Source organism: Anoplopoma fimbria, chromosome 24 (genome assembly GCF_027596085.1).
Source record: "Anoplopoma fimbria isolate UVic2021 breed Golden Eagle Sablefish chromosome 24, Afim_UVic_2022, whole genome shotgun sequence".
NCBI classification, from domain to species: domain Eukaryota; kingdom Metazoa; phylum Chordata; class Actinopteri; order Perciformes; family Anoplopomatidae; genus Anoplopoma; species Anoplopoma fimbria.
The window spans coordinates 14,945,195-15,000,188 of NC_072472.1; the positions used below are offsets into that span (position 1 = coordinate 14,945,195).

At 39.1% G+C, this 54,994-nt stretch overlaps 7 protein-coding genes across 8 annotated transcripts in view; 5 read left to right on the top strand and 2 right to left on the bottom strand.

Annotated features, from left to right (window-relative positions):
* Window positions 1–406: 406 nt before the first annotated feature.
* ca4c (carbonic anhydrase IV c) lies at window positions 407–7,045 on the top strand. Its single transcript, XM_054626391.1, has 8 exons — window positions 407–478; window positions 3,388–3,435; window positions 4,300–4,464; window positions 4,579–4,724; window positions 5,685–5,777; window positions 5,869–5,935; window positions 6,076–6,239; window positions 6,857–7,045. Exons 1-8 carry the CDS (start codon window positions 424–426, stop codon window positions 7,043–7,045), a joined length of 927 nt encoding a protein of 308 aa, XP_054482366.1. The 5' UTR covers window positions 407–423.
* A 1,053-nt stretch (window positions 7,046–8,098) lies between these two features.
* Window positions 8,099–13,775, bottom strand: asl (argininosuccinate lyase). Its single transcript, XM_054625994.1, has 16 exons — window positions 13,661–13,775; window positions 13,262–13,456; window positions 12,350–12,433; window positions 12,003–12,059; window positions 11,792–11,889; window positions 11,627–11,704; window positions 11,432–11,509; window positions 11,293–11,345; window positions 11,094–11,156; window positions 10,874–10,988; window positions 10,298–10,382; window positions 9,752–9,811; window positions 9,587–9,670; window positions 9,158–9,238; window positions 8,619–8,725; window positions 8,099–8,495 (listed from the first exon to the last, which is right to left on the bottom strand). Exons 1-16 carry the CDS (start codon window positions 13,676–13,678, stop codon window positions 8,351–8,353), a joined length of 1,401 nt encoding a protein of 466 aa, XP_054481969.1. The 5' UTR covers window positions 13,679–13,775; the 3' UTR covers window positions 8,099–8,350.
* A 7,348-nt stretch (window positions 13,776–21,123) lies between these two features.
* On the top strand, window positions 21,124–26,787 carry LOC129113581 (serine protease FAM111A-like). 2 transcript variants are annotated; one of them, XM_054625966.1, is made up of 6 exons: window positions 21,124–21,214; window positions 22,163–22,333; window positions 23,282–23,360; window positions 23,513–23,572; window positions 23,766–23,855; window positions 23,958–26,787. In XM_054625966.1, exon 6 carries the CDS (start codon window positions 24,487–24,489, stop codon window positions 25,858–25,860), a length of 1,374 nt encoding a protein of 457 aa, XP_054481941.1. In that variant the 5' UTR covers window positions 21,124–21,214; window positions 22,163–22,333; window positions 23,282–23,360; window positions 23,513–23,572; window positions 23,766–23,855; window positions 23,958–24,486; the 3' UTR covers window positions 25,861–26,787. The 2 variants fall into 2 exon arrangements, with proteins under 2 accessions (XP_054481941.1, XP_054481942.1); XM_054625967.1 differs by lacking the exon at window positions 21,124–21,214 and having other exon boundaries at window positions 21,562–22,333; window positions 23,517–23,572.
* A 393-nt stretch (window positions 26,788–27,180) lies between these two features.
* Window positions 27,181–31,039, top strand: crcp (calcitonin gene-related peptide-receptor component protein). Its single transcript, XM_054626246.1, has 6 exons — window positions 27,181–27,254; window positions 28,299–28,335; window positions 28,443–28,541; window positions 28,641–28,735; window positions 28,895–28,952; window positions 30,335–31,039. The coding sequence occupies exons 1-6, from the start codon at window positions 27,247–27,249 to the stop codon at window positions 30,479–30,481; spliced, it is 444 nt and encodes a 147-aa protein (XP_054482221.1). The 5' UTR covers window positions 27,181–27,246; the 3' UTR covers window positions 30,482–31,039.
* A 1,824-nt stretch (window positions 31,040–32,863) lies between these two features.
* LOC129113533 (protein-tyrosine sulfotransferase 1-like) lies at window positions 32,864–43,049 on the top strand. The gene is made up of 6 exons (XM_054625888.1): window positions 32,864–33,283; window positions 36,082–36,798; window positions 37,860–38,018; window positions 38,195–38,448; window positions 40,605–40,806; window positions 41,912–43,049. The coding sequence occupies exons 2-6, from the start codon at window positions 36,391–36,393 to the stop codon at window positions 41,939–41,941; spliced, it is 1,053 nt and encodes a 350-aa protein (XP_054481863.1). The 5' UTR covers window positions 32,864–33,283; window positions 36,082–36,390; the 3' UTR covers window positions 41,942–43,049.
* Window positions 43,050–43,116: 67 nt separating this feature from the next.
* Window positions 43,117–47,683, bottom strand: LOC129113532 (pinopsin-like). The gene is made up of 5 exons (XM_054625887.1): window positions 47,341–47,683; window positions 46,309–46,483; window positions 45,467–45,638; window positions 45,142–45,375; window positions 43,117–43,329 (listed from the first exon to the last, which is right to left on the bottom strand). Exons 1-5 carry the CDS (start codon window positions 47,681–47,683, stop codon window positions 43,117–43,119), a joined length of 1,137 nt encoding a protein of 378 aa, XP_054481862.1.
* Window positions 47,684–51,090: 3,407 nt separating this feature from the next.
* Window positions 51,091–54,994, top strand: part of LOC129113481 (clathrin interactor 1-like) — a 10,739-nt gene continuing 6,835 nt past the window's right edge. The window contains exons 1-2 of the mRNA XM_054625804.1: window positions 51,091–51,234; window positions 54,918–54,994. The exon at window positions 54,918–54,994 is cut by the window's right edge and continues 28 nt beyond it. Of these exons, the coding sequence (XP_054481779.1) occupies window positions 51,194–51,234; window positions 54,918–54,994 (118 nt within the window). The 5' untranslated portion in view covers window positions 51,091–51,193. The remainder of the gene's footprint in view (window positions 51,235–54,917) is intronic.

Consider the following 54,994-nt stretch of genomic DNA (forward strand, 5'->3'; position numbering starts at 1 on the left):
ACACAGCCGTACTACCCAAACCTGTGAACAGACTGTTTTTAGTCTGTTGAAGGCAGCAAACTTTAGTTTAACTCACAGGAAACTAACTGGAAATAACGACACAATATCAGATTTTTCCACCAGATGTCTGTCTTTCCTCAATGTGACTTTTCTCTCTCTCTCTCTCTCTTTTTTTCATGCACACACACACACACACACACACACACACACACACACACACACACACACACACACACACACACACACACACACACACACACACACACACACACACACACACACACACACACACACACACACACACACACACCTTTTGTTAAACTCATGACCGTCTTCCTCCCACCCTCAAATGCACCTCAGAGTCAGTATGTGAAGGCAGCTGAAATTAGTCTAGAAGGATCTTTTCTGGTCTCTGTGCTGATCATGGATTTTTCTGTCTACCTCTGGACTCTGCTTTCTCTCGTCTCTCAGTGCACAGGTAGGACACACGCACACTTGTAGTAGAAGGACAATTTAAACTGCATACAAAAGCTATACTTGGGTTCAATTTGCACCCCATCCTTTTCATTTGGTAGCATTATTTCAGCACAACATTAAGAGTATTATGTTGCAGAGATTGCAGCTACTTAAGATATGCTAAAGATATTTTTTTAATTGAATTAAGATAGACCACAGCTGTTATGCTTTGTGAATGTGTTTTGTAATACTTAATGTGACACCTAAAACCTTTTACGGTTGTAGAAATTAAATAAAAGGCACTGATTGATGGGGATCACAAGATAATTAAAAAGCAGTAAATTAATTTCGCAAGCAAAAACATATTCATATTTGTAACAAATTGTCTCTCATCTTTGCTATTTATGTATAAAACATCAGAAAACAGTAAAAAAAAAAAAAAAAAACACTAAAGGAGCTAAAGGTGACATCATTGAATGTCTAATTTTGTTGAATCAACCGTCCAAAACATAATTACTACAATGTAAAACTGTGAAAATCTACAAAGTTCCCCCAAAAGAATAAAAAATTTAAAACAAAGATTAATCAATTATCACAAAAGTTGCTGCTTAACTTTCTGTTGATGACCTAATTGGTTAATGGACTAATCTTTAATTTTAATTTCAATAAGACGTTTATTTGTTTATTAGCAGACCCTTCCATTAGCCACTAAAATCTACTGGTCACACCAGATCAAGTAAGGCGTACTGAATTGATCTTAAGTGCTTTCTATTATGATTTCAATTACTTCAACTTATCTTACTGTTCTAAGAGGAACTATGTGTTATTTCTTCTTTCAAAATGTACATTTTGTCATTTTAAAGGCTAAAAAAGTTGGAAAGCCGGTGTATTTACAGTGGGTCGTCTCAGGTTTGACTTTTCTGTGCTGCTCAGTTGGGTGCATGTCTATGAGCCAGGTGGAGCAAAGCCAAACTCCACCTGTGCATTGTTCTCAGTTGGTGAGAACCGTTGTCCCCTTTCAGAGAATGGCATTGTGGGAGCATCAGCGGGGTTAATCTGTGTTCCTATATTAGCTAAATGGTTCTCTATAGCGCCTTTCATTCCCACCGCTGAGTCAGACACTGGAGTTTCATTCACATCTGCAACACAATACACAACACCAGCACCTGTTTGATGGACACGTTTAATGCAGTGGAGCAGTTTGGGAGTCGGATGAAGGTTTTCTGACCCGGCGGTCCAATCAGTGTAATCACAACCACTTCTGCACAACACACTAATGGCTTGTCTGTATCTCCTTATCTACAACTCACTGCGTTTGATTTAGACATAATCATTGGAACCAATAAAAGATAATGGCTTCAATCCAATATATTTTTTTTAATATACAGAGACAATTTAGCCTCTACTGTGATCATTGATTTAACAGGCCTTATGGTCACAGCTGCAACACTTTATCACATGCAGGAATGCCAATCTGTCTTTTTAAAATTTTAATAGTGTGACTCAGTCTATGAACTATTCAACTCTGATTGGCTAATGGTTTCTTCTTCACTTCTTCGTCACTTCTAACAGTGAAGAACATGGACAAATCTACAAGCCAGAACAGTATATGTACCAAGATACAAATAATGTAAAAACATTTATTATTTAACAGTTTTCCTCTAATGTTCTTCTGCCAACCTCGACGATAAAAATGTCAAATGCATTCAACTTTTAATGACTTCAGTTTTCTTTATATTTGATATATATATATATATATATATATATATGTTGGCAGCATTTTTGTGTACATATACATTTTTTTGCAAAGGTACAAAATGTTTGACTCAAGAAAATCACATGTTAAGGGAAACACAGAGTTTGTTACATGGTGCTTGCCTAAAAATGGGGACAAAGAAAGTAGGAAATGCATCTGTGATGTCAAGAATGTATGATGAGGAAATCTATGGAGGAGGAATATCCAGTTTTGCAACAGTAATGCAGCTGTTTAGGAGTTTTACCAAGAAATCTAAAAAAGTTAGATTTTTCTTTGAAGTTGGAAATTTTGCCAACACAAATCACGTAGAGGTCGACTCAGAGGTCACTGCCTGTGGTGACATCACTTGAATCATACTGAGGATAGATTTGTCATAAGCATTTCTATCAAAGGTGTCTGCTAAAAAGCTAAAAACAGTGCATTATTGTTTTAGTTGTAGATTCTCAAAAGGTTATTCTTTTCTCCTTTTCATTTTTAGCACAACATCAAAACAATAGAGGAAACTTAGTTTTACTTTTATATAATTTAATGAATGCTCCACCAAAGCACATTATAAATATATTTTAGCATATTGTTGCTACAGCAGCTTTCTAGCTAGTTGGCTGGATACGTAAGTACTCATTAAGCAGTCATTCTGGTTTCTTTTTAACCCTAGATATTCAATTTCAAAGTCATTTTTTTGTGTTTGTTTAAGCTCTATTTAAAGTGTATTGAATTTATCACCTAACAGCTGGTGAAGACGTCACTGAGTCCGTCCTGTGACTGTTATATACTGCTCATCTATCATTCCTGACTATTTTGTCATGTTTTGTTCTTATAAGTGCTATTACAGAATTTATGTTTAACTGATGAATACAAAACGGCATCTGAAGGACAGGATAAGTAATGTGAGAATTAATAATTATCTTGGCTTTTGTGTGAGTGTGAGAGAGAAAATGTTTTACCCGCTCTGACTTCTCAAAGTTCAGCTGCAGAGCACAAACACATTAGCAGATCAGGCTGTGAGATTGCTGACTGAGAACAAAAACACTGTGTCTAATGGAGCATGAAAATGAGAGATTAATACTCATTTATTAACTGGAGAAAGCCACGTTGTTTGGCACAATGGAGAAGTGTCCTGAACAAGAATATACTGTATGTCTGTGTCTGACCTGAGTGCTGTACTGTCTCTCCAGCTCCATGGTGTTACCAGAGCCAGTACTCCTGTGACGACACATGCAGAGGTAAGACTGGAAAGACCACCAAGTATTTTAAGAGACTAACACTAAATTAAATAAATGCACTTGAAAGATCAATCACAAGTTTGTGATCTGTCAAAGCGTCTGTAAGTAAAATTACATTAATGAGAATTTAGCAGCTAAAGAGACAGATATTCCCCTTAGGAGTTGGTAGAGACCAAAAACAAAGCTAAATAGCGGTGTGGATAATAGACTTACATTAATCAGGTGGACAGATACACAACTCTAAATAAATGTTAAGGTTGCTTTATGTCTGCTGGATGTGTAAAAAGGCAACTGTTAGATCAAATGGTCAGCCGGTCAATTTAATAACCTGAAAACATATCAGTGTTGTGTTTACAGCTTGTTTTAGCTGCAAGTGGACAAAATAAAAGCTGTCTTTCCGGCGCAGACTGCATACATAATGCAACTCAGTTTTGTCTTTCTTTAGATCCCCCTGCCTCCTAAATGCCCACCTATTTTAAACACCTTTAGTTTCTCAAGCACAAGCAGAGATAACCCAGACTGCATCATCGTCATTGGCTTTTTAGCAACTCCTAAGAAATGTTATCATGTGGTTTGAATTCAAATAGTCCTTCTTGATCACGCCGTCGAAATTTTATTTTATAGTTTTGACCAAACAATTAGCTGAGAACAACTAAAGGCAAATATATAATGTTCATTTCCAGTGGGATTAGCAGTACTAGCAATCTATCCACAGCAGAGGGGTTAACTGATGGTTATTGTGTTTTATGGTGCGTTAAAGGTGCCATGTGTAAGAAGAACTTTATATGTGCATCCCTGACTGACCTGTTCTTTCAGTGAAGCCAATAATCTGATGTTGTTCCTGCTACTGTTTGAATTCTTTAGACCCCATCCACTGGGCAGCTCAGTTTCCCAGCTGTGGTGGATTACGCCAATCACCAATCAACATTGTAACCAACAAAGTGCACGTCAACAGCGCCCTGCCACCCTTCAACTTCATCGGGCACACCAACACAATCAACATTACAGTGGAAAACAAAGGACACTCGGGTCAGAAGAGCCCACTTTATTATTCTCCTACCCTCCAGACTTTCACCAGATGTTGAAAACGTCTAGTTTGTTGATATTGTCTTAAATCTGACATTTGTATTCTCTTCCATGTAGCTCACTTTGCTCTACCGCAGTCGGTCCGACTGACAGGAGGAGCTCTGCCTGGTCACTACAGAGCCGCCCAATTTCACTTCCACTGGGGAAGTAATGGGAGACCAGGATCAGAGCACACCATAGACGGAGAGAGGTTCCCCATGGAGGTACGTCACAAAGGAGCCACAATATAATTTGCTGTTATGGAAATAAAAGTGGTGTGCTGGAAAACATATTTTAGACAATGTAGGGGTCAATAGAGTGCAGCAGGGATCATGTGTTTTTGTAGCCCAACCCCGATATTAGCATTGCACTGGTTCCCTCAACATAAAGTTAATGGGATATTTCCATTGAATTTTGGATTATTGCAAATATATATCATACTGACCGGATTTGTTCGGCAATATAATCTTCACAAATGAGGAAATAAAAAATAGCAGTATAGTAGTAGTAGTTTATAGACATGCATGTTGCAGCCAATCACCTTCTCAGCAGAGCATATGATACGCTGCAGTCTGCCAGATAATGGTTTTAGCCTAACTTGTTAGAAAACGCATTTTTTAAGAAGTTTAAAAGCTTCAAAATGTATGAATGAGATCACTACTGACATATTTTTCATTGTAGAACAAAACACTAAAATCTCTTAAGCTTGTGTCTACCAAAGACCTTATTTCAGGCATCTAACCAAAAACCCATTAACTTTGATCCGAAAGTGCAATACTGCTACTTCTTTACCTGGTTTTAGGACTCAACAGGGCAAACGTCTCTGAAATGCAAGCATATGTCTTCAATGTTTTGCTGTTTATTCATTCAAACCATATAAGTAGGACTAACAGTTACAGGAGCCACGGTTTGCATGGCTCTCTTCATGTGGGGGCAGTATGACATGGTATATGGTCATATTTACTGTGATTAATATGAGCCTTTCCTTCATCGCTATCTACAATATCAGCCAAACCAGCACACAGAAGAGAAAATTGCCACCACCCAATTAATTAACCCAGATGGGAGTTCATGTTTACCACATAATCAGATGGGAGTTCATGTTTACCACAGTTGTGTGTAACACAGTGAGCTGTAATATAAAATGCCCTCCACTAATACTGTAACTTATTTGGGGTTTCCAGCTGCATATCGTCCACATCAAGGAGCCGTACGGCTCTCTGGCAGAGGCGGAGCACGATATGGCGGGTATAGCTCTGCTCGCCTTCCTGTTTGAGGTAATGCATTAATATCACTCTGCATTATTAATACAAATTGAAGAAGACCATTTAGGCTTGTGTCATAATGTTGATGCTGTCGTCCTCACAGGAAACACCAGATGATAATCCTCCTTTGGACGCAGTAATAGCTGCTTTGGGCCGAGTGCAAAACAATGGTATGAGTTTGGTTACTAAGAACATAACTATTGTTTTTTTTTATAGTACAAGGGCCCTAAGCTTTTTATTGAGATCCGTTTTTTTAACTTAACCTTGTATTTTCTTCAAAAAACTTCTCCGCCTGTCTTTCCGTGTTAAGGCAGCAGCACAGTGATCCCTAACTTTCATCTCAGTGACATTATCCCGCCAGCGAAGGAGCTCCACGGTTACTATCGCTATGTGGGCTCCATGACAACTCCAGGATGTGAACAGGCAGTTGCCTGGACGCTGTTTCACAGGACCCTGTCCATCAGCAGTCGACAGGTGAGCAACTATTGATTGAAGGCTTAGAGGCGACACACTGGTGACAAACTAGTGCTCCCTGTTGTATTTCATCAAACAAATCTGTGAACCTTCAAACTGACTTTTAATATAAAATACAGATACAGGCTAACCTTTTTTTATGTCCTTTAAATTATTCATTAAATTCCTTCTACATGACAAAATGTTTGGTTAATAGATTTACACAGAGTTTAGACTGTATTGGCCATAGAGAGGTTTGCCTTTTCTCAAATATAACAGGACTACATGGCACTCGGCTTGTGGTTCTCAAATAAATACATTTGAAAAACTCAACGTCTCTTTACAGAAATCATGAACTGGTCATGATTCATGATATATAGCATTATAGGTAAGAGGAAAAATATGTTTCTTTTATTTTGGGGTTAATTGCCCCTTTAAAAATAAGAAGTGTCTCTAGTAATGACTTAAATTAAACTTTGTAAAAGTAAATGTTGAAAGTCTGAAGGATCAGTGACTGGAAAAGTTATATTTGAGTCACCGAAAGACACAATAATGTCCCTTTTTTGCAGAATAAAAATAATACTTTATACTGCGTCTTTTGACTAAACAATGTTAAATCGTTTCCCTCTCCTCTCCAGCTGGATGCAATAGTTCAGCAGTGTAAATTCTGGACCGGACAGCCCATGACTGAAATCTTCAGACCCACGCAGCCGCTGGATGGCAGAGTTGTGTACCGGTCCAAGGCGAGTGCAGCTCTGACGAGCGTGGTCCACCTTTGGCTCAGTGTTTTCTCAGTTGTGTTTGGGACAGCGTGTCTGATTGACTGAAAACACATGATGTAAATGACAGAAGCTACTGTATGTATAAAGGCAACTTTTACCTGTGTGATAGTTATTCATTAGAAGAATGTCAACTGCATTTGCACATGAATTACAGCTAAGTTATTGTGCAAAGTGAAAGTCAACTGTCCACCTCAGTCTCTGAGTTTAGTCTTTACCTCAGTTAGGCCTTTAACTTTCCTTATTTTTGTTGTCTTTAGGAGTCAATATTTTAAATTTGCAAACTAAACTTAAATCAGCTTTTCCTTAAATGTTTTTTTTCGTAAGATAGAAGTGTGATGAATAAAAAGTGTATAATTAGGGATTTAAAGTAAGAGGGTTGCTCTGGGACTTTTTCATTTACTGCCATTTCTTCTTTACTTGACATGCGTATGGTTCCCTTCACTGTCAGAAAATTAAATGTAGCAGATTAGATGATAAAGGCATTTCAATTGTACTGTACACTTGTTTATGTTTGGAAAAAAACAAATTAGTTATAAATGTACTTAAATGCCTGTAATTCTCAGCCAGCGTAACAGCTCCTGCTTATGATTATGATATGAATAGTACCAATCGTTGATTTCATGTCATTAGAGTCTGACACTGATCACTGAGTTTCTGTTTCTTAAGCATTTTCTCTGAAAGTTTCTGGTCACACACTTTGAAATGTTTTGCACTTTACCCCAAAACGTATATAGAACTAAATTTATATCCTATAGAACTTAATTGGCTTTGCCTCACCACAACATGCATTGTTTGGAGCTCATTAACAGGTCAGTTTTACTACGTAACGTAACTGTAAATTGACAGTGATAGTTTGTAGGTTGCCGTTAAATAAACTAAAAGAGCACACATATTTTTGCTGTAATAGCTGTAACTTTGGGCAGACACATCACGTTTAACCATTCTCATGACTTTTATTAGTTAACACAAGCCCGTCTGTGCCATTAAGCAGCACCGTCTTGAGTCTGTGTGGGTGTTAACAGAAGGAAGAATTACCTCAGATGTCTGTGTGGATGAAATCAGTTCCTTCAATTGCTCAACCTATAAAAACACTGTGAGTTTGAGTAACATTTATTTATTGTCAGGTCCTTTGTAACACTCATGATTGACCCATGATCAAATGAAACATCCCCTGGTTACATAGCTACCAACTGACAGTCAGATGACCTTCAAAAAAGAGAGAAGACTATGAAAGGCAGCATGGTTTTTAAGTCATAAATAAGACCCTTTGACCTCAATCTGACATTTCATAATAATCTAAAAAGTGGCAGTAAACCTGATTCAAAATATTAAAGTAAAATTGGGTCGAGGTCACTGTGTCTGTTTCTGAAGCCAGTTCCTCAGGTGTTCCACCTGTGCAGCGACGCTACTCTTGGCTGTGCCTCCGGGGGCGCTGTACTGCTCCACACTGCTCCTGTAGTCCCACACTGAGGATACATCACCTCCAAACAGAGGGCTGAAACGAAGGAGAAGAGAAAGAGAGGCTTTGTAGAAAATCCTAACAATCCTGTTCCATTAAACAAGGGGTTTTATTCGTTCGGGTTTTGTGTGTGTGTGAGAATGAGAGGAAGAGAGTCACCTAACAGCAGTCAGGTCAGCCATGGTGAGTTGATTCAGGGCAATATTTTTGGATTCAGCTGCAAACACAGCTTTACCGGAAATCCCATGGGCCTCCCTGAACGGCACCTAACACACAGAATAACACAAGGTTAAAAACATCTCACAAATACACGTAAAACCTTATCAAATACTTTTTCTATTGTCTTGATTATAGCCATACCACGTATCAAGTATTTTCTCATCCATCTGTTCTCTGTGGTTCTTGTTAAACGGAGTCACCAGAAATGCCTTGATATACAGTAGCTATGAAGTTGTTTCACACTTGGTGGAACAGTTTGCATGAAGACGTGACGAATGAAATAATGAATCAACAAAACTAATTGATGGTTGTGTACCCATCTGATTCAATATAATCTTGATTCAGCCTTTTTGAAATATTCACATTGCGCTGTTTGATTAAACAAACACTGGCTTTTATTTTATTTTGAATCAAATTTCTTTAAAATTACTTTTCTAAAGTATTTTTTTTCAATGGGAGTATGCCTAAACACCACTCACCCCCTTCCTCACAAGGTAGTAGGCCAAGTCAGTAGCCAACATGTCCGGACTGAGGGCGGCTTCCATCACACTCTGGTTAATCTGAAACACAGGACAAACATCAAAGAAATGTTTGTGACGAGTCGCCCATGAAGCTTTGTAAAAGATGAACATAAACAGGCTATCAAAACAAGATCAGAAATTATTTTGTGCGGTGCTGTTAAATTGGTGTTCCTGAGACGTTGGAAATACTGTCTTTCTTCTTATATATGTGCATGGTTTCTACATTGTGTGCCCTCTAAAAAAAGGAACAAGAAACAGTTACAAGCTCTGAACCCATTTTTCTGGGTGTCACAAAAAAGGAAAGAGGTCAAGGTTCTCAAATAAAGTAAAATAAAGCAGACCCAACAACGCTTTTCAATATAATCAAAAGTGGCTTCAGTCTCTGACCTTGAGAGTTGACATGACTCCAGTTGTGACCTGCAGCACAGCGTGAACCGTATCATAGCAGTCAAACATGGCCTCCTTATCCTCCTGGTGAAACATGACAGAAAAAAGTTAGAGAGAAAATATCCAAAAAAGAAGTGAAAAGCACACAAAGAAACATTTTCATACCTGCAGGTCTTTGTTGTAGGTGCTGGGCAAGCCCTTCAGTGTCATCATGAACCCTGCACACTGAAATACAGAAAGTCAACAGTTTGACAAGAAAGCTTTGATTCTGCAGGAAAATGTATCAGCTTTATGTCACATGAGGGCGCTGATATTACAGAAGAAAGCTTCTAGCAGATGGTGGACGGAGTGGAAAGTCTGCTGTCGATGCACTTCTACACATGAATCCGTTTCTAATCATTAAATAAGAACAGCATAGAAAGAAGGAACATTGTTGCAACAGAAAGCAACCGCGTTTATGGGAAATGTGGTCTTCACTTGCACAAATTGAAGTGATCACATATGTTTGCTGAAATTATACCAAAATATCACCATTTAATTTGACAAAAAATGAAGCCATTTCAGCATCAATCAAGTGTTTGATTTTTACATTATCTGATGAAAACAGGCAGTACGTGTGAGCTCTGTGAACACAACATAACTGGCAAAGTGGGCCATATGATGAACATAAAAACAGATTTAACAAAGTGTATATTGTGTCGGAGGTCTTACATTGCCAAAGCAACGTCCTGCTTTACTCCTGATCAGCTCCAGGCTGTCAGCATTCTTCTTCTGGGGCATAAGACTGCTGCCTGTGCTACAAACAACAAGTATAGACATAAAAAAGGGAGTGAATATGAAGTAAACACAAGTTTCAACTGCACAATAAATGCCTGAGCTTGATGAAAAGTACAGCTTAGCAGTAACAACAGCTCTAAGATACAAAATTATTTTTCCAAGGCCAGACTTACAGTGAAGGTGGACGACTTCATTGACAGCAATGATTTAATATTTTCACTTTGATATCATACAGTATGTAACATGAGGTTTTGTATAGTTGAATACAATTTATTTCTGTTTAAATGACCAGATGCACACATTTATCATCAAGTGCAGTAATCAATGTTTGACAAACATCACTAACCATTATAATTCACCCAGACATTTTAACATATTATTTATTACTATATATTAATGAATGGATTTAATGCACACATGGAGATTTGTACACAACCATAAAATAAGGATGCAGGCTTAAGAAAATGTGCAAACTGTATATTAGGACCACGTTATAAAACACAAACTAACCTGTAAGCGTCCGAGAGCGAGATGAAGGAAAACTCTTTTGTGCTGTACAGCATCAGGTCCTCGGCCATCTTACTGAGATGGGTCAAACACAACGAAGCCCAGAACAAGAACTCCGCTAAAGAACACACACATGCAAACATAAGGTCACTTAGGAGAGACAGAAAAAGGCTATTTCATTTTAATGGATGAGAGAGCTGGTGAACATGTATGGTTTACATACCAACAAAGTCCCGTTGTCCTGTGGCATCCATGCTGTTAAGACTGACGCTCTCAAACTCCAACTCTGCAGATGAGGAGAAATGAAATTGTTTCAGTTTTTAAAAATACTTATTTCATTAATAAACAAGACAGCTGCCAAAAAAAGTGCAGTTTTGACAGGAGAGTAATAATCTGGTAGTATTTTAGACAAGTCGCCTGACCTTTCCGCAGTAGTTCCCTGTCTATGTCAAAAGGTGTTCCAGCGATGGCCCCACTGAAAACAAGAAGAAATATTCTCAATAGCTGCTCCTCTCTGTGGATGAAAACCAGTGTCAGATAGTTAGTGTGTTCACAGCGTACCTGCCAAGAGGTAAAACATTAACTCTTTTCTTGATCTCCAGAAGTCGGTCAACATCTCTGCTTAGAGCTACAGCATGACTGAGGGTTGGTTCAACCAGCGAGCAGGGAAACAAACACACAAGACTGACATGAACATTACATCATCAAATATAAAAAAGGTGGTAGACATGTAGGATTCACTTCATTTAAGGTCACCTTAGAATCCAGTGGCTCCATCTGATTGGCTGAGCTCTCTGCATGTGGGTGTAACCAGGAAACAGGACGTCAATTTCTCTGAGGTTCAAAGGAGGATATAGGGCAACTTTAAAAAAGCAATGTTACAAGTGTGTGTTTGCGTGTACCACTGTCTATCTGTCTTACGCTGCTGCTCGCTCCACCATGGTAGACATCAGCTGTAGGGCATTGTCCTTCAGGGTTGAGATGGCATCTCTCAGCCACAACCTCATGTCAGTCACAACCTGCTCAACACACACAGCACAGTCAGTCTCACTTTATCAGGTACTATAGCTAACGTGGCTGCAACTCCAAATAGTTATTCAGTCACTACAGTTTTAATATTATAAAGACAAACCTGGTCGTTTCTGCTCCTGCCAGTGTGCAGCTTCCCTGCAGGTGCACTTATCAACTCCTAAAAACAAAGGAAAATACATGCAGTGAAACAGCTACAACATTGCTCATCACATACATCCTCAAACATTTAAACAGTTATACTGCTACGTATATAGCCCATAACTGAAAGGATAAAAATACTTAAATGATCCTGTCATGTCTGCCTCCTTATTGAGTTAGAGGACTCATTCGTAGAAGTGTCCCTTGTCACAAAACAATATTTATGTAGGAAAACCTTGAACTCTCATATATATTTCTATGAAATCCAATTTTACTCACTTAATGAAAGACAAACAAGCTCTACCTCACCTTCAGCCTGCGCTCATTGGCAGTATGAATGTCTTCATCTTCAGGTTTGATCACAAAAACACCTTTGGACCACTCTACAGAAATCTGGAGGTTAAAAAAGGATTGTATCAACAAGTAGGCTAATAGATACACATAAACACAGTACTTATAAATAGTAATAGCGCACACATATGGACCCTGAATTAAAAGCCTCAATAGCCACTTATGTTTGACTGTATAGCAAATTATCAACATCATATTATGTGTTTCTGTATTGTATTGGTTGCCTTATGCCACTTGCATTGCCGAAGCAAAACATCACGATAGAGGGCACCCTGAACCCTGACCTGACTGCGTGAGTGAAAGAATTACTGAAGCTGTTTGGCAGCTGACATCTGTCACATGATGATAGTATTGTTCAGCACCAACTCAGCATAATACAAAGAGGAATTCTACGCCATTGCACATTTTCAGCTGTCATCCATTAAACCTACATCTACACTGAGGGGCAAACAATCACACGCATACCCACGATGCAGAAGGAGTAGACTTAGTTTGTTGCACTTATTGTATTCGTATTAGTTTGTTTCTGCACTGTGCTTTTGCTCTGGTTTATGCTCTTAGATGCTTGTTTAAGAAAGGAGATGCACTTATGACTTCTGGTGACTAGTAATTCTCTTGAATACCTATGTTGAATACGCTTATTGTAAGTCGCTTTGGAGAAAACCGTCTGCTAAATGACTGTAATGTAATGTAATGTAGTGTAGTGTGAGGTAACTGTGATCAGAAAGTTCATAATCATACAGCCTGATCATTTGCTGTCAGCTTGAAGTGCATATGTGTGTGTGTGTGTGTGTGTGTGTGTGTGTGTGTGTGTGTGTGTGTGTGTGTGTGTGTGTGTGTGTGTGTGTGTGACAGAGAGAAAGAGTTCACCTGATCCAACCCTTGTAGAATCTGCATCATCTCCTCCGTGGTGACCAGCTTTGCCTTCTCCAGAGCCTTCACGTAAGCCTTGCTCCCTCGGATGTCAGCGTCCCACATCCTCTGGTCATAGGCGATGGACGCGTTGAACTTCGCCATCGTGGGGTCAGTGTCTCCCACGAAGCGACCTCCCCAAAGTTTACTCCCCTGACGAGCAGGAGAGACAGCAGCGGGATGTGAGCACACTGATGCACTGACACAATACAGTATGAAACGTGTATATCGGTGTACAATGTTTGACAGCTGGCTTTATCGATCAGCTGGCTGTTAAAACTAAAACAACAACAACAACAACAACAACACAGGCATGTGCCGGTGGTCGGGGTTCCTCGAGCTAAACGTTAGTCTTACCTCCGTGTTTGTCGCCATGGCTACCTGTAGCAGGTTTTTGTCCGGTGAACTGTTTTAGCTGATGGAACGTCGAATGCCAACGAACAGAACACAATGCCGGGGGGGGGCTTCTAGGCCCGAGCGAGGCAGGTTGTTGTGAATGTCGCTTTAAAAAAAAAAGACGTGACGTCACCGAAGACGTTTAAAGCTTCATCTCACATCCCCACACATTTCTCTAACCGCTAACGTTATATATATGTATAAATATATATACATATACACATATAGGCTGTATGATATATATATGTATAAATATATATACATATATATATTATAAGGTTATACACAGGGGACGTATCTGGTATCCGCCTGGTTAAAATTTTGACTCTGCTTTTGGGTTGCTAGGGCAACAGCGTTGGTTCGAGATTACTTCCTGTGTCGCGTTTTCACTCGTTCCCAATGAGGACAGAGTGTTCCGGCCAGAACGGACTCTAGACCAAAAATAGTTCACATCCTCACAGTCATAAATACATTTACATTTACAGTCACCCTTACTACCTGAACATATCGTAACTGCTGCCCAGCCTTCCTGCGGGAGCTCTTCTGCCCCAAAATACATCACCGTGTTGGTGGCATCAGATATCTGGGTTTCTTCTACTTGACAGCACGGAGAGGTGCAAGAGGATATGTCAAGAGGTCATTGGGTATAACACAGGCCCACTAAAGTCTGGTGTGCACCTTCATGCTGACAAGTTGGCGCACAACTGTACCCCAAAAATAAGGATCCTGTAAGTCTTTATAAAAATAAACTTTCTCATAATTATGAACCAGTATTAGACTGCCTTAAACCAGTATTAAAACTGCCTTAAACCAGTATTAGACTGCCTTAAACCAGTATTAAAACTGCCTTAAACCAGTATAAAACTGCCTTAAACCAGTGTTAGACTGCCTTAAACTAGTATTAAAACTGCCTTACACCAGTATTAGACTGCCTTAAACCAGTGTTAGACTGCCTTTGTATAGTATGTGTATATATTGTCTGTGTCTGTGTAGTTGAGCTGCTGCAACACTTGAATTTCCCCCATGGGGATCAATAAAGGAATATAATAATATAATTAAACCAGTATTAAACTTTCTTTAACCAGTATAAAACTGCCTTACACTAGTATTAGATGACCATAAACCAGTATTAAACTGCCTTAAACCGGTATTAAACTGTCTTAAACCAGTTTTAAACTGCCTTAAACCAGTATTTGACTGCCTTAAACCTGTATTAAACTGCCTTAAACAGTATATGACTGCCTTAAACCAGTATTAAACTGTCTTTAACCAGTATAAAACTGCCTTACACCAGTATTAGACAGCCATAAACCAGTATTAAACTGCCTTAAACAGAATAAGACTGCCTTAAACCAGTATTAAACTGCCTTAAACCAGTATTTGACTGCCTTAAACCTGTATTAAACTGCCTTAAACCAGTATTAGACTGCCTTAAACCAGTATTAAACTGCCTTAAACCAGTATTAGACTGCCTTAAACCAGTATTAGACTGCCTTAAACCAGTATTAATCTGCCTTAAACCAGTATTAAACTGCCTTAAACCAGTATTAAACTGTCTTTAACCAGTATAAAACGGCCTTACACCAGTATTAGACTGCCTTAAACCAGTATTAAACTGTCTTAAACCAGTATTAAACTGCCTTAAACCAGTATTTGACTGCCTTAAACCTGTATTAAACTGCCTTAAACAGTATACGACTGCCTTACACCAGTATTAGACGGCCATAAACCAGTATTAAACTGCCTTAAACAGAATAAGACTGCCTTAAACTAGTATTAAACTGTCTTTAACCAGTATTAAACTGTCTTTAACCAGTATTAAACTGTCTTAAACCAGTATTAAACTGCCTTAAACCAGTATTTGACTGCCTTAAACCAGTATTAAACTGCCTTAAACAGTATAAGACTGCCTTAAACCAGTATTAAACTGTCTTACTGCAGTATTAGACTGCCATAAACCAGTATTAAACTGCCTTAAACAGAATAAGACTGCCTTAAACCAGTATTAAACTGTCTTTAACCAGTATTAAACTGTCTTTAACCAGTATAAAACAGCCTACACCAGTATTAGACGGCCATAAACCAGTATTAAACTGCCTTAAACCAGTATTAAACTGTCTTAAACCAGTATTAAACTGCCTTAAACCAGTATTTGACTGCCTTAAACCAGTATTAAACTGCCTTAAACAGTATAAGACTGCCTTAAACCAGTATTAAACTGTCTTACTGCAGTATTAGACTGCCTTAAACCAGTATTAAACTGCCTTAAACAGAATAAGACTGCCTTAAACCAGTATTAAACTGTCTTTAACCAGTATTAAACAGCCTACACCAGTGTAAAACGGTCCTAAACCAGTATTAAACTGCCTTAAACCAGTGTTAGACTGCCTTAAACCAGTATTAAACTGTCTTAAACCAGTATAAAACAGCCTACACCAGTGTAAAACGGTCCTAAACCAGTATTAAACTGCCTTAAACCAGTGTTAGACTGCCTTAAACCAGTATTAAACTACCTTAAACCAGTATTAAACTGTCTTTAACCAGTATAAAACGGCCTTACACCAGTATTAGACTGCCTTAAACCAGTATTAAACTGTCTTAAACCAGTATTAAACTGCCTTAAACCAGTATTTGACTGCCTTAAACCTGTATTAAACTGCCTTAAACAGTATACGACTGCCTTACACCAGTATTAGACGGCCATAAACCAGTATTAAACTGCCTTAAACAGAATAAGACTGCCTTAAACTAGTATTAAACTGTCTTTAACCAGTATTAAACTGTCTTTAACCAGTATAAAACAGCCTACACCAGTATTAAACTGTCTTAAACCAGTATTAAACTGCCTTAAACCAGTATTTGACTGCCTTAAACCAGTATTAAACTGCCTTAAACAGTATAAGACTGCCTTAAACCAGTATTAAACTGTCTTACTGCAGTATTAGACTGCCATAAACCAGTATTAAACTGCCTTAAACAGAATAAGACTGCCTTAAACCAGTATTAAACTGTCTTTAACCAGTATTAAACTGTCTTTAACCAGTATAAAACAGCCTACACCAGTATTAGACGGCCATAAACCAGTATTAAACTGCCTTAAACCAGTGTTAGACTGCCTTAAACCAGTATTAAACTGTCTTAAACCAGTATTAAACTGCCTTAAACCAGTATTTGACTGCCTTAAACCAGTATTAAACTGCCTTAAACAGTATAAGACTGCCTTAAACCAGTATTAAACTGTCTTACTGCAGTATTAGACTGCCTTAAACCAGTATTAAACTGCCTTAAACAGAATAAGACTGCCTTAAACCAGTATTAAACTGTCTTTAACCAGTATTAAACTGTCTTTAACCAGTATAAAACAGCCTACACCAGTGTAAAACGGTCCTAAACCAGTATTAAACTGCCTTAAACCAGTGTTAGACTGCCTTAAACCAGTATTAAACTGTCTTAAACCAGTATTAAACTGCCTTAAACCAGTATTTGACTGCCTTAAACCAGTATTAAACTGCCTTAAACAGTATAAGACTGCCTTAAACCAGTATTAAACTGTCTTACTGCAGTATTAGACTGCCTTAAACCAGTATTAATCTGCCTTAAAACCAGTATTCAACCATCTTAAACCAGTATTTAACTGTCTTAAACCAGTATACGACTGTTTTACACCAATATAAGAAACCAGTATTAGACCGGCCTTTAACCAGTATTTAACCAGTGAAACTGCCTTAAATCAGAATAAGACTGCCCTTAACCTCGTTGTGTCTGACGTCGACGCCGTTTATGTGTGTTGGTGCGCGGGTTGGTAGTGTTGGTAGCTCAATTTGCTTTTGTCAATCTTTTTTTTCTCTTTCAGTGTAGCATGGGTTACATAACCTAGTAACAGATTCTGAAGCGGGCCAAGGCGAATGTAATTCTACATTTTGTGCACATATCAGTTATTTTTTGCTTCATCATTCAAACATATATACTGGAGTACTCATCATTTATCTTAAAGAGTACTCAACAACTAAATTATTTGAAATTCCCATCCCTATCCATGATAACAGCTGTGGATGTCAACTTAAAGTGATATTTCAGATTGGTACCAATATAGTGGTATTTACTGGTCCATGTGAGTGCATTACATCCACAAAGTTTGGTCTGTTAGCTCTTTCCCTGTTGGGAGAATGAGAGCTTCACCAGGACTGTATGCTCGGAAATGAAGTAGATACACTCAGAAAAAATGGAGCTGTAGAATTGTTGAAAGATGCGCTTTTGTTTTGTTTTCACATAAAGACATCAGGCTGTTCTAGAGTTCAAGTTTATATACCTATAATTCACTGTTACACAGAACACAGGGTGGTGGGACCATTTGCCCCTGTTATTTAGTGTTGTTGGTAGTAAACAAACATATTGTTATATTTCTAATGCAAATCGGTAACAAGTTCCTCTTTATCCTTCCACTGCAGGGAGAGGACACCAGCCCTGCACGAAGACTACAGTACAGAGAGAAACTTTATTTCAAGACAAAAAAGTCAGTCTTGGACATTTTATTGTTTAACATTCTGCAGGTTTTGCAGTTCATATTTCATTTCTGTGTTTTTAGACTTGTCCTCTTTTACCAGAATAAATGTTGCTGCTTCCAGTGCTTGAATTTTGCTGATAAATGTCAAATTACTTGAAAACATTGTCACCGTAACTTGAAGAAAGAGGAGAAGTTTGTACGTTCAGGAATGCCATGGTAGCAGTGTTATTGTTAAAAAAAAATGTTTATACAAAATGTAAAATAAAAAGTCAAATTGGTATTTAATATGTAAAATGTTGAAAGTGAAAAAATAAATTACTTTTGGTGAGAAAAACTGTGTCTTCATTTTACAGTATGTAATTATTTTACTGTTATTCATTTACAGCATCAAAATGAATGCAGTGATGCATGTTACAGTGTTCTAAGATTTGCTGTTTACTGTGATAACAAGTACAGTACTGTGGTTTTTACTCTAACTACAATGACAGTACTATGTTTATTACTGAAAAAATAACTACAGTATTTTATAGGTACTGTGATTAATTTGAAAGTAAACGTACTGTGAAATATATTACAGTTACTTGCTAATTGCTGCCAGCTAGTTACTGTACATATCACAGTAACCACGTTACAGTGCACCTGTACAGTGCACCTCTATCCTGCGCAGACCAGCTGTGCAGGATAGTGGAGCACATCTTTAACTTGAGCTTGAAGCTGGGGAGGGTACCACAGCTATGGAAGACGTCCTGTGTGGTACCAGTCCCAAAGACCCCGGGGGCCAAGGACTTCAGCAGCTTCAGGCCGGTGGCATTAACATCCCACCTGATGAAGACCCTGGAGCGGCTGGTCCTTGTGCACCTCCGCCCCTGGTGATCTCATCTTTGGACCCTCTTCAGTTCGCCTACCAATCTGGCATCGGGGTGGATGACGCTGTCATCTACCTGCTACAAAGATGCCTTTCTCACCTGGAAAAGGCTGGAAGCACTGTGAGAGTCATGTTCTTCGACTTCTCCAGTGCCTTCAACACCATCCAGCCTTTGCTTCTGAGGGACAAGCTGGAGCAGACCGGGGTGGACCACCACCTCACTGCGTGGATACTGGACTACCTCACCAACCGTCCACAGTATGTGAGGATAAGGGAGTGTGAGTCAGATCCGGTGTCCTGCAGCACGGGGGCCCCACAAGGAACCGTTCTGGCTCCATTCCTCTTCTCCATATACACATCAGACTTCACATACAACTCTGCTACCTGCCACCTGCAAAAGTTCTCTGACGACTCTGCAATCGGGCCTCATCTCCGCCGGCGATGAGAGGGAATACAGAGAACTGAACCAGGACTTCTTAGGATGGTGCCGGCGGAACCGCCTCCAGATCAACTCTGGTAAAACCAAAGAGCTGGTGGTGGACTTCCGCCGGGGTAAACACTGTCCTCCGGAACCAGTGAACATCCAGGGACAGGACATTGAGATTGTGCAATCTTATAAGTACCTGGGTGTTCACTTGAACAATAAACTGGACTGGACTAATCATACAAATGCACTTTATAAAAAGGGTCAGAGCAGACTCTATCTGCTGAGGAGACTGAGGTCCTTTGGAGTGCAGGGAGCACTCCTGAAGACCTTTTTCAACTCTGTGGTGGCATCAGCCATTTTTTATTCAGTGGTCTGCTGGAGCAGCAGCATCTCAGCAGCAGACAAGAAGAGACTCAACAAGCTTGTCAGGAAGGCCAGCAGTGTGCTGGGGTGTCCACTGGATACGGTGGAGGTGGTGGGAGACAGGAGGATGATGGCCAAGCTATCATCCCTGATGAACAACACCTCTCACCCCATGCAGGACACCCTGGCAGCTCTGTGCAGCTCCTTCAGCCACCGGCTGCTGTGTGTGAAGGAGAGGTACCGCAGGTCCTTCCTTCCTGCTGCTGTCAGGTTGCACAACCAACTCTGCTCCCAGCAGACCACATGACACATGACAATAAAAACATGACAATAAAAACCTGTGCAATACATTACACTGTGCAATAATAGTTAAAATAGTTTTTTCTGTCTGTAAATATAATATTTCAGTTATTGTTGTTTTTCTACTGTTTCTTATTGCTTATTTATAATACTTGTTTTTTTATTTTCATTTTTTATTTTTATCTTGTCTTTCTTCTACTATGTCTCTTGTGTGCACTGTACTCTACGCTGCTGTAAGCCTGCAAATTTCCCCGCTGCGGGACTAATAAAGGATTATCTTATCTTATCTTGTCTGTGTCTTGTTGTCTGATTAGCTTCTCATGTATCATCCTGTCTTTTGTTTGCTGGTTGTTGGTCTGTCAGTTATGTCTGCTTTGTTCCTGCTCTGTTCCTGTGTATATCCCTTGTTCCTGTTTCTTGTAATTTTTTCATGTTGGACTTTCTGTTACTACTTTTGTCATAACCTCCATGTAAGATCTTTTTTGGAAAGTCCCTGTTTTGAAGGACACTATAGAACTGGCTATTTTAGGGCCCAGCCACTAGGGGCGCTGTCGGCCAACACTGCAAACCCGGTCCAAGTGGCAGTCAGATACAGCCCCTCTTCAGCTGGACACCGTGGTGATGATCGTTGATCCTCAACTGCCTAGAGCATCGTGGCCCGTTGGGAAAATTAGCAAGGTGTTCCCTGGGGCCGACGGCCTGATTCGCACAGCGGAGATTAAAGTCAGGGACCGTTCCTACATCCGACCTGTGAGTCGTCTCAACAGACTCCCAGCCGTTCCTGAAGAGGATACACAACGAAAGACTTGATACTGCAAATTTGCTTGGGGCAAATTTGGGGGCGGCTGTTTTGAAGGACACTATAGAACTGGCTATTTTAGGGCCCAGCCACTAGGGGCGCTGTCGCAGACTCGGCCGCTTAGGGTCTACTGTTCTCTATGGTAGTGAGTGAGAGCAGCATGAGTCAGACATATTTTCATCTGTTCATGTTAGATGTTCCACACAGAGAGACAGTTTGCCCAAAGTTTACATTCCTGTGTGCGCGTCCAGAGAAACGTAAGACACGATGTTTATTTACCGGATGTATTGTTCTCTTTATGTTTCTGTTGTTATGGTGTTTATAAATAGCGGTAGAATACGTAGTTTACCGGCGATTACATTATATGCCGGACAGTCTGTTACTTTCACTTTCGTTAGCTTGTAAATTTTAGTTGCTAAAGCTAAATTGTAATCCACAGGATGTGCAGCTATCCAAATAGCATGATAAGTGAACTATTGTTAACACTGTATTGTTTGCCTTTCAGAACCACACACACACACACACACCAAACACACACACACACACACACACACACCCCAAACACACACACACACACACCCCAAACACACACACACACCCCAAACATACTAACACACATAGACACAGGCAAGTGTGTCTTGGATTAAAGAGCAGCAAACTGAACTTCTGTCTCCAGCATCATCATTCAGACCAAGAGTTGGGGGAAATAGGGAGAGCATTCTAACCGATGCACACTCCGCGATTGCAACCTTGAGTAACCAGCCTGTTATAGAGCCTCTGCAACAGTCCCTGTTAACTATTCCTCTGCTCCTCATTTGTGTGTGCATTTTGGTCCATTTCCTGTTGCTTCTTTACTGAAACCTGACAATTAGACTGTCTTAAACCAGTGTAAAACGGTCCTAAACCAGTATTAGACTGCCCTAAACCAGTATAAGACTGTCTTAAACCAGTATAAGACTGTCTTAAACCAGTATTAGACTGCCTTAAACCAGTATAAGACTGTCTTAAACAGTATAAGACTGTCTTAAACCAGTATTAGACTGCCTTAAACCAGTATTCAACTGTCTTAAACCAGTATTAGACTGCCTTAAACCATCTATGACTTACTAAGTCATAATTATGAGATGCTAGGTCATAATTATGAGATAGTGAGTCTTTACTTAGGAAGTAAGTCTTTAAGTAAGTCTTTTTTCTTTTCATTACAGTGAGCGGACACCACCCCTTTCTTTCTAGCTCCTTCCACAGTAACCGTCCAATCACAGCTTGACAACACATAGTGTGCACAAATATGATGATATCTCTCTTAACCACCATTCAGTGGCCCATCTCACAGAGGGAGTACATCCAAACCGCCTGTTTGATTACACTAGTTTTTGGTAAGTTCAAACTAAATATGTAGTAATCTTCTCATACTGGTTTCTAATAATCTACGTTTTCAGTAAATTTAAGCAAAGAATTCTTTAAACCGTGTATTTCAACAGAATATTCTCATGTTACTTACTTTTTTTAAGTGAAACTGTTGCAGTTGACTGCTATATATCAAGAATATGAATATGAAGATTATTAAAACAATGAAACAAAAGTAATAGGTGTCTTCTGACTATTGTTGATCTTATATTGTATTGTTCTCATGTTCAAGTGGAATGTTTTCCTATAACCACTGTACAAAAAGTGGTTAGATAAAACTTTTTACTATTTTGTGGTAATTGTATATATTGTTTTAGGCATATTTATTGTTAATGGTCTGGTTGTAAGTTATGCGTTCCTTGAATTCATAAGATTCACATTTGCTTATGTGTCGTTTCTCAAGTTTAATTTCGTGTCATTCGAGTTGGTGGGAGATATGTGTTCCAGTAACAAGAGAGTTGAACAAACATGTTGAACAGGTTTAATAAAATGGCATCATGCCACACCCAACTATGCATGTAATGGCCTTCTTACCTTTATTATTTTTATTGCTGTGATTTTAGTGAATCACAATAATGATTAGTGATTTGGGCTATACAAAATGGGCGGGAAATGTGTTCCAATCTGAATTGTATTGAATCATAAACACCACCACCAGTGTCTGGACTCCAGGGGGATTGTGCTTAGCTGATCTCAGCGTTGGGCCCCTCTGATATATGGCTTGGCCATGGAGTCCAATATGTGTAATAAATGATTGTTAAATATTATTGAAGTCTCTCCTGATTGAAATATCATATTGATAATGATGATTCCATGTGTACTGTAAGATATAAGAAATTAATAATTTCCCTGAAGGTAAGAAACTATCACCTTCTTTTATTCTTTTCTTTTCTCTCATTCTTTTCATTAAAACTTAGCCAGAAAAAATAAATTGGACCTACCCCAGATCGACCCTTGAAGACCACCATTAATGGTCAAATGGACAAAGTTGTCAAGGTAACTCTATACTGATTTACATGGGTTTGACAATTGCATCTATCTGTATCTCTTAAGGGAATTTATGAAAATGAACCTGCATGGCAAAAGTTTTAATTATGCGTTCTGTAATGCATTGCTATTATTGATACATTTATATCTGTTAACTCAAGGAAGAAACAGACAACCAGAATGGGGAAAGCAGGGAACCTGATTTACAAACTGTTGCAGAGGTTTGTCACAGCTTATTTTTTATCAGTGTTGGATTATATACACAGAGGCTTTTTTTTTCTTGTCTATTAAATGTTTTTATGTTTTTAATTATTTAAGAACACATGATAAAGAATTATTTAGTCTGTGTTTTTTTAATCTGTGTTTATGGCACAATATAATAAGGATTAAGTGTTGTCTTTCTCTGTTTGTCAGCCCCGTGTTAAACCTCAGACCTCAGGTTGTACACCGCCTCTCGCCCAGGAGGGATCAGCTCCAGTCCCTCGCCAAGCTCTGCATAATCAGGTATAACTAATAGATGGATGCTTTAAGAGTGTTGCTATCACAAAATCAAACTTTTTCTTCTGCAATTAAATGAAATGAGATTTGATATTGTTTCATTCCCAGGAAGAGGAGACACATGAAACCCATTCTTTTGAGTGGTGCTGGAATGAGCAGAACACCGTTTACAACATTACCTGCAATAAAGCAAGAACTGTTGAGAGCATGCTGATGGGAAGTTCACAGTTCAAAGAAATTGCAAAAAGGAACAAAAGCAAAGAGCTTGTTATTGTAAGAGATGGGAAAGCTCTCAGTTCACACTTTCCATGCAGCTTAATCAAAAATGAACATCTGACTGTCAAGTATATTAAAGCTGTTGACAAGTCGCAGCAACCGGTTAGTGGTTCAGTTCATCGCCAAAGAAAGGGGCCCTCTAGTGAGCTTGTGACGTTTAATTTACTGACACATGGAAGTAAAAATGTAGTGAAAATCATGAGAAACCCAGAACTAAGAGATAAACATTGAGGAAATTACTGTTTATGCATACAAAGGGGAAAAGGTGAAGCAGGCATTGAAAAGAGATGGTCGTTTATTGAATATCGTATTCAAAAAGAACTGTGCACTCTCTAACAAAAGCACTGAATTTACCACTGAAATGTCCAATCTCGTTGATGATCTTGATGGTAAAATGTTCAAGATTAAACTGCTCAATAAGTCCAGTCCACCAGACAGTCAGCCTAGCAGTTTGGATGATGCTTACGCAACGCAAAATGAATGTCAGAAGTCTGACTCTGAAAGAAACCAAGATCCTCCACAGCAGTCTAACACAACTGAGTCAGTGAATGTCAACACACCTAAAAAGAAAGCAGAGCTAGATGGTAAGAAGGCAGCGGAAAAAGTGTTACGGGAAATACCTGATTCAAAAAAGATGCGGTGTGACCTATCTTCAGAGTTTCAAGATTGGATGAAGGGAAGTAAACTTCAGCAAGAATCTAGGCCTTCTCGTATCCAGAGTCTCCTCCGTGTGGAGTACGGAAAGAGCGATAAGACATGCAGGGAAGTGAAAACAATGAAGAAACTGATGGATCTCAGTAATTCTGTTTGCCAAGTGAGAATAAATGTGAAAGCAGCAGGAAGTGGCTTCCTCCTATTTGACAAGTTTGTCCTCACAAATGGCCATGTAGTAAAACACATTTATAATGAGAGTACACGGCAGCTTAATGAGAGGGTCACGGTCCATTTCTCTTATGAAAGTCCAGACCCGAAGGATCCAGGAATAGCAGTGGAAGAGGTCGCTGGGTTTGAATACGGCTCTGATGGGTCAGGGCACATGCATGACTGGGCTTTGTTGAAGATCAATGCTGATCAAAAATTGCCTGATGTTCTGTTAGAAAGCTTCGGATTCCTTCCCAAAATTGACGGAATTTGCATTATTGGGCATCCTGATGGTGGTGTGAAAAAGATAGACCCATGCCTCCTAATTCCAACTGAAAACCGCAACCAGGTTGTCGAGAGGCATCGCCTTGAAAATCCAGACGGTGTTCAGCCGTACGAACATCGTTACATTGGAAACGAGTCCATTCAGTCCATTCAGTTGGTCACACAGCGTTTCTTTGAGGGTGTGAAAAATAATGAACAGTACAGACAGACTCTAAATTACGAATCTTGTTTTTATTCTGGTTCATCTGGCTCTCCTGTCTTCGATGGGCACTGCAATGTTGTTGCAATGCATTCAGGCGGATATGTCTACAAAAATGTAAGGGGGGGAAGCCAGAGTGTCATTGAGTTTGGCTATCCTCTGTCCATCATTGTTGAGCACATCATTGTCCAAATGGTGGATAAAGGAATGTTTGATGTGTTGAAGCAATACCTGGCTTGCAATTATGAACATCAAGAAAACATGATGGCCAATGTGAAGAAACTGGTTGAGAGCAGAAATAACCCAGCGGTAATAAATTACGAGAATTGGAAGACTTTCTTTGAATTATTTTCTCAGAGGGAGGTTTCTGTCCCAATGGACACTGATTGAGCGTACATAGATACAAAGCTAACTGCTGAAAAAAGATACAGTGTGAGCAGCTTCAGCAGTGAGCAACAAAGGCTGTCATGTCTTGACACTTAAGTAATACAGGGGTTGGGGGAAAGACTTCATACCAAACTTATTGTATTTAATCTTTTAGGTAAACATAATCAGTTTTAAGGATAAAGGGAACTATGGTTTTTCCATAATAATTTTTAGTAAGATATTTGTATCTCTAAATGCCTATTTTTGTTTATACTGTATGTTCTACTATTTGAGTTTGGCAACTGCTAAATCACTGTTCTGGAAATATATCTGTGAATAATATTTGTGAATTTTGGTTCTGAGCTTGTTTATAGCGAATGCGATTGAACTGTCCACCATTGCCCTGTTAGATTTTGGAAAACCTGTTTATTATCGGCCGATATTATCTTATCACAGATATATTGGTGCCGGTTTTTATGTTATCACAACAGTAACATGAAGTTGCAGAACAAAAGTCACTATCCTTATCAGAAATGTTTGTTTTGTTTAGTCTTGCATAGCCAGATCTATCTCCATAGCGCTGTGTCAGCACTAGAGAAAAAAGGTTTAATTTTGAAGAAAAGGGATATCAGATTTTTTAAAAACTCAAATATTGATCTCGGCCTCAAATATCTGCTTTAAACCTTTTTTATTTTCTGTCTTTGGGCTGTTTTTAAGAGAATGCCCTTTAAGTTTTTAATTTTAGCTCATTTTTTTAAGAAGATTCCTTACATTTTTTTTTATAAATTGTATAATACTTGTTGAACATCGTAATGTTCTGTCACACTGCCATTGTGTTGATACCACTTTCTTGGGCATGTCTCTCTTGAACGTGAGAATCGTTTTTAACCTGGTTAAATAATGTCATAATAAAAAAAACGTTCTTTTGATGATGATTTTTCGATTTTCAATAAAGTGATTACTTACTTTTATGTTTGGATTTTGATTGTGTCTTTATGTATCCTTGCTCTAATCTACAGTATAAATATGTGAAGGAGATGTGAGACTTCAACTAACTGACAATCTGTCAACCTAAACATATATGATTTTGAGTTAGTAAAGAAAAATTTACAAGATAATGTCTTACTTTTATGTGTAATATTAAGTGTATTGTTACATATTAATGTTGTGATTTGTGAATGAATGGCACACCCTGGATTACAGGGTTTCTTTATTGCACCAAATATGTATTATTTGAATTAGGATCAGATCCATTCAGTATGTTCCCGGCTTGTGCTTTTCTGCAGTGAGAAGCACCAAACGTTAGGTGGAGATATATTGCAACACTGAAGCCAGGGCGGAACTTTTGACCTGTTTCACATTTTCTACACGGGCGCTTTTGCAGCGGACCAAAGCGAAGTGTCTGGCGAAATGGAAGTGTAAGATTTTTTAAATTCATTTTAAACTCTAAATATTGCACAATATGTTTGTTATTTGGCAACTCTATGTTTTGTATCATGGTTAAAGGTAACTACGTCTTTGTTGCAATTCCCGGTTGATTTATTGATCGAGCTGTGTGGAAGGTGTAGAGAGACACAACTGGTTTTAGACCCATTTCAGGCTTCGTTATTGCATCGAAAAACCCTTAACTGGATTTGCTTTAAAAATAATAATAAGACAATAAAGGTCTACTCTAAAAGTGAATACGATAGCAAAAACATTACTACACACTGATCCCGTAAAAACTTGTGCAGCTCATGCAACACAGATACTTTGTGTTGGTGGATTTGTACATATGTATATGGATTTAATAAAGTACTCAATGTAGCTTACTTGTAGGAACTTTGTTGTTTGACAAATAGACACAAGCTAACGCCATTTAAAAAAAATGTTTTTCAATAATAACTTTTAAGAGCATTTTGCCTTGATCAAGTAGTTCTGAAAACAATTAGATCATTAATCAATAAGTCATCAACGGAAAATGTATGAATTTTGGCACCAGTTTCTCAAATGTATTGGGAATAAAGCTTTTTCTTTTGCATTTTATGTCGTTGTACTGGTTCTTGATAAAAAAAAAAGAATATGTTTCGGATTATCTAAAGATTAATTGATAATACAAATAATGCTAAATGCAGTAAAGCAGTTTTACTTTGTTTCTAAATGTAGCCTACGGGATAAAATAGATTCACAATTTCTTTAATAATTCAATATAGGTAATTGGCCTACATTTTTTAAGTGTACTCATACTTTTATCATGTTTATTAACCAAGTAATCTCAGCTCAAAGGTAAATCATCCATCTTCTGGAGCTTTGAGTCAAGTCTCACAGTCTTCATTCAGTATAACTGAAGGTGGCTGTGAGACCCATATAAAAGCTCCAAAAGTTAAATTTACTTTTGATCTTAGATTATATGGTGTCATATACAGTTTGCAATAGTGAAGAATGAATTTATGCTTAATCATGACTTATTTTCTTCTTTTCAGGAAAAACGCAAATGCTGCTATGCTCAGTAACTATGAGGTAAAGTGTCATGTCTCCTTGTTTAACATTACATCTTTTTGTAGCGTCCAGTCAAGAGATGAAAATAATTAAGTGACGCTTCAGATTTGTCGGTCTGTGTTTCTCAGGTGTTCAAACTCCTAACAGACCTGAAGGAACAGAGGAAAGACAGCGGGAAGAACAAACACAGCGCTGGGCAGCAGAACCTTAACACCATCATGTATGAGGTCGGCTCACATCCTCTTTCTCTCTCTCCCCTAACTTTTTGTGTCACATTTAATATTTTGCAAGAGTGTAACCACAGTTTCCTCTGCATTTTCACACAGACACTGAAGTACCTGTCAAAGACGCCCTGCAGCAGGCAGACTCCAGAGATCGTTAAAGAGTTCCTCACCACCATGATGCCTCAAAAACTCACAAAGTCAGTGAGATCTGACGTAGCCATATATGTTGTCAATCATGTTTTCATTTGTAATTTACAGATTACTGAAGATGCACAATATTTTTAAGATAAACAAATATACAGTATGTATGTACTGCTCTGTACATCATATATCCACTGTTGTTTTTCTCCCAACAGGGCCGAAAAACTACAGTTATTGAACCACCGGCCACAGACGGCAGTGGAAATTCAGCTAGTGAGTGTTTTACTTAATTGTCACCAATTACTATTATTACACGTTACCATGCCTCTCTTTATCTCGTATTCATTCTCTCTTTTTCACTACTGGTGTACATTTCGTAGTACATAGACCGTATTTCTTACTTGAAACTGTAAACCATTTTTGAAAATTTATGGCCACAGTAGGATAAATAGGCTTGGGGCTGAATGCGTCAGAAGGGTTGGGAAGTATTGATAAACTGACTTGTAAATTGTTAGTTTTGCTGTTTTAATGGGATTTGTTGACATTAAGAAAAATAGAGAATAATGCCAGCCTTGTCCTTAAAGATTGTGAGACCTACATTTCATTACAACTCATAGGCCATGCTTTATTTTTGACCATCTATATGTGTCTCACTATTCCAAAACACAAGTTGAATGTAGCCATTTCTGCACTGTACATGACTCCATTGATCCAATTATAGAAGGGAAATCCCTGTCAGAATCACTCATTGGTGGAAAATTTGATGCTCTTGGGGAGATGCAGCTCTGAGTAGAAGCAGTGATGTGCTCGTACGAAAGGGCCATAAAGCATTTAGGGGTTTTCAGACATCCAGTCCATCACCAGAAACATCAATAAAATGTCCCTGCAGATATCTGGAACCAATCAGATGCAAAGCATATTTCCACAGCTGGGGAGTGATCTCAGGCTGGTCTGGTTGGTAAACACAAACATGCTCTGTCTTGTTTACTGATATCAAGTTATGATACTTAGTTACCTCTTTGTGTTGTTTGAATCTGCCAACACACAGACTTTCAAATGCACTTATGCTGTTAGGGAGTCAATAACAATAGCGTGGCAAAAAAAAAAGAGCTAAACAATGAGCAGATAAATTGAGGTTTATTTTTTTCGATCTTGGAAACGGCAGTTGACCAAACAATCCTCAAACCTTAAACTCGATTTAGTAGCTGTTCTGATGCTTTCTGTCATATCACATGTTCTTCATCAGCAGATTGATTCTTCCTGTTGTGGAACTGTAGATATTCAAAAATCCAATTTTTCTGAGTACTTTGATGGGGCCCAATTTTTTTGTGATTCGTGAGTATTATGTTGTCATAAATACAGTAAATGTTAAATAAAGCAGTGGACAGTCAGAGAAATAATGGACTTCTCATCCATTTTGGAAATTTGAACATCTACAATTCCATGACGACTGACAAACTGACAATCTGCTGAAAAAAATATGTGTCGCTAATGTAGCTTCTGCCGAGATTGTTTTGGCAACTGCGGATAAAGCGATTGACACAGTTAAGGCTTGGCAAGTGTAAAAGTATAGCATGTTATGTATTAAATAAAGCAAAGAAATGCAACCCATTTGTAATAACGGACACTTAAAAACATTTTGTGTTTGTGTTCAGATGGTGGAGGAGAGTGAAGAGCGGTTATCAGAGGAGCAGATCGAGCAGCTCATACAGATGGTTGCAGACGTCCTACCTGGTGACCCAGACCAGGAGATGGCAGCTCCAGCAGATGCAGAGGTTGATGAAGCCGTAGAACAGTCATGACAAGGTGGCGGGCCAGACACCACCCATAGGGGGAGAACTGCAGTGGAGGCTAAAATGATTACAGACCTGGACTGATTGCTTTAACCGGCACCATTTTGCATCATAGTTTGAACTGAGCAACATGCTGACAGAAGGGATTCACAACGGCTACCATATATTTACCTCATTACCTTTTGAAATGCCTCATTAAATGATTCACATTTAGGTGAATAAAATAATTAATAGAAGATGATTGTTTTTACAAATCATACACAAGCTTCTGTAAGTACAGGTTTTTGGACAGTGCGTCGTAGATGTCTCATTTTGCATCTGACTGGTCTATTTGTATTTCACATCAGATGATGTTTATGCAGAGACTGTCTGTTATTAACCTGATATGTTTTTGGTTTCTGACTCAATGTTAGTCGTCGGTTTCTACCGTGATGCATAAAAAAATAAGGATTTTAGCCGCTGTATGATTTCCCAAGCTGTAATATAAGTCAGTCATGCAATTAAACTTTGGTACAGCACTAACACAAGGTCAGACAGTATTATTAAAGCGGCTATGTAATAAAAAAAGAGAGCAGACAGTATGGACCAAGAGGTGATTATTGTCCCTTAACAAGGGTAGAGATGAAATCATTTTAAAAACGTGCTGATGTATTCCTTCTGTAACAAAATAAAGCATGACAGCTGAAATGTGTCTTCATTTTTTTCTCCGCTTTGAATTACGTGCTCAGCAGGCAAGCGAGTTAACACCAAAACATTTGCTTCAAGGACATCTCAATGTTGATGTACATATATGGGCATGTACAACAGGAACCTCTGATTCTCATGTGGTGCAACAAGACCGCTGTGAAGAGCTCATGCTAAAATAGGACTATAATCTGAAACCCATTTCACAGACAGACGGTGGTGTCACTGTCAATGTATCCTGTCTGTGAATGCAACACAAAGGTAGAAAACCCACAAACCCCTCAACAACAGGCTCTGGATCAGCTCATGCTTTCTGTGCTGGGATGTGCTTGTTTGACTTATGTACATAACTGTTTTGAGCTTCCTGTTAGTGTATCATATCAGTTTCCTGTTCTCTCTAAGCACCTGACTGAGGCAAGATATAGACACAAACATACAGAGACAAAGTGAAAGTCCAGAAGATTGGAACACACCTCTGAAACCACATGAAAGAGTAAATGTTCAGTGTTTTTGGAAATTCGAGAGATAATAAACTGTGATGTCCTACCTATCCACATACTCATACGTGCTCATGTACTCTTGCACAATTTCCATACAATTATAAATTGAATGCTTTTAAATATATATTGCAATTTTTGGAATGCCTCTTTGTGCTGTGGTAACATCATCAGTGTGTACTTTACGCACAGGCCTAAACTTATTGAAAACATATAAATTGAATAAGATTTCATTGCAGTCAAAGACTGTTAAATGTTTTAAATATTTTTCCAAGGATAGATAAAGATCCAGTTGGCAATCGTCCAGGGACCCACAAATCTCCAGGTCCTGAAAGCTCCAAGTTTACTATATGTCTACTGGCATGTGCTTATTTTTTTTTAACTTTAAATCAGTTTGGAAATATAAAGCAATAAACCACATACCATTTGATGAAGGCTAAAATCTGGTTTGGGCTTTAATAGCTGAGTCTCTGGGTTAGGGTGTCTAAATGTATGTGTTTTACCATAAAGGAGAACTTGGGTCAGCTAGTATTGTAGCATAGACTGTACATGGTGAAGTGGGATGAAAAGGGGTTCATAGGGGCCTGTCGCCTAATTTCTGGCCCCTCGGGCTCCCCTTGAATTCTGGCCATGGCTTTCTCATTTTGTAAATCACAGTGTGTGTTATTCATGCTGCAATAGGATGTGCTATCTACTTAGTGTTGACTTGGCAGTTTATCCTCTCCGTCTCTTTAATAGCTGAGCCAACTTGACATACATAAAGCTAAGAAGTTTTATTATAATTTCAAAAGAGATATATCACATTGTAAATAAGATATCTATAGTCAACGCAAGAGAAAGTCAACCTTTTTTTATATATATTTTATTGCACACCTTTTATCAGTTCAATAGTCATTAATGCTTACATAATTAATTGATTATTGATGTATCTCATTGCTTATTCATGAATTTTAGAGGTTATTTTATGTTTTATTTATTGCAATTTGACAGGCTTGCCTAATAAGTCACACGTGGTTCTCCACAGAGCACGCAATATATCAGCAAGATCCATGTCACACTAAAATAGTTACCAAAATCTGGTTTACTAATGAAGAGGCGGGTAAATGAAGTGAGGCGGGTTAAACCTCCACTAAATCCCACACTGTGATTAGATTTCCCCTGTGGGCTTTTACTGAGAGCACACGAATCGATGAAGTAAAGTAATTTTAGCCTCGAGGGCGAAAGAAAGAAAAAGAAAAAAAAACTGGGTTTGTCACTGCGGCGGAATTGCCCTTTAACGCCTCCACCAATAGGATCCTCCCAAGCAGCAGTCGGAACGTCCAGGGACCAATCAGAGCGCAGCATTCTCTGCCTGGCTCCGCTCGTACTCACTAGATATATTTTTTCTCCTCCCTCTCAGCGGTAGAACCAGCTCGACTTCTCACGGAGTAAAGTTACATTGTGAACCAGCACGAAAACCTTGTGTAATGCTGTGTCTTTTTTTAAAATATACCCAACACCGCTTTGACCTCCGCCGGTGATCGAAAACATCGAGGTGGATATAAAAGAGCTGCTGGTTCAGCTGGTTTTTTTTTTGTTCGTGTGTGTGTGTTTTTTTTTTCTCCTTGGATTTCGTCAGTTTCACAGACTGGTGAGTGAACGGCTCTGATTAAATGTACGACGTGTTGGCTCCACACAGACAGCCAAATGAATGTTAAGTAGAGGTGGTTAAACAACACACTGACGGGCTTCTCTGGCGGTCGTGGTGAGCTGTCTGTGGCCGCTGGTGTGTCGCGGTGTGTCGGACTGATAGCAGGTCATTCACCTGGTGGCTGCCCGCCTCGGGTGCATTATTATTGTTATTTTTTTTTTTTTTTTTATTTTTTGCAGATAAGATGCATCATCAAGTCAGGCCAGATGTTATTGGATTCTGGGCCTTCAATTTTTTTTTTTGCAGCCGTGGAATAATCCTATTTCTGCACACACACACACACACACACACACACACACACACACACACACACACACACACACAGTCGATTGCGGTGATAGCTTGAGTTGACCTGTTTACTATATATCCACCTTGGTCCCCACATATTTTATGCAACGATGTAAAAATGCTGCATTTTTTTTCAGGTTGATGCATCTGCAGTTGAATGTGTACCTTTTTAGGATATACATTGTTTTGTCACTCAGAAGGGGGCTGTCATTGCAACATTGAGAGAGAGCAAGAATGGCAAAATAGTGAATATATGATGAAAAACATTCAATGAAGGGCATTCAAGGAAATAGACCCAACAAGGGACATGCTGCTGACAGTAATGCATTAACCACAGAAGGGAAAACGTATAAGTTGCTCTCCCTCCCAGACTTTCCTTCCAGCAGGAAGTCGGTGTCATTGCTCCCTCCTGTGAGGAACAGTGAGGCTTTAGATTTCTTCACGACCTGCTGGTCAAAGATGTCACCCATATTATATATATATAATAATATAATAAAAAAAAAAAAAAAAAAAAGGGGCAGTAATTCTTGATGATGAAGCAGCTGAAATGTACCTTTTTTTAAGGATATTCAAATAGTGTCACATTTTCCACTGAAGGGTAACTGTCATTGCAGTGTAGAATAAAGAAAACAAAATAAATGTAGAAAACTACTTAAGAGTTGTAAATTCAATGTGGGGCATCCAAGGAAACGACTCTAAGAATGCTCAGGCTCTTGACAGGGTTCAGGTTAAATGTATTAGATGTTCTCTCAGTTAGACTTTCCCTTTGTCAGGAAGTAAATACCCACTCCTTTTTTAAAGAGGAGGTAACACTTGTATTTGGCTCTGCTGACAACCTTCTGCTCAAAGATGTCAGTTTTCTTGCCAGCCAATGACTGATGACAGATCACTGTTTTCTGCTTATTATAGACTTAGTTTGTTGGCTTGTCCTTGATCAGCAAACACATCGGCCTTTTCAAGGTCATATCCCCGATTTATCAGAGTAGCTACCCACTCTTAGTCTTTGCGGAAACCTCTTGTCTAGTTGTGTCTAGCCAAGCATGTAGTTTTGGTTTTGTTGGCCCAGGTTCCAGATGTATCTCTGCAGGATCTCTGCTTCTGCTCCAATGCAACGGTGGTGAACGGAAAGAAAAACAAATATATCAAAGAATTCAACAGGAACATATCTCTTGGCCTTTAAGAAATTGTGAATGTCATAAACTTTTTTTTTATAGACCAAATGAATGATGAAATAAAACCCAAATGAAAATAATCTTTAGCTTTGAGAAAATACACTTTATTGTAATTTGGGTGAACTGGCCCTTTTTTAAATCTGTTGTGAGAATAAAAGCAGCAAGGCTCGTCTTAAACCACTGGCCTAATTCTCTGCAAAACTCCAAGTGGCTTAATCTCTGCATTGAAATGCATTAGATTTACATGTAAAGCTTGGGGATACCGCTGGACTTAGCACGGCTTAAGGCAGCACCTAAGTACCCCAGCCAGGCAGCGATGTCCTCATTTGATTTTTTTCCCTTTATGCTGTGATCATCAGTCTGAATTTTTTACATCAAAGCTGCTCCAGTCCAGCAGAGAGAGGAGTTCCCCACGTGGCATCCAGATGTTAGGCTCCCCGCACGTTCAATCTGAACATGACAGAAACCAAAATCCCTCAGAGAAAGGGAGACATATTTTCCATATTTGCTTAGAGCTTCTCTAAGAAGTAAAACTGCTGTGAATTTGAGTTTCAGAGCTCCACTGTTGCTTTAAAAGTATCCAAACACTGCGGTGAAATCAGTGTTAAATATTAGTGAAATCATTATAGTTACTTCATTTTCATCTAAATTCAATTGTTTCTTCACGCGTGTGTGGCAATAAGAGGAATCAGATGCTGTCTTGTTTTGCTGATTCCACTCGTAGGCATATTGGAGAAGCGAAATGGGGAAGTTGCAGGATGACTCCCTTGGTCAATAGTAATACGATCTTAAATAAATTGCTATGAGTTGCATTATGGCAGAAATAAAAACATGAGGAAGTTGTAATTAGTGGATTCAGATACACTGCCTGAGAGTGTGTCTGCGTTGCCACAGAGAACTTTGATATGGCTGAACGGTCAGTGGCTCCCCAGCGGAAAGATGCAGAATAGCTGCTTTGAGAACAAACATTTGGATGCGTTTCAGCCCCTCTGAGAGTGAGTGTTCTTGGCAAAATAACACAGCAGCCACCACCACATCCTGCTTGCTTATAATAACTCTGGCTAATGTTTGGAGTTACTCATTTATTGGAAATCTAAAATATGATGGGGTTTTTTTTTTTGTTCCTTGGCAAGTTGCGAAATCATGCTTGGAAAATAAACCTCATCCCATACTGCAGTACGATCAGGTAGAAACAGAAGCATTGTGTATTTGCTTGGAAGCAATTTAAACTGATTCCTGTGCAGTTCTTGTCTTGAAGTGCTCTTCTCATGTTTTTAGGTAGAAACGATGGATAAGCGACATGGCCGGCAGCGGAGTGCGGCGGGCCTTGAGCCTGCTGTCCGACACCAGGGCTGAGGAGCTGCAGAGGTGTGAGGAGTCTCCGAAGGACACATCACCCTCCTGACCTTCCTCAGCATCCCCTCAGCTATTTTTCTCACAGTCATCCTCATCATCTGCTCTGTCAGTGTGCAACCAAATCTTGACCTGAGCTTTGCTGAAATTTAAGAGGTAGCTGCATCCACATCTGATTCCAGCCGCCTCCTCAGTTGCCCCTGGAAATAGTTTTATGACCTCTGACTCTGAACCATGAGGAACACCAGATCGAGCCTGCTGCTGGGCTGCATGCTCCTCTGCTCCGCCTCCCTGATCTACCTGGGCATGAGCGGGATGGATTGCCCTCCAAAAAGCCATCGGTACCGGTGGATGGAGCTCAACATGGGCTTGGCCAATCAGAGCTCAACCCTGAATGAACGTTTCCCTGAGGACACGCCCCTCATCTTCATCGGAGGCTTCCCCAGGAGCGGCACCACGCTGATGCGCGTCATGCTGGATGCCCACAATGCTGTGCGGTGCGGGGAAGAGACCCGAGTGATTCCCCGCCTCCTGGCCATGCGGGCCACCTGGAGCCGCTCGGTGAAGGAGAGGATACGACTGGACGAGGCCGGTGTCACTGACCAGGTGTTGGACTCAGCCGTTCGGGCGTTCCTGTTGGAGGTGAGCTGTTTGTTGCCTCAGGATCCGTTAGTCTACATGTTTATGAGTCGAAAGAATGTTTCAGCTTTAGGATGATGTGTTTGCATACACAGGGTTATTAAAAGCTTTTGAAACTATTTAAATGTAGATATGAAGCAGAAAATGCTTCATGTTAAACAAGTATTTCCATTATTCCATTATTATTTCATATTTACTTTAATATATCACATTTGAGACGCTTGAGCCAGAAAATGTTTGGCTTTCTTGCTTGAAAAATTACCGAAATTAATATTATAAAAATTATTAATTCAGTCCATCAACTAATCTGTGTGCCTGTTATGGATGACATTTTACTTCTAAACTTTGTTTAACTGCCTGTAGCAATTTAAAGAAAATGTAAAGGGCTATTTGACAAAAAATGCTAAATAAGATGCAGTTTGGGTAACAGCTACTTGTGTATGATAGTGATTATTAAAGGAATCGTTCAACATTTTTGAAAATATACTCATTCGCTGTCTTGCTGAAAGGTCAAGCAACAAACAGCAGACACTTATCTTGTTTAAATATAAAGCTCAAAAACCCTGGGCAACAGCTTCCTGGCTTTGTTCAAAGGTAACAAAGTCCACCTACCTCTAAAGCTCTGTAAATAACACGTCAAAAGTGTTACGAGCCAGATTATTTATCAGCTGGACGCAGGGCACAAATTGACGTTTTTCTCACTCTGGCTGCCGACTGTAGCTTCATATTCAGTGGACAGATGAGGGAGCAGCTCATATAAGTCTCAGCAAGAAAACAATTGAAAATGCACTTCTAACATAACAAATTATAGCTTTATTTAAGGTAATTTGTGTAAATGTAACACTATCTTGGGTAATAACTAGTCTGTTTTAGAGTAAAACAATCCTTTTTTGTCTTTAATAGGATAAAAGTGCTCATCTCTGTTATTGTAAATTACACATATATTTATATTCAGCGTATCAATATGTAGAATAAAATCATGGTATTCTGAGTATTAAGAAGGAATTGTTTGCATGTGGCAGCTGTGGTATTCCCTGTTGTAATATTACTTCAATGTGTTTCAGGTGATAGTCGGCCACGGGGAGCCTGCACCTCGCCTCTGCAACAAGGACCCGTTCGCCTTGAAGTCTCTCTCATATCTGTCCCGCATTTTCCCTAAAGCCAAATTTGTGCTCATGCTACGAGATGGACGGGCAACAGTCCATTCCATGATATCACGCAAGGTATGCTGGGTTTCTTTATCTTATCAGGGATGCAGGCAAACAAACTTCCTCACGAAACTCATGTTTCCAAACAGCCACATAACAAGTTTGTACCGCTGCCGAGTTGAGACACACTACATTTTCCATTCTGTGTTTACTCTCCTTCGTTAATCTCATCGCTCTGCTTCCATTCACAGGTCACCATCTCTGGCTTTGACCTGACCAGCTACAGGGACTGTCTGACCAAATGGAGCAGCGCGGTGGAGACCATGTTCAGCCAGTGCCAGGCCGCCGGGGAGTCCAGATGTATGCCCGTCCGTTACGAGCAGCTGGTTCTCCACGCAGAGGAGGAAATGAGGAAATTGCTTCACTTCCTGGAGCTGCAGTGGGACCCGTCAGTGATGCACCATGAAGAGCTGATTGGAAAGGCCGGTGGCGTGTCTCTGTCCAAGTAAGTGTGTGAAATGTGATCATTCTGCATTATTATTCCTCCTGTGAATTCCCACCTTGCTGGCTTTGAGGTATATTTCAGGATAACAGGTGTCATTTCTAACAGGATGCTAAAAAGCAGCTGTGATTCTCACCGCTCACTCTTCTCTCTCCGTCTATCAGTCAACTCAACATGTTCATGAGCTGCTGCTCACGTTTGCTTACACCTGTGCTGCATATTAATGACTAAATATCATATAACATTAATAATATAATTTATAAGTTCTTAAGACATCTACTTTTAGTGATGTATTTTTTTAAATATGAAGATTAAGATGAAACACCTTCCATTGATTTACATTTTGACCATATTTTCTTCATGTCTATATTATTTTCTTGCCATTCGAGTTCTGTTTTGTGACAGGATGTGGATGAAAGAGATGCGACACTTGTAATTTAAAACTGTATGGATCGATCAATAGGAACATCTATTTTTACTCGTCCTGTCCATTCTAGGGGTCAGAGTGCAGGTTCAGGTGGAATCAGAGAACTGTTATTTTGTGATGTATTTCACTCTACCTCAGTTAGTGTCTTCCTACGTTTCTAAGAATGACATTTGATAAAAAATATTTCTAGAGTTGACAACACTGCGAGGTGCAGACCAGTGTCAAAATGTTTGGTGAATAACACACAAAGATTTTTATTTGTCTTTGAGGAAACTGTTATCTGTCTCTTCTAAAGCTGCAACTAACGATTATTTTTAGAATTGATTTGTCTTCATGTAAGAAGATGGTAAAGAATTCTTCAAGACACACAGCTTGTTTTTTCCAAACAACAATCTAAAACTCTAGAGACTGTCATAGTATAATTCAGATAGCTGGACTGAGAAGCATTTTTGATTGATTAATGTAGAATTAATGAGAATTAGATTTATCTGTCTATGTTGTACCTTCATGTGACTTGATATCAAGTATAATTTGCTAGCTATACTTAAAAATACTTAAAATTACACCATTCGCGTAGCGAGGAATTTAAAATTAATAAATCAACACCAGTGCTGTATCTTGAGAATTTATTGACGAACCCGTAAAAAAAACAATTAAATTAATTCATTTTGAAAACCTTAAAGCTGCTTCAAAACCGTCTCCACTATTCCACATTTATCATTTTATTTGAAAACACTAAATCCCATTCTTTCATATTGACATATTTAATGTCTAAAACCTGTGAACATGCATCTTAAATATCTGTTTAAACACAACATGTGTGATATGTCATCAGAGACTGTAAACGCCAGGTTGTTTCATTAAACCCAATCCCAGAAATATTACAGAGAACATCGAAAACATGGACCCCAAGTATATTAAATAGTTTTTTTCTCCAATACTTTGAAATGCAGCACATAACGAGAGGCAGATTTGAACACACAAGTCATATATTTGAATCAACCGAGTCTACAGGACCCCCGAGTTCAGCCAGAGTTTACATCTTTAGCAGCCAAACATTTCAAAGTCAAGTAAAGCTTTCAATCAGTAGAGTTAAGTTTGTGTTGCTCCACTTACTTGTTGTGATTCAAATAGAGCATCTCTTCACAGGGCAGAAGCTCAGGGGATTTGGTGGGAATCTGGCTGCTTCAACCAGCAAAAACCCAAACCTGGCGTGTATTAGAAGGAATTAGTATTAGCACCCTCATTTTGATTAGTTATGCAACGGTTCGTGCAATATTAGTCACACAAATGTTTTAAACCTCCTCAGAATAGTAAATTATTGCATGTTGTTGTTCTAAATCATGTGTGTACAAGCTTGCAAACACATTTATTTATTTATTAAGTGTGGACAGGTTGATATGTGTGGAAGATTTAAAACGCGTAAGTCAAAGCAAATCAAACAAAGAATTATTAATTTAAAAAATGTATTATTTTATTTTTTTATTGATTTCATTAACATGCTTTTCATAGACATAGTAAATGCATACATAACGATGAAATACAGCATTATAACGATGTGTATTAGATTTAACTTAAAATGTTTGATTAGTTTTAATTTTCATAAATTTGTCACTCTTCAGTGGTTAATTACAAGTAACATTTGTTTCAGAACATATTCTCCTCCATAAAGAACCTGTAACATTACGGTCGAACACACAAACACATGAACTGAAGTTGTGTTTGTGTGCAGGGTTGAGCGCTCCACCGACCAGGTGATGAAGCCGGTGAACACAGAAGCCCTCTCGAAGTGGGTCGGTCACATTCCCTCTGACGTGATAAGCGACATGGCTGAAATCGCCCCAATGCTGGCTCGTCTGGGCTACGACCCCCACGCCAACCCGCCCGACTACACAAAATCAGAGCACGTGGTGTCTCCGTTAAACTACTCACAGGTGAGGTTAAAATACACTTCATTTTTTAAACAATTTTCATTTTATTTATAAAAATGAACCCAACTTATGATAAAAGTTCATCACAAATTCAAGCTATTTTATCTTGATAAATAACTTAAAGACTTTTCTTTCTTTTTCTTAACTTTTTGATTTATTATTATCATTGATTAAACAACTGTGTGGTTTGATACTACAGATTTTCACCTGAAGTTTATGTATCCGCACATCCAACAATATTTTTTCCTGTTGCCAGAGGATAACTTTCACCAGAGTTTACAGTAACAAATGTTTTTTTGCAAGTTGATCTCTTTGAAAATGAGGCCACTAGTAACGAGCCACAGTCGCTCTAAATTTAATATCATTATATAATATAAAGCTACAGAGTGTTGGAGATGTAAGTTCTTTTAAGCAGTTTTTAAATCAAGAATAAATGAAACTTATGACCCCTAAAGATGCTCTTATTAATATTAATATTAACACTAACAAGATTCAACAATGTTGTCTTACTCTTAAAAATTTCCACAGGAAACATAAGCAGACCAAGCCGACCAATCAAAGTTCTTGCACACATAGTATCTCTGTCTCTGCTGTAACCCTGAAGCGTAGTCCTTAACCCCTTAATAACCAACTATAGAGTCAGCTTTAATCACTACCCCAAATAACAACAACATTATTTTACATTTACTTATAAGATGATACCGCCGTATAAGAGCGGTGCAGAGCATCGGCAGTGAGCTAGCCAGTCGGCGACAATCACATGCATAAAGTTGCACTAAAAGCATGCACGGCCTGCCAGGTGCTGTCAACAAAGCAAGGAGAAGCTCGGATTACATCACACAGAACAAGCAACTTAATTCTCTGCTCAGGCTAGACATTACTCCATTATATCTTTACATAGAAAATAGTTGTTTGCTGCTGTTATAATGCTCTGAATCCAGTATATTGCACCTTTTTAACTTTTTGAGCTGTCAAGATTAATCAAAGCACCACAGTTGAAGGATGCAGTTTTGACGTGTGTGATTTCCAATCATAAATCGTCTTCATTTTCTCTCTCAGCTTTGGTAATTTCAGTTATACTAGAACATTGTGTCTTTTCTTCCCATAGAAATCAGCAGACACTCCACACCCCAGTTAAACGAAAGAGGAAAATCACTCGGCTTTGGTGCTCCACCATATTGATGCACCTTAAAGAGAATTTGTGAGGCGTGTCCCAAGTTTATTTTTGGATTGTTTGTAAGACTAATGTGCAGTGTTAATGTCTGAACACGATAGAGAGACTCATCAAGTGGTTTGGGTTTTATATCTAATGTGTACTACCTGCTTGAAGAGGTTTCTCCAACATTTCCTCCAAGGTGAAGCCACGGTATTACACTGCACTTTCACGCTTCCTCTCACCTTGTACCTGAAAGTATTTCTATATGTCTGTAAAGTTGTATGATTCACCACTAATGTGACTGTGACTTTAGACTAATCTTTCACTTACTGAGAGTTCAGTCAGTGTTCATGAAGCATAATGACTGTATATTTTTGAAGACGTATTTTTATTTTCATAATAAATTATTTTGGTGTTGACCATCCATTCAGGAATTTAAAGTTGTTTATTCTGAATCGAGGGTTTTTTAATCGGTGTATATTGTTGATCATGAATAAAAAGAGTCTAAATGTCTCTTTATGTATCTAATGTGGTCAATGTATTTTGTTTAGTTACCCACCTTGCTCAATCACACTGCTGTAGGTGCATTTATATTTGACATACAGATGAGCCTCTAAGGGTGCAAAGACGTTTTTATTTTTGCAGAGTAGACAAAAATAGTTTGACGTAAACAGTCACACTTCAGTTTTGATGGTTTAGTAGAAATAATGTCCAAAGTTACATGTAGTCAAACTTGCTTTTCTAATTTTGATTTCCATGTGACAAATACATTGTGAGATAGAGTGGGTTACCCAGTGATAAAGAGAAAAATATAAAATCAAATTAAAGTTATATGCCCATAGGATTAGACCATGAAAAAGAGCTACATCTGATGCAAAGTTCAACATTGGACAGAGGTAAGTCAGTGCAGCTATACTCTGACATTGAGGGCCAACATACATCTGACTGCTGCTGTGATAAACCGTTACAGTTACAAATATTCAAAATGAAGCACATGGAGCTGCATGGTCTGCTTAATGTATCAACAGAACAGGTCAAACACATAGACATTTCTAAAATCTTTTGAAATGTTTGTTTAAAAACCGGTCAAATAAATTGAAAAAGAAAAGTTGAATAATGTCATTTTTCCATCATTGAGCTAAAGTGACCTTTGACCTCTATGTTGCATATTGAGCCACTAGCACCAGAGCAGGCCCTTGTTCTTGCTGGTCTCTGGATGTGAACATGGCATGCACTGTGTTTTGTTCCTCTGTTGGTGGTGGGTGGGGAGCGTGACGCCACACACCCCTTCTGCTGGGCAGAATATGGTGAACTTGGGTGGGAGGGGCTTCTGAGCTGCACCTGATCATATACAGGAGACACCTGGAGAACTGATAGACACACACAAACAGAGGAGGTCGAGGCAGCAAAATTTATATGATACAGAGTCAGTCTTCAGCTACATGTTATCACAGAGGATTGTGGTTCTTGGTGAAATGTGCCAGCTAAGGCAGGGAAACAATGTGAAAAGAGTATATAAACCAAGGCTGGATTGTAAAGCAGGCAAATTAATTAATTCTAGCCTGGTTTTAGACCTCTGAATCTCCGCCCACATCTTCAGCAATGCAAATAGATCTGGTGTTGTGCCCAGTGATGTCTGTTTCCACAGGCTGGAGAAACAATCGACCTGTCAGAGCTTTGTGAGCAGAATAAGAGCTGCCTAGCAACACCCATGAAAAATAATGACAGATTTGGCAATAAGTATAGTTGAGATTTAGGCACCAATGAACGTTGTTAATTTAGGCGCCAGATTTTGACAAGAAAGAAGATGATATCTCTGGTTCTGCAGCATCAATTTTGATCCTTTTTTAAAATGTTATACTCAGATTCTGGTGTGTCAGTGTTTAATTATATTGGATTTAAATTATAAAAACATATCTAAACAGGCAACAAGCTTTGGTGCAACAGAATTGTAGGATATAGCATTAAGTTTTACTGTGTGAACATATCATATAATTGTTGAGGCTTAACAAATGTTTAGCACCTCTAGTTTTGTTTTGATGGAGTTGGAAAAAAAAGCAAATGTCATTTAGAGGATGGCAGATGACTTTGGGTACATCCCAAGTCTCTTAAATTGCCTCCTCGATTCCCTCACTTGCGTCCTTTCCTTGCGTCTTAGTCCCGCCCACCAGGGATGCATGGAGAGACGCAAGGAAACCAGGCGAGGAGAGAGGAAACGAGGAAATGTGTTTTAAGAGACATGAGACGTTAAGCGACGTCTGTTTCTGATGACGGCGGCCGCTGAACACAGCTGATCAGCTGTCAGTCTGCTTTAACAGCTGGAGAGACTTTTGATTTTATGTCTGCACACATGATCACTGTACTAATATTAATAATGAAACAACGAAATCATCACTGTACTAATATTAATAATGAAACATCACTGTACTAATATTAATAATGAAATCATCACTGTACTAATATTAATAATGAAACAACGAAATCATCACTGTACTAACATTAATAATGAAACACAGTAATCATCACTGTACTAATATTAATAAGCGCAGGACCGATTACTTGGTGCGTTTGTCTTATTTATGAATTATTAACATCTGTATGTTTTGAAATTGGGATTGTGATGTCATTATTAAATAATCCAGAATATGATTATGTTTCCTCCTAAACACTTGAATTATTTTATTAGGCTCAATGTTTCGGGGTAAATTGGAATTACATAACTCATCCAACCTGACACTCACACTATCAGCCTCATATGAATGAATGGAAATGAAGATAAATGATGTAAAAGTGTTTCTACTGACAGACAGACAGACTCTCCAACTCTTTAACTCTCTCTGACTTTTTAATCCATTCAGTGTGTGATCTGTCATCACTCTGGTATTAAACTCCAGTGATGATGAGCTATATCAGATCAGTACTATCGGCTGCAGCGTCCAATCAGATAACAGATGAACGATGAGGGGAAGCTCTCATGCATCCTCGCTCATGGCTCCTCGGTTATCCCTCCTCGCTCCTCGATCCTCGCTCCTCGGTGCTGAAATAAGAGCTTTGGGACGGCCGTCAATATGGCGGCGCAGAACGACTTCCAGTTCAAGCGAGGATCGAGGAGCGAGGAAACGACAAATAAGAGACTTGGGATGTACCCTTTGTGTCAGATGTTTACAGGGAATTGTTGGTACCTGGTTGTTGAGCAGCACATAAATAACAGGGTTGAGGACGGTGCTGGTCTTTGCCAGCAGGGATGGGATCAAACTGGCAGCAGGCGGCACCACGCCGGGCTTTCCAAAGGCTGCCAGCATCGCCACAACACCATATGGCATCCAGCACAATAGGTAGCCTGTCACCATGGAGACCACCATTAGAAGGACACGGCCTTCCCTCCGCTCAGCTGAGGACCGATTGATCCTGGTGACCTGGACAAACACAAACACTCTCACAAACACTGGTTGACGCACAAAGACGTCACACAGTATAAAGGGGTCAAAGGTCATTCTGCACGCTCACCTGTCCTGCCACGGCTCGCACAGCCAGCAGGATCCTCCCATAGCAGAAGAACATGAGCAGCAGTGGCAGCAGCAGGCAGAAGACGAACAAACAGCTGATGTAGGAGCGAGCTGCGGTCGAGCGCTGGTGCCACTGAACGGAGCAGGTGGTGCCGGGACCCTCCGGCCCGTAGCTGCTCCATAACACACAACATATGGTCTGATTTCATATGCTTCGTGTTTAACATTATGGATTTCTGTGTTATTAAATGTTGATTGTCCTTGTTCTGGAACTGAAAAATGTCCATGTTGATACTTTTATGTGCTAGATGGGGCGTTGGGAAGGGAAGGCAGACACCTATTTCTTCTACTACTATTTCTACTACTTTAGTCTAAAATTATCTGCACTATAATATTATCCAGTTGGTTGGTTGTCAAACTCAGGCAAAAATACAAAGACTAAAGAAAGGACAAGATAATATTCATATAAAATATTTAGTTAAAACCAAGAATTTTGATAAACCCTTTCCTAATTTGAATGCCAATTTGTTTCGTTTGAGACAGGCTTGACATTAGATTATTCAAATAAACAAATGAACACTTTACTTTTTCGTTGTTTAGGGTCTAATTTGCATTTGCATTAAAAGACACGTAAAACAAACAACATATTAACTCAGTAAGTTACATTGTGAAGTAAGGCAGAACATTTGCAGATGACCTAAACATGTAGCTCTCTTAAGTTAGTTTCTCTTAAGCCACTCATTTCTTTAATCACTTTTTTATTAACCGACTAGACCAGAACTTTCCTGGTAGTTTTATCTAATAATGAGTGATATGATGGGTTAATATTGGAGCAATACAGACCTGCTCCAGCCGAGCAGCGGGGGCAGAGTCCAGACCAGCGAGTAGAGCCAGGAGGCCGCTACAGCGAGCCTGGCTCGGCGGTACTGAGAGGGGTTCGAGTCCGAGTGGGTTCTGACTAGCAACGCCAAGTATCGCTCCAAGGACAGCAGAGAGAGAGACACCAAAGATACTATACCTGACAGAGAGAGAGACACATTCATTCAGTATATATATCAAACTGAGCCAATCATATCTCCATTTAAAAGCCTGATTAATGACCAAGTGTACTTATACTCCACTACCTTCATCTGCTGCAGTTACAATTTACAACTTAAGATCCAAAACACATGATCAACCTATAAAATTGGATGCATTGTTATAAATTAAACTTCCAAAAATATTTCAATATATGTAATTAAATAGCTGCTTACAATTTAATCATTATAAGTATAATAGAATCCAATACTATTACCCATATAGTGTTTATTTTTTACAGAATGAGTACTCTCATTTTTTTTATGGACATTTCACATACAATTCATATGCAAGCTATATTTCCAGAAAATTCATATATTTTTAAAAGAAAATAATTCTGATGTTTTTTTCAGTTATCTTTTTAGTATCTAAACATTTATTCAAGTACTTTACTTAGGAACAATTTTTGAGCTACATACTCTACTCGAGTATTTCTATTTTCTGCTAATTATAGACCTACTTCTTCTCCACAACATTTCATATACAAGTATTTTACTTCCACTACATTTATCTGATAGCTTTAGTTACTACAGGGCAGATTCAGCTTATTTATACAAAATATAATCAACAAATACATCATAATGTATTTGTTGATTATACATTGAATAAATTCACAAGCTATCCTGCAGTATATAAAGTATTTAAAATTAGCTCCACCTTTGACAGCTGCAGCATTAGGGTGATGTTTACAATATATGCATTGTATATAATGCATCAATAATTATAATAGGTATTTTAGAGCAATTTTTTTTATTTTTTTTCAGTTTCATTGAGTTTCAAATATCCGTATTAACTCACCGAAAAACGCGTTGGAGAAACCGTACCACCGGCACCCGTAGGACCCGGTCAGCCACCTGCCACGCACGCTGGCTGCGAAGCTCAGCGGAGTCCCGGAGATGCAGATGAGCATGTCGCTCGCGCTGATGTTGATCAGCAGCACGTTCACCGGAGTCACCAGCCCGGGGAAGCGCGAGAACACCGTGAGCACGAGGAAGTTACCGAGGAAACCCAGGACCAGGATGAATCCGAGGACTACGGCGGCCGCGGTGTGACCCGCCCGGCCCAGCGAGGCCGCAGCGGGGTCCGACGCGGAGCTGTGCCCGGTGCTGAGGTTGTTGCTATGCTGCAGGAGGATCACCATGGCAACCTGGTTATCACACTAGAATGACAGAGGACAGAGGATGCCCGTCGTCAAAAAGATACACTTATTCAGCCCACTAAGTATAAATACATGACTTCAAGATGTATGAATACTCTGGAGGATTGGTGGGGAAGAGAGATAACTTTCTCTTTTTTATTCAGACATATGCATGAGTTGCCCCATCTTTAAACACCCCCGCTGTGTTCACTATCTCAAAGGTTATTTGTCCGTGTCACTTTTAATTCAAAAGTAAAACAGTTTTAATGAATTACAAACCCTCAGTGAAAAGGAAACACTTAAATATGGTGAACACATTTATGTGGCAATAACATATGTAAGATAGTTAATTATTAGTTTTTCTTGCTATTACATATGTGAAAAATACTCTATTTAAGTAGATTCAAACCCAGAACCATGCCTAACTCACAGTTAATAACAGTCCCATTATAATAGAAAGTAAAAAACAACTCCAAACCTTCAATAAGATCAAGGACACTCCCACAAAGAAAGAATGAAAGAAACAATCAAACAACAGACGATGAGGTTTTCCTGGAGATGATGATCACTCTGACACGCAACGTTATTCTGTTCCATTATTCTACTTTGTTCTAGACCAGATTGGGGACCTAAATAACTGAGCCAACATATCAATAATACAAGCTGTGGTTGACTCAGAGGATGGGCCAAGAACACACTCAGGCTGGCAGCATTAGCTGATGAGATGCTGAAGACACTAATGAACAATCACAAGACTAGAAAACCCTCCTATCATGCATTTACATTTTGAGCAAACTAAGTTTTTTAGAAACTTGACCTATAGAATTCTACAATGGCCTATATTTATCTTAAAGGCTGGTGCTTTTGACCCTGTTCATTTTTGTTAACTATAACTTTGGACACATTTTGCTGGATTAGTCATTTCCCCAGCACCTACCTTTAATAGTGTATACAAATAAACTCTTAAATGGTATTTAACACATTTTACTCTAAAACGTTACATTATTTATGTGAGTCGGCTGCTCTTACTGGCAAATTCTCAAAGCAAGATGTGGTTGTTTGGTACGACTTCCATCAGCCATCTTTGCCAACCTTCAGTGATGCAAGTGACTGTTACATGTTAATGTTACTTTTTACACAATAATATGTATATAACCGTCATCCCTGCACAAGCCAACACACGCACACACAATTTTATTGAAACTCTGGAGCCAGACGTAGATCACTTTAATCACCTTTTCCATTTAATAGCCTAGAGAAGCAGGATTCTTCCTCTTAAGACACGTATTGATCCTATCATGTCATACACAACAAAGAGATTTAACAGATTACTCAAAAAATGCTTGTATTGTTCATTGTTAATTGTTGTTAGAGGAAGTAAAAGGTAGCTAACAGCTGCATGTGCCGTCACTTCCTGTGTGGCCACCAACACATCAATGCAACGATTGTGCCAGAGTGAAGCTATATCACCAAACTCATCCACTGTTATTAAAGCTGTCATGGCAACAGAGAACAGGGTAAACAGACCTCTGTGGTTGCTGAGCAGGTGAGTGGAATAAAAATCACTTAGGCCCCTGCACGTTATATGTTTACCTTCTTATTGTCCAGGTCATCAGTGATTATTATTATTACGTATATTATAAAGGTTCGGCTTTTCTTTAACATTCAGGCCCGTGTTAACCATGTTCTTTGTGAGATCTAATTTGCATTTTAATTTAGTGAAATATGTTCATTTTCTATCAGAAAGGGATGTCAACACAGACAAACAAGGTGTTTACAATGCGCCATATGGCTCATCTTTCAGATATGGTAAATCTTATATGCTAGCTAGCAACACCTATTTTACCATCAGTTGATCATTTGTAACCAGTAACCTAGAGATAAAATGTATGATAGTTTAAATTTGCAGTCATCTAAACTTTAGACAGCAAAAGAAACACTGCACATCCAAAATGTAACTTTCATACCTTAAATATTTTTTGGGGGGTGAAAACATCTGCTGAGGTGAAATGATTCTCCTAATTTTTCCTTGGGATATGTAGAATACTACTGAGAAAATAAAGAGTACATTTCATCACTGTAGCCTGTTTCTGATTGGAGGAATTGAGCGTTACAGTTGCCCACAGATTTTATAAATATATTTTCATACATGGTTGTAAGATTTATTATGGATTCCTTTTTTTCATGGATGTTTTAATAGGGAACAACAGAAATTCATGATACATCTAACATACATTTATGCATTAAATCATCATAAACAATGCATTAGCTAAGTATGTTTTGTACTGTCCAGTTTTGAATTCAACTGATATTTTTGTTGTTGTTGTATCAGACAGTCCTGTTATTGGTGCTTTGACATAATCTGCCCTAACTCTTGAGCAGATTGTGCATTGAACCAAATAATCTGAGTGGGCACACATCTACTTACAGCCTCAGGATGAATTTAAATCCGTCACTTCACAATTCATCACAGTTCAAAGAATAATCCCTGACAGGATTTAGATATTGTAAATGGCCAACGTGGAACCAACATAATTGTGTGTGCATAAATAAATGTGTATTTTGATAGATCCATCCACATGTAGTGTAAACTGTGCAGTTTAGCAAACAGTGTTTTCCAGTGTAATCACTTATTCAAATAAATAGAGATTCAAAACAGCCATTACTTTGAATAAATAATAAAAATTATATGAAATCTGCTATCTTTACTCGAGATCTGAATATAATAGCCTTCATATATATATATCTTTAAGCCCACTTGCAATACTCAAATGTTGCCAATGGAGGGCGGTATTTTCCTACTGTGTAAAATGTATTTCTTATCTTTTCTCTCCTTTGCCTTCTTCTCATCCTTATTCATTTTGGCCTATACTCGTTTTAACTATACCCTTTTTATTTCATACACTGACACATCTTATAATACACGTTTATCTTATGTGAATAACACATTCATGATCAACCTATTTGGGATTAAAATCAGCAGCTGTTAGTGAAATACGACTTAAAATAAAGTTACACAAAGTGGGGTTTAAAGGGAAGCTCACAACATTTTTTTAAGACATAGTGACCTGAAACGTCATTTTATTATTTCCTGAAGGGTGAAAACTTAAATCATAAATGATTCAGATTTTAGAGCATCATGGAGACAAACTCTACATATACACCGTGCTGGAGTGTCCTTGAGCAAGGCACGTCCATGCAGACATCGATGGTTTGATCTCCGTTGCCTCATAGTTCCTTCCTCAATGCGCTTCGCGTGAATCCGCACATGATACCTACGATACAGTGCGCGAGCGAGGGGACATCTCGACGCTCCCGTGACGTAGACAGAGAACGACGTTTCCGTAGCAACTGGGGTTCGATCCGTTAACCGCAGCGGCCGCTGTACTACGGGAGCTAACAGAGGAGTAGGGGGGTTGTCGTCGGTAACCGGACACCTCATCTGTCTTCAGGGGCCTAGAGACACGGGGGCGACGCAGCATCGAGGCGGCCAGCCCGCGGTTCCGTGCGGAGATGCTGAACATGTGGAAAGTCAGAGAGCTGGTGGACAAAGCGTGAGTACCGAGGAGCAGGTGGATGCTATGCTAACCGGCTAACGCTAGCTAGGCGGCTTTAGCCCGGCAGCATCAGCAGCGGACACGGGCCGTGACGTCACGACGATAGCCCCTCAGCTGTTAGCTCAGGCTAGCTGGCGAGCTGCCAACCTCCAACCTTTGCGGCGTAAATAGAGACGTGTGCTCTGCGGTGGTTTCTGCCCCACGTACACGTCCGCCACGCGTCCACACTGAGCAGGGAGACCGCGACACTGCACGCTGTTAATTCAGATATTTACGACCCACAACCACAGATCTGCAGGCAGCTAATCCCGCTAGCAGTGCTAAGCCCATGTCGGCTCTGTGTGCTGTATCTGAGGGTGCTGCTGCAGGATCACGCCCTGTCCCACCCTCTGCCATGCCTGCTTCCTCTGCCATGCATCCACTTGACATCCTATCCCAAGTAGAAAGCTCAGCATTAATGATGGAAAGCTAAAAGGCCAGATAGTTGTTTGTGGATGGTGCTTTTCCTGCCAATTAGCGACCGTGCATGTCTCAAAGAAGCCCGTGGCCCCGTCCCACTAAGACAACAAAGCTGATATGCATAACAGATCATCCTGCTGTAGTTAATACAACAGTCCTTCTACTGAGTGTTGTTTATCTGAGCGCTAGAGCACGCATGCTTCTTTGTGACATCTATTGTTGTAATTATAGTGTGCAGATAATAGTCATTATGCTGTTACAGGAGGAGGAGGGAGAACAACAGCTTCGTTTGTGGAGATGAATAGGCCAAGTTCACCTGTTTCTTGGAACTGGTCCTTTTTTATTTAATAACCAAGTAAACAGCTTTTATTATAAAATCAAATCAGTTTTAAGTAGCTATACAAAGGAAGATGTCATCATATGTTTCAAAGAGTAACAATAACCAGAATCACCTTTATTGGCTATGTATATGTACACGTATAGGGAAGTTGACTACGTTTGTTGCTCTATGCCTACTTACACAGAAAAAGACTGGCACTAATTCAAGACGATACATTATCCTCTTTCACAAAATCATATATCGAGATATCGTGACACACAATTACGTTGTGTGAATTCATTTTAAAAGTACATACTAACTCAAATCTCCTAAAAATCGTATCATTTTGCACTAAAGTTCTTGATTAATTGAGAAAAAATACTCATTACTCAATACTACAAAAATAGTCTTTACCATGTGGTTAATATAGATTATATATTTATTGAATTACCAGAGAACATGCTATCTCCTGATATATATCTTTACCAGATATGAAATGAGTAAATGAATGATTTACACTGTCGGAGAGATATTCATTTATTTATTTATGTATTACTTGGGGTTGTAGCTTGCAGTGGTGTTGAACTGGACTGCATTATATTTAGTTGTGTTTCTTATGTTTTGCATGAGGGGGGAAGAATATTTTTTTAAAAGTTTAATCTAACGCAGACCGGTACCACACCAACACTAACTACAACCTCAGTAATAAACATACTGTGTACTGTAGTTTCAGTTAAGTTTCAACTGAAACTGACAAGCTTTGTAAAGGCATTGATTGTATTGGTATGATAAGAGTGTATTTTTTAAGACAAAATATACTTGCTAGCTACCATCCCATTATTTTTACAGTGTTGCTGTGTTTCTTAATATGTTTGTATATATTTATTTATCTTGATCTAGTACTGTGTTTTAATGTATGAGTTGCATAATTACAACTTAAAGGTTTCAGCTCCCTTTCGGTTATTAATGTGCATTTGCATTTTGACAACAACCGTGCAAACAAGGTTAAATGGAGGCTACTTTTAGATGCATATTGTGTGGAAACAAACTGCCCAATGACAAGGAGGGTACAGCATGCCAAAAGCATCTTTTAATTTTAGGGATGCTGATGAACTCTTACATACATTTAGCACAAATCCTGTTTTTTATTATTAGTATAACATACTTACATACATCTTTATTTTCAACATTAACATTTTCATCCTTATAAAATAAAGCATTGTGAGAAAAAAAGTCACAGTAGGATTGCTGACATAAAAACAGTTTGAGACACTACATTCCCTACAGTTTCCCGTTGGCTCTGCTATTGGCTCCGCTCTTTAAAGGACCAATTATATTGTAAATGTGAGAAGGAATAAAGAGTGAGTAGATAGAAGAAAGTTGCATGAAGGAAAGATGAGTGAATAGACTGAAGAAAGGAGATAGGACGAGTGAATATACTGCACAGAAGTAGCACAGACGGGAGCTAAACAAAGCTTTAGATGGAGTAATAGACACCCGCTCTCTTCAGCTGTTGGTTGTGCCTGGCTGGGCATGATGAATACACTCTATTATTGATCTACCTCAGAGCTGGCAGCAGTGGCCTTGCTTTTCCTACAGATTAAGAGTCACGCTATTATGGTGCTCTCGCTGTCTGTGTCAGTCATATCGGCTGACCATAACACAGTCAAAGGCAGCTTCTGTACTGAAGATGCCTCTTGTTTTCTTTTGCTGGGTGGCTGGGAGAGCTCAGAGAAGGGAGAGACCAAGAAAAAAAGCTGGTTTGGAATAAAAGAGTAATGATAGGAATGTGAGAATGGCAGACGCGAGGAGCAGGAGATAAAAATGGATAGAAAATGAAGTGAAAAATATTTTTTTAGAAGGAGGGAGGAATGACAGGCTGAAGTAGTAGTAGATACGGTTGTGGCAGAGAGAGATTTGTTCACGTTACAGTGCATTGGCTTTGCTTTTTGCCAGGAGTCTGTAGAACAAGCCATACCCATCAAAAAATGCAACACACACTCACAGGTGAACAAAGAGCAGCTGGTAAGCCCCCAAAAACAAAGAGTGCAGGGAGCAGACCTTGCTGAAGGGAAGTTTGGGCTGTGTTGGCCTGCTTGGTTACACACACACACACACACACACACACACACACACACACACACACACACACACACACACACACACACACACACACACACACACACACAGAGAGATGGATATACACACCATGCTCACCTCAATCTCATGCACACACTGACTCATCACCCTTTGTGTCCTGTGAATGTTTTTTTGCACACTATGCTTGTGTGTAGACATACACACACACATGCTTGTCCTTTGAAGTGCAGTGCTCAAGACAAAGGCTTTCAGAAAGCGGTCCTTCATTATTCAGTGAGCTGAGATTCACCTGTTCTTACTTGATTTACCTGTGTATTATAACACCTGTATGAATGTAGCTATTCGTTATTATTGTCAGCTTTAGTGAGTGAGGTGTTGCCATGTGTAGCAGTAGGGAGACATCTGTGTTGTGTAGAGTGTAGAAGTTAGATATGATAATGACGCTCTGCTAGCCAGAGGGATTGTTTGTCATTTAAGAGTCTCCCTCATTGAATTTGTGTGTGTTCAACTGTGTAAATATATCAATATGTGTGTTTCTGATTGTCTGTATTTCGGTCTGCCTGACCTCTGGAAATAGGACGAGTAGAGTGTGAAGTTGAATAAGCACAGAACATTTGCTGATAACCAGCAAAGCTGACCGACTGAAAGACTGACAATGAAAAGCTCTGTGTTCACAATAATTGAACAGAATGACCAGAAAGTGAAGCCATGTTGTTTCCCCTTTAACATAATTTAAATATTGATGGTAATTCAGATATTTTATTGGAGTAATCATGAAGGAAATATATGTTTGTGTCCACAGCACTAATGTGGTGATGAACTACTCAGAAATCGAGTCCAAGGTGAGAGAGGCCACCAATGACGACCCCTGGGGACCCT

Excerpts from the sequence above, each read along its gene's own strand:
- ca4c (XM_054626391.1), top strand. The coding sequence starts at position 424 with ATGGATTTTTCTGTCTACCTCTGGACTCTGCTTTCTCTCGTCTCTCAG. Across the intron at positions 5,778-5,868 it reads TGCTCGCCTTCCTGTTTGAG|GAAACACCAGATGATAATCC; the intron begins GTAATGCATTAA and ends TCGTCCTCACAG. Across the intron at positions 6,240-6,856 it reads TGTCCATCAGCAGTCGACAG|CTGGATGCAATAGTTCAGCA; the intron begins GTGAGCAACTAT and ends TCTCCTCTCCAG.
- asl (XM_054625994.1), bottom strand. Across the intron at positions 11,346-11,431 it reads AATGTTTTACCTCTTGGCAG|TGGGGCCATCGCTGGAACAC; the intron begins GTACGCTGTGAA and ends TCTTGTTTTCAG. Across the intron at positions 11,157-11,292 it reads CAGGGAACTACTGCGGAAAG|AGTTGGAGTTTGAGAGCGTC; the intron begins GTCAGGCGACTT and ends CCTCATCTGCAG.
- LOC129113581 (XM_054625966.1), top strand. The coding sequence starts at position 24,487 with ATGTCCAATCTCGTTGATGATCTTGATGGTAAAATGTTCAAGATTAAA.
- crcp (XM_054626246.1), top strand. Across the intron at positions 28,542-28,640 it reads TTAACACCATCATGTATGAG|ACACTGAAGTACCTGTCAAA; the intron begins GTCGGCTCACAT and ends ATTTTCACACAG. Across the intron at positions 28,953-30,334 it reads CGGCAGTGGAAATTCAGCTA|ATGGTGGAGGAGAGTGAAGA; the intron begins GTGAGTGTTTTA and ends GTTTGTGTTCAG.
- LOC129113533 (XM_054625888.1), top strand. The coding sequence starts at position 36,391 with ATGAGGAACACCAGATCGAGCCTGCTGCTGGGCTGCATGCTCCTCTGC. Across the intron at positions 38,019-38,194 it reads ATTCCATGATATCACGCAAG|GTCACCATCTCTGGCTTTGA; the intron begins GTATGCTGGGTT and ends TTCCATTCACAG. Across the intron at positions 38,449-40,604 it reads GGTGGCGTGTCTCTGTCCAA|GGTTGAGCGCTCCACCGACC; the intron begins GTAAGTGTGTGA and ends GTTTGTGTGCAG.
- LOC129113532 (XM_054625887.1), bottom strand. The coding sequence starts at position 47,683 with ATGGTGATCCTCCTGCAGCATAGCAACAACCTCAGCACCGGGCACAGC. Across the intron at positions 46,484-47,340 it reads TTTCTCCAACGCGTTTTTCG|GTATAGTATCTTTGGTGTCT; the intron begins GTGAGTTAATAC and ends TCTCTCTGTCAG. Across the intron at positions 43,330-45,141 it reads ATGTGCTGCTCAACAACCAG|TTCTCCAGGTGTCTCCTGTA; the intron begins GTACCAACAATT and ends TGTGTCTATCAG.